General features: G+C 39.4%; 1 protein-coding gene across 1 annotated transcript; it reads left to right on the top strand.

Moving 5' to 3' along the window:
* The first annotated feature begins 29,170 nt into the window (after positions 1-29,170).
* Positions 29,171-59,494, top strand: MTPN (myotrophin). Its single transcript, XM_058022946.1, has 4 exons — positions 29,171-29,310; positions 50,596-50,709; positions 51,660-51,743; positions 56,237-59,494. Exons 1-4 carry the CDS (start codon positions 29,239-29,241, stop codon positions 56,321-56,323), a joined length of 357 nt encoding a protein of 118 aa, XP_057878929.1. The 5' UTR covers positions 29,171-29,238; the 3' UTR covers positions 56,324-59,494.
* Positions 59,495-72,089: the final 12,595 nt, after the last annotated feature.

Genomic DNA, 72,089 nt, shown 5'->3' with positions numbered 1-72,089 from the left:
AGCAGGAGTCACCTACAGCATGCAGCCTGGAGTCATGTCCAGCCATATTTTTAATAGACCCACTCATGAGATTGAATCTTCTCTGGGAAGCTGGCTCCAGTGTTTGACCATCCTCATGGTAAAAACGCATTTTCTTGCGCTTTGAGTTTTCTGAATTTTAATTTCTGCTCATTGCCTGTTGTCCTTTCAATGGGTGTTCCAGAGAAGAGTCTGGCTGCCTCCTCATCCCCTGCCATCAGATATTTATATCTAAAAAGAGCCTCCTGTGAACCTTCTTATCTCCAGGTTACTGGCAGGTTAATGCTTGTTCTGCTGACATAACAGGGAAAAATCTGTTTCTGGTTGTGCTTCATTTTCTGAAGAGTTGGAAAACTTTTCTGAATCCCAGGAAAGCTTTTTAAATGTTTGATAAGATAGCTTAAAGAAAGCAACTGGCCTCAGTGGTATTTGTTAGTCTAGGAAACTCTCCAAGACCTTTGCTGGCACTTTGAATCTTGTTCTTGGTCAGGTTTTCTTTGAAACAAACCTAAAACTGAGATGGCATATGGACTCTAATAAACCTCTCTGTGTGTGTGCTCTTATTTATATCCTCACAGTAAAAGGCTCATAAATTCCTTGGAAAAAAAAAATACATTTTCCAAGTATTCCGTTAAATAAATGAAAAATAAAAGATGTTGCCTATAAATATTTTATGCGTCTTTCAACATGGTTGACATACCAGAATTAGTAAGAAATGCTGGAAGAAGGGTATTCTGCTTAATTTTATCAATACCACCATCAATATATGGTGGAGTGCTACACAACAGAATGCAGATAACCAGAAACACAGAGAAGAAAATACATTGTAGAGTTTTCTGAATTTGTGGCAAAATCAGTCACAGTAAGCACTGAATTTAATCCCACACTTAAAATGTTGCCCCAACATACAGTGTCATGGATCACTAGATCCAGAAAAAATAACAGCCTCTCACTGACTTCATTTAGGATGGGGAGTGATTAATTTTGTTGAGAAGTCCAGAACTGAATAACAAAAAAATAATCTACAACTATTGAAAGAGAGAACAGGAAAACTTCTTCCAAAAGTCAAAAGTGATCTCATTATCTTTGCCCATGCTGGGTAAGTTTGCTACTCTGAAGCTGGAAAATACTTTTCTCAACTACAGTAAATTGCCTTCCACTCAGTCATAGGACATAATTTCAAAGTAATTGGACTGGAGCCCTGCTTTTGTTACCCACATGCCTGACTCTCACCAATTCTGTTTGCAGAAGGACTGCTATTGTCCTGCCTGTAGAGATGTGGTGTTCTCTCTGCTGTTGCCCAATGAGTCTGTAAAACATAGCTCAACAATACTGAACACTTAGTTAAAGCCAAGGCTGCTCCTAATATCCCTATAAATGAACACTCAGTGAAAGGCAGGGCTAAATCTATTCCTCAGCAAAACTGCAAATGAGTTCCATGACAATTATAACCTCAGCATCAGTGTAGGTGGAACTCATGGGAGACCTTCATTGTGTTGGAGGGCGCAGCCCCCGGGAGCTGACATGGGGAAGGTTAAGTGACTAAAAACTGAGTGAATGGCAGGGCAGGTAGCAGACAGAAAAGGTTTAATTGAGTGGCACTGTATTTTATTTTTTAACTAGCAGGGAGAACTACAAATGAAGCAGCTGTGCTGTGAAGTAAACACAAGCTGGTGAGCAGCAGAGTACTAAAGTAATGGGAATGGATCAAAATATTTTGTTTTCATAAAGGAGAAGTTTTTTTTGTTTTTATCTTAGTGTCAAGGCTTTTATATAGAATATCTACACATTAATTTCCAAACTTTTTTTTTGATTGAAAAGCCCCAAGTATTCCAGCACCATCAAAACAAAAAATTGAAATGCTACAATAATATATAATTTGATGGAAAAATTTCCAACTGAAATGTCAGCAAAGCTGACAGCTTTTAAGAATGTTTGAGCAACAAAGAGAAAAGAAAATCAGTTCCAGTATATCCACTAGCTACAGAAGATAAACACAAAAAAATAATCATGCCAATCAACAGTTTAGTCATTTTCATCTAATCATTTAAATTCATTGTCATTATCATTTAAAGGATAATTATGAACACCAAGGAGCTTAGAATAAGAGCAAAGAAACTCAAAACACCTGAAGTTTTTCTACACTTTGATAAAAAGTGAAAAAAGAGTATATAGAAGTACCCTTGAGTTTTTTTATTTAAATTCTTACAACACCTCACTCCCCTACTCTTCTTTTTTCTTTCTACTCCATTTCTCTGCATCCTGTGCCCATCCCCAGGTACTACTCAGGAACTGCTCTGTTGCTGTCTCTGACCACACTTGTCTTTTCTGCAGGATGTCCAAGAAACTGCTTCCACTCACTACTGCAGGAGTGACACAGTCACTGCTCTGTCACAGACATCTTTTATGAAAAATCCTTTCCTTAGGATTTTTCCTCCTGAGAAGCTGTGAGGCCTCAGGAACAAAATGTAAACATTTATTATCTGCTGCTGTGGAATGCAACAGGTGCATCTGTGATTGGTCTCATGTGGTTGTTTCTAATTAATGGCAAATCACAGTCCAGCTGGCTCAGACTCTGTCCAAGCCACAAACCTTTGTTATCATTCTTTTTCTATTATTAGCTAGCCTTCTGATGAAATCCTCTCTTCTACTCTTTTAGTATAGTTTTAATATAATATATGCCATAAAATAATAAATCAAGCCTTCTGAAACATGGAGTCAGATCTTCGTCTCTTCCCTCATCCTCAGACCCCTGTGAACGCAGTCACACTGCTCCTCTTCACAAGAGCTGTCAGTGTGAAAATATGTTTATACAGGGCAAATAGGGAGAGCAATGATGCTTCTCCTAGTCATCAAGAAAATAACTCATCTATTGTCTATAATTATGGAAAAACATGGATTATTTCAGCCCCTGTTCTCAGCAAGATCCAGATTTGTGGAAAGGGATGGTGTTCTGAGAAAACCCAGCCCATTTTTGGTCCATTAGGAAAGGACCAGAAACATCCAGAGTTGTGACTTTAATTAAAGCAAAGCTCAATCTGAGCATGTGTTTAAGAGTTTTTGTAGAATTTCGGACTGAAAGATGACAGTAGGTCCATTAAATATGTGCTTTGGTAGAAACTCTGCATAGAGATAAGATCATCTTTTAATTAAGTGTAGCTAATTAAAGCAAACAGCAGAGTTTCTCATTTGCTGCACTGAGACAAAAACAACCAGAGCACTGTCACACAAGGGCTGTACAACAATATACAGATCTCAGACATTTTTCCAACATTTTTCCAGACATATTCAGGATTTGGTCTCTGTGTGTAACTCATGGGGGGCAGATTTGCAGGGAAGGGGGAGTATAACAGGCAAAATCTCTCAGTTTGCAAGGGGAAGGCAGTCAGCATAAAACAAAGAGGAGGAAATCAGTTGTGTTACAAAATGACTTGTGACACATCCTTTTCCTGTGGGAAAAGAAAAAGTAATAGATGCCATAGTACTGGTCAACACTTTCACCTACTAAACCACACAAATTATTTCCTCAGAGAATCAGACATTTAATCTATTAGACTATTAATCTGATGTTACCACAAAAAATTTTGGAAACATGTACAAAGAAACAAGAAATGTACTGGCAGAAAGCAAGCACAAGGCTCCAGAACTAAATACAGAGGGGCTCAATCCCTCTGCCTCCACTGCAGTTGTGTCAGATGTGCACGATAAACTCTTCAAGTCACTGAGATGCTGCACACCTACATCCATGAAGGAATGTGAAGTCCCAAGTTAATAGAATGGCTGTGTAATGAAAACACCCCAAGGAAATGAATAATTCTGTTTACATCAGAGAAAGGGAGGGAAGGACTCAAAGTATCCCACCAGATAACCAACTAAAAAAAAAAGAAAACTAAATCAGTATTGGGTCCAGTCATTGAATAAATAATTTTTTTCTTCTTTAGGATTTCCCATGGAAACAAATCTTACTGCAAGGACAAAAATTGATAAAGTCTTGTTTCTACTGGATTTATGCCTCTTTGTTGATTGACTTTTTAACTGAATTATAGCAACATTTCCTTTTATCTCCATATATAACTGGATTATGAGGCTGAGGTAACTTGTTTTCCCTGTTCCAACTGTCCTCCAGCAAAGAAGGAAAAAAAAAACCCTCAATTTCTCTGTCTACTTAAACATCTCAAGTATTAAGCTAAAGTAATCTATTTCCCCTACAGTATCTCCCACTACCTGCATACACATGAGCAGTCACAGCCAGAAGAACAGAAATTTATCCAGGACAATCTTACAAGTATTTATGAGTAAATGTTTCTTATCCTCTACAGCCCATTCTTCAGCAAATCTAGCAGAACAAAATTGCTTTTGAAACCACTGTTTCTGGAAAACTTTTATGAGGTGATATAACATTCTGGTCAAGTGATTCCCTAAGCATTGTTTCCACCAAAATTAGCATAAAAATATGTGATGCAATAACACAAGTGCACAAAGAAAAAAAACCTGAAACAAGTTTTCTTTGGCTTTTGAATCTTAGAAGCTTTTGTAGCCTTAACATTTCATTAATTATGAATATTTAGAATACATATAAACAATATTTTTTTACAAAATATAATCATGTTTTTAAGTGTATATACTTATATATGTATACAAGGCAGTGCAGTTTATATATTTACATACCTTAAGTTATACACCACTGGATGATAATATTTGGTTTTATTATTATTTATGCATCTGGAATAATTGCTATTCAAGCCTAGTAATTTCCAGCTACGATCTATAACATTTCTCCAGGAAAAGCTGCAGTGCAAAAAAAAAAAAATCAATTTAATCTTTGCTATTGTCACCTGCTCTAACAGAGATATTCTTAATTGCAAACTGGGGATTCCACTATTAAGATTTCAATAATTGTCATTTCACTCTGGAAGTAAGTAATAGATCTTCTTTGTAGAAGTATCTTAAGTGACAACTGTTCATCTTTACATAGAGCAAAGATCTCTGCTTGACATGAAGTAGAGTTTTACTGCAGTCAAAAAGATCTCTGCAGACAGCTTTTTTCTTTAGCCTTGAGACAAAAACACAAGTAGGTGACTCTAAGGATGAGTATTCATTATTGAAGTGGTTTAGGTGCAAGCAGCACTGCTCAGACATTTACAAAGATAAACCCATCTTTGCTCTGGAGAATATGCAATTATCAGTCTTAAATGAAATTGATGAAAATACTCTGATGGATAATGGACCAGGATGTATGAGCAGGAAAGGGCAGATCTAGGTTTGAAGTTTCATGCATCTATCAGAACACACAGCAGCTATGTATTATTATAGAAGAAAAACTGCAAAAACCAGGATTTTTCACTGCCTAGTAACCTGGACTATCTCCTCCTCTGCTTAGCTGGCTGGTGATTTTTTCTTCCCACGTTGAAATGGTCAGATGAAATAAGGTTTCCAAACATCTGAAACAAAAGCCAAGCAAGCCAAAGGATAAAATCACTAAACTGCCTGGGGAGCTTACATGAAGACATCTAAATTTAGACAGTTTTTACTGCTTTGCCTAACAGAACAGGTAGAATCCCATGCACCACTGGAGTCCTGTTCAAGATCATTTTTCAGGGCTTCATTGTTAATAACATACACTGGTTTCACTTTGCTCCAGGAAAATTCTCAACAGTGCAGTGAGTGAATGTCTTTAGCTCAGAAATTCAGTTCTACCTCTGTGGTGTGTTTTTATTCCTTTCAGGAGTCAGAGGTAGGAAAGCAGAGAAAGACCAATAAAATCAATAAATTCCTGCAGGCTACCTATGGAATCCAATTCAGAATTCATCCTGATTACTTCTAATGACTTCTAGTATTACCATAAAAAGGTAAATTCCAAGTCTTTCACTTTATTTTTATCTTAGTACAGCATAAAGAAAATACCTCAAATCAGAAGTGGTTATTGTCATAAATGACAACTTTTATTATCTTATAGTGGATCAGTGAGTATTAATTTTCTTTCTTAATTTGAAGCCAATATCTTGTTCTATTTTTGCTGAGGTGCATTAAATGAACATAAAATAAGGTTATGCAGTTGAAGTGGTAAGACTAATAAATTTTAAGAGCCTTTTCCTTCAGCACAATTTAGTTTTGACTGCACTGTGGGTTCTGGGGAAAAAACCCAAATCCATAAAGCAGACCAGCTCTGAATAGGATGAATATGGCAGTGTCTCAAAATGTCTTCCATCCATTTTATACTTCTAAGTGAGAAATACTGACAAATGTTATCAGTAGAATTTCTTACAGCCTTAATCCAGGAGAAACATCTTTAGTTTCAGGCTCCAGTTAAAAACCACCATTTCAATTAATCACATATGCAATGAGATTTAAAGGAAACCATATGCTTGTTTTGTCCAAATGTATTGTTTAAGAAAGACTATAATTCCCTAGAAAAACAGAAAGACTATTTTTTCAATAGATCTTAGATTAAGAGTCTGGAGACCAGAGAGGGATTTAGGCACCAAAACACCAAAAGGAAATAGAATAGGTTGAGCACCTGGAAAATTTCACTGGTCTAGGCCTCTAAAGTTTAAGTAATACTTGTCCCAAAATTAAGTTCCTCAAATCATTGTTAAATCAATCTTGGGGATATTTGTTATGCATTTTAAGATAACATGCAGGTAAACCAAAGCTGATAAGACAGTGTTTAACTCATTAATTTTCACTTTTTTTACTCTTTGCTTCTAAGTGTACCTAACAAGGCAGATGCCTTGCTAGATATATAGATATATCCATCATTAATTACTATGTCTAAAGCTTTTCCCTGAATGATAAAGAGTTAAAATGAGTTTCTGGTTGCCCTTTTTTGTTACAGATTGCTGCTGTGTTCACAGTTATTTATACACATCTGTCTTTCCTGCAAAAGAAATACTACTCAAGAACATCTTTTCCCTGAGAAAGAAGAAAAATGAAACAAAAACTCTGCAGATTAATATACAGCAGCAGTTCTGACGCTGAAGCCAAAGGGATGCTGTTCAGTTGATTAGGCCACAAAATTGATTTACCTTTAAAGATGCTTCATATTATAGCTCTTTACTGCCAGACTCCCAAACGTGGTTCTATTGAAAATCAGTCTTCATTGACAAATGTTTTTGACAAAGCAATAACAAATGAGGCAGGGAATGGCTCCAAGGGGTGTGCTTATTGCTGCCTTCTCCGAACACCCAAAGGCACTCTTAAGACCTGCTTCATTGTCTTTGCTGACAGTAAATGTCAGCAGCCCAACTCCCTGCTGCAGCCTGGAAAGCATCTTCCAGAGCACTCAGGACCCATATTTAAAGCCATGACTGCTGGTTTAGTGCACCTTGTGGAAACAAAATCCTGCCAAGCATTTCTGCTCAGGTCAATAACAAGGTACCCATTTGCATGGGAAGTTCCACAAGGTTCCTGGGACCTCTTTTTAAATAGACAGCAAACAATTTATGAGGACCAATAAGAGCAGAAAAAAAAATTCAAGGGCATGAATGACAACTATATATCTCATTCCCATTTACTTTCTGCACAAATTAGGCATTTAAATGACATCTGAGGCTGTGAAAAGCTCCACCTGCTAATTTTAAAGTGCAGGATGGTAGAATGTTGTAAAAAATTAGAAAGCGTGTCATTCTGAACAAAAGACATCTTTGGACTATCAATCTGCTGCAGGCTCATCAAAGACAAATGTCACTGGAAATGCATTCATTAAGTTGGTGCATATATTTAATTCCTTTGTGGTGGAAAAGCTGTGGTTTCTGCTGATTGTTAAAAAATTAAGAAATTTATCCCCTAAAGCCATAGAGAAGGAACATTAAACACTAACTTCATGTACATTAAGGCATAAAGGGGCATAATTTCAGCTGCTAGCTAAGACATCTGGATCTTCTAAAAGAGTTTCTACAATAGACTTGCATTTTAGGACACAAAGATTTTCTCCATGATCACAGGCTTGTTTACCTCATCTTTTTCCCCCCATAAAGCAGGGCTGACTTAGGCTAACCATTGCAGAGCCATCTGTGAGGGTTAGCATGTTACACCCAAATGTGCTCTCTTTGCATCATCTGATGTGCTCTGCTAAAATCACAGGACAGCATGATGAATTTTATCCTGATTTGATGAATGATGAATTTTAACCACCTGTTGTAAGAACTGGAATATTTGTACTCATGGAAACCTTGGTGGAAGCTAAAATGGTAGTTGGGATCCTTTTCACCTGGACAATTAAAAACCTGCACTTTGCTTGCTTTAAAAATTAAAGCAACTATAAAAGTTGAAATTTTATATATAGTAATATTGAAGGCAAAGATTAAGCTCCAGAGAATAACAGAGCTGAGAGCAAGGACCGGAACATGACTTTTAACTCAAAGGTGCTGTGCTCATTTCTCAAGATACAATATGTTAGAAGAATTAATGTGACATTACACAGACACGAGCTGATTTTCTTTGGCTCCATGGAAGGAAGTGAGGGTAAGTGTAGTTGCTCTGGTGCTGAATTTTCTAGCAGCTGTGCTAAGTCAAACTGCTAAGGCCATGAGTTTTAAGCCCCGCACAAAAGCACGGTCCTGAACAGGTATGGCAGGAGTGGCTGCCCATCTGGTCTGGCACAAAGGTTTTGTACACAAGCTGGGGACGTGATTCTTTCTGGTGGAAAGTGGTCTCCTGATCTGAGAGATTTGCAAGTGATCAAATGGACAATAGTGCAGAACTCAAACTTCAAAAATTAAAGTGGTAGAAAAATGTTTTGCAGGAGCACAAGCATGTTTCACTACAAATGAAGGCAATGAATATAGGCAAAGAATAACCTGAACCATGGCTGCAGGATATCAAAATCTGAACTGACACAGAGTGCACCAAAAAGATCCCAGAAACAGTTGAGACCATCAATTCATTATGTCAGCAAATCAATAAAAGAAAAAAAAGTTTGATATCACTTGGAAAAGCACTGAGAGCAAGATAAAGGACATTATTTTGTTATTGTTAGAACCATTGTTTGCCCATATGCTGAGTCCTGTGATAGGTTCTGATCTCTCAACTCAAGAAGGATGTAGCAGAGTTAGAGAAGGTATGGAGGAGAATAACTAAGAGGATCATGGTGGTGGTGAAGCTGCTTGATGAGAGGATGCTAAAAACGACCAAACTCTTCAACAGGAAGATGGAAAGTGAGATAAAGATTTACAAAATAATTAAAGCAGTAGATAAAGTGAACTGTTATTCACTGTACACAATACAGGAGCTAGAGATTACCCATCAAAACTATCCAGAAATCAATTTAAAAGGTTGGTGACTCTAACACTTGCCTGCACAGCCTTGATAATCTGCAGTGAAGGAATTGGAAACTGCTATGACTCCTTTATGCAGTCATAGCAGCAATATTGCAGGTTCTCATGTATTTCTGGACAAAATATTTTGTCCACATGTTAGTTACTGCAGACTTAGAGTGAAGTATCACTGTGCCTTGCAGGAACTGACTGATTAAAAACTGATTCAGGGTTTTTGGAATGCGTGCAGAAAAGCTGCACAACCTATCAAGAGGAGACAGGAGACACTCACTGTGCTGAGAATGTGGCAGACAAGCTGCTTGTTTCAAGCATCCCAGCTCCAGCAGATAGCAATCAACTTCCTAACTAAATCAGCAGGCTGTAGATCAAAAGAACTTTAAGTGTTTTAAAGCACTTCAAAGAAGGAATGGAAGGTCAATTACCAGAAGAGATGCCAAGCTGACAGGCAGCCTGTGGAGGGAACTAAGGATAATCAGCCTTCTTAGAACCTGGAAACACTAAGGCTGGGAAAAAGGGCACACACATTTTGGGTTCACTGATTTTGTGATATACTTTTCTTGAAGAGATTTTATTCTAAGAAAATATTAGATGGCTTTTAGAAGAGAGCTTGATCACTGTATGAGTTACTGTTATTTTCCCACAATGAGTGGCAGGATCTTTCCTTGCTGAGAAACTCTCAGGATGTCCTGGAGAGTAAAGGATAGATCACATTTGAGGGTAGGAGATGAAATAGGTCCCATGCAGAAACAGATGATGGTGAGAAGCCAAAAGCAGTAGAATGAGGAAGGCTGCACTCTTGCTGAATTGAAGGTGGCTAAGGGCACTTCCCAGCAGGCAGACAGGCTTTGAATATAAGGTGTGTTGCTAAATTAACTTTACCCACAACTCTGACAGTTAAAGTGACCAGTTTGTGTCAGAAATAGTTCCTACCCATGAGGACTGCAGAGAATGCAGGTATGACAGCAGGTAAGAAAATGGGATAGACACCATCTTGCACATGAAGAATGCAAAGATGGGATGATAAAAGACTTGTCTGAAATAGCAAAGGTGCCCCAGACATAACTGAAGAGTGATCCCTAGATTTCTGAATCCTTATCTGAACCCTCAAGCCCCAGATCTCTTTCCCACTTGCACCAATACTGTCATAATTAGGCAGGCACAACCCCAGCTGGAAAAGTTAATACCCTGCATTAGAATAACTCCATATAATCAATGAACTGCAAGGGAGCATCTGGCAAAATAATCCTCTTGCCTTCCCTTCCTTCTGCTCCTCTCCTTGTTTCACTAGCTTGTGATTTCTTCCTTTGGATGAAATATCCTTTTGCAGAAGAAGATTTCAATATCTTTCCATACCTCCCTCCGCCATAACATGAACACAGCTCTTTTCTAGTACCACAAGAACTAAAAACCAAAGAGAGGAAGAAAAATATCCACCAATGTTCATTGATAGTTTTAATGAAATTCACTTCAGTAATGTTTGTGCCTGTTCTTGGTTTTTTGTTACAGGAGGATTTTAGACTGACATGGAGGGAAGGATGTGTGTATATGTGGAAAGCAGGGGGAAAAGAGACTGAAAGAAAAGATACCTCCAAAGCAGGAAAATTAAATATAATCTATCAGGTAAATGGATAGGATGCCCAGAAACTCAAATCAGCTCTTTCAACAATTCTGCCAGTTATCTCTCTCTATGGGAAGATTTCCCATAGTTTCCCTACAGGTTTTATCACGTTTTCATTCATATTTAGTCTATTTAGAGTAAAAAGGCAAGCAATGGAGGAGAATTTTCTTTGGGAAAATCCCAAAGTTCTAGCCCCACTGAGTGTCCCCATCACATTTAGAATGAGACAATGGAGGCAAAAGAGCATCTGAAGAGTTATAGAACACAAATTGCCAACTTTAAATTATCAATTACAACACAGTCTGTATTTAAAGCACTTCTGTTTATCACAAACCTGAAAAATAAAATTTTAAAAATGCACTCACTGAAAAATGAATACTGGGGAGCTACAATTCACTCATAGATATTTAAGAAAATTCGCTCACGATTTAAGAAAAACTCATGAGATAAATTGTTTGTTGTGAATTATTCACTTGGGTCTCAAATTGCTACATATTCAAGCAAATACAATGAAAAGCTATGACTCCTTGTCATTGGATTTGCTCTTTGGGACCTGCATCACACTCATTGTTTTGAGCAAAACAGGCTTTGTGTGACAGTAACATAAGAGTACCAAAAGGATTTTCTTGCCTTTTCCTCTGGATTTTAAATTCACTTCCTCCATATTCATATTATAACTCTACCTTTCACATACAGACCCCAATCCAGCAGAAGATTTCAACTTCCTGGCCTGCACTTACGCAAGGCTGAAGAAATATCTTAAAACCAGGAGAAAGAATGTATGGTAAAGGGCACGCTTCTCTTCCCTGCTGAATTGGCACATTAACATGTTCCACAGCTGATCTGAACTTTACATTCCAAAGGCAAATATTTTTGTCAGTTAACCCAAGCACAGCTGAGGTCTGACAAAGGCCCTGTTGTTGCTGCCCTTTAAGCTGCAGCAGCTTAAGAGCCCACCAGAGCACAGTCCTTTCTCCTCACAGAAAAACCACTGGGCACTGCAGAAAGAAATGGTTGAGTAAGGAGCTTGCAAAAAATATCATAAGCAAGCAAAACAAAAGACTATAGAAAATAACCTTGCTACTGCAAGTAATTGCAGAGAATCAGTTACCAAAAAGAAAAAGAAATTACTACAATACATTCACTCAAAAAACTTATGTCTACAATTTGAATCTTCTTTCCCACTCTTTCAACTTGAGCCATCCAGAAACAAATAGCTTATTGTTTTCAATTTAAGAAGCCTGGCTTCCCCTTCTGCCTGTTATATATGAATACACCCATACAAGGCAGTATTTTTCCCCTCCCAGCTCTCTCTATCATGATCAATAATGAACTTATATTTCGTTGCCATATCCTTGCCAATCTCCTTCAGCATTTTTTGAAAAGGGATTATTTCAGTTGCAGAGTACTTATAATAGTACTTATATTTTTGTTTTGTCCTGCTTCAGTCAGTTGTCTTGAGATGGATGACTCAAAAATAAAGGAGGTACCATAAAAGTACAGCTGATGCACTATAAATCTGCACACCTAGCTGTGATTAATAGAGACAGGTGTTTTAGCCAGTGACATTGGTGAAGAAAAGAGGTCCAAGAAATCATATGAAGAATAAATTGCCTTGACAAAAGTGGCAATATATATACATAAATGTTAACTATCTGCATAAGATAAATGGTGGGTCAACAGCAGAGAATGTTATTTGCCATAGTGAAAAACTGTCCTTTCCTACCAAGGAGCAAGACAGCAGTGCCTTTGGCTGAAACAAAGTACAGAAAGTACCTGAAAGCATTACTTTTTGGACTGTTTCCCCAGATAAGTACCTTATTTACTTTTCCCAGTCCTCTGCCTCCTTACAGGGAGGCTGAAGGAATAAAAGCACTTAGGGAATTGCTCTCCTAAACTGTCAGGTGCAAGTCTCTGGATGTACCACAAAGTGCAAAGGGTCATATTCTGCATATGGCATCTTCTCAGGCTCTTTCATGCCAAGGTACAGGAAAGACTCCCATTGGTACATGAACTTTTGGGTTGGGTCATAGAGACATTTTCAGAAGCCCTCAGGTATATACCTGAAGTATATACCATGTAATAAGCAAAGCAGCAAGCATGTAAGTTTATCTTCTGTCTGAGAAATTCAGCTGCAGATAAAACTAAATGTCATGAGTCATGTTAAGGTTAAGGAAGAAGTGACTTAGGGTGGTTTCTAAAAGTCTGAATAAGAGGTCGAATGAGTGACCTTCACATGCCAATGAAAAGGGTGCTGGACTATTTTAATGATTGTCTGCAGAGAGGAAAGTGAAACGGTGCCTGCCTCTCACATGTATATCCATACAATGAAAAAACTAAAGTTTTAACTACCCCAGAGCACACAGACATCCCTTCAGAAAGCTGCAAATAGCACTTCAGCAAAGCATGCAATGGTAACTTAGAGAAGCTACCATGAAACTAGATAACCTTTCAAATCCATATATCAAAGTAGTTATATTTCTCATTTCAAGGCAAGTGACAGATAATAAATACAGACCAAAGGAAGCCTGTCCATACATAAAAAGTTGTATTAAATGAAAAATTGATTCACAAAATAGCATTGTATATTTTATAGGTTCTTCAAAGCACCTATTTAAAAACTGAGCTTTGTTTTCTACATTGAAACTTAGCACCTATCATATCACATAGCTATAAACCTTGGTGGCGGGGGAAAAGTCACAGATTAAAGATCTGTAGGGACTAGAGATGGGTCCAGTCACAGTCCAGAAGCAGGATGGGAATCCTTTCAGATTCGAGGGACATCTAAAATGAGATTTCAGTTGGGAAACACAAACAAATGCTTCAGTTAACAAAATTCATGCTAGAAACCAGATTCAGTAAACACCTTCAGCCATCCTGCTAAGCACACACTGACATTTTAGAATTCTTTTTCTGAGGTGCAAGACAGCAATGCATCTTCCCATCAGACAAGTGGCATTCCTGGTGCTTCAGATCATGTAGGTGGGAAAACCCCCAGCCCTGGGCTTTGGATGCAGATTGTGCCACTTGGCAGGACAGTGTTTTACTCAATGTTTACTGATGGGTAACCAGCCCCTTGGCAGCAACACAGGGTCCCTGATTCTGCTCCATTTTATGATCTGAGCCCATGACTCCACAGGTGATGGCCCCTCAGCAGGTTTATCAGGAGAAAATGTCAGAGACAAGCCCTGTCAAAGACAGACAAAAGCCCTTTATGCACAGAGCAGTGAAGGAGAAGTCAGAAGGATGAAGCTCACACAGAGTGGCCAAGACTTGACAGATGCATGGATGCAGTCACCACTGCTGCTTTTGGGACAAAATAAACAGTGGTGCTGATGACCTTCACACACAGCCTGCTTCTCATCCCTTTGCAATCCACCACAAGTGGCAGTGACAGCACAGGGTGTCATTTTCACCTTCTCCAGCTGGTTGTAGCCAACCTGGCTCCCTCAAGCACAATAGCTTTCTTTTTGAACCTGACAGCAAATATGGATTTTCTAGAGAGCTGAAGTCTAAAATTTGGCCATCATCACAGATTTTATAATGTACCTTGTCATTTCTGGCTACTTGATCCCTTCCATTCCTATAGTAAGAACTGAAAAGTTACCTTGAAATTGCAGAAACTGAAAGAGGGATTTTGCATCCCCTAATATCTTAGGGATGTTTGACCATAAAATTTGTACACAGTTTGAAAGCTACCATTATTTTAATAGACTTTTTAAAATTATAAGTGCCAATTTTTCACTTAATTTTCATTATAATTCACTCCTTGGACATATTAGGGAGAAAATTTTAAATGTTCCATGCATTCCAAAGTTTATGCCTGAAGTTTTGTTAGAGTTTGCAATGCATGGAGTGAAATCCTAGCTTCTGATCTGGAAAAAAAATATTGAAACTCTATAGAACACTGCATGAAAATTCTATAGCCTGTCAGAAGTGCTTTATACAAAAACAGCATTTCTACAGATTTTCCTGCATCTGAAAGGTTTAGTCAGAAAAACATGGTTTAAACACAGAAAATACTAATAAAGCAAAGCCAGGAAACAGGAGAAAACATGCATGTATTGGTGAGAAAAATCACAATTTACTTCCTGTAATGCCATGAGAAAACCAGGGAAAGAAATGACAGTCCTTTGGGGTTAGTTATTCAGTCCCTGTGCTGGCAACACACTGCACAAAACAATGTTAATTTGTCTGTGGTCTCTGCTGAGGTTTGCAGGTTTGAAGAGAAGCTATAGCAATGAGAGTTTAAACATATCTTTTCCTCTCCTTTAATATCTAATCTACACCTGCCTTCTTTCAGTTTAAAGCCAGTACATCCCTTGTAAAAAGGGCCTCTCCAGCTCTCTTTGGCTCCCTTCAGGCACTGGAAGGTGCACCAGGGTCTCCCCAGAGCCTTCTCTTCTACAGAAGAAACAACCCCAGCTCTCTCAGTCTGTCTTCAGAGCAGAGCTGCTCCAGCTCTGAGCATCTCCATGCCCTCCTTTCACTGGAACCTGTAGGCAGATCCCATGTGGTGTCTGCCCTGGTATCCTCTGCCTTCCACACCTTGCCTTTAACTAAAAGTGCAGCAAGAAGTTCTCATGAGAGCATCCTGTAGGAACAGAGGGTTTTTTTTTTTTGTTATATACTAGCTTGAATGACAAAAAGGGAGAATTTTTCTCTGCTCTGTGCAATGCTGTGGGAAAAACTACCCAGGCTCCATCAGATGCTACACAAACAGTGTGACAAATGTGAAGGGAAGTGAGATTTACTGGCCTTCTATATTCTTATTATTATTTTTTCCTATTAAAGCAGTTATCTTAAGACATTTGTTTTTCCTGTTGAGGTTCAGGGAGGATCCTGCACCATCCCTCTCTCCTCTCACCTCTCCACCCCCATGCAGAACAGCTTCCAGATGAACACGGTCTGGTATCATCTCATTTGAAAGGGCACAAAATCATCATGGCACTCCCCAAAAATATCTCCAAGCATTTCTCACAGTGCTAACTCCTCCAAAATTAACACTAACATTGCATTAAGGATGGGAGCTCGAGCTAACTGCCACCTCCATCCACTCTGACAGGAAGGTAATGCAGAATCTGTCTTTTTGCAGAAGGCACAGGCAGTTTACTGACAGGATAACAGAACAAAGCTTCCATCTGCATCCCATTACAGGTGCTGCACTGACATCTATAAATTAACCCTTTCTGCTTCCTCCAATTGGAATTGCTCCTTTAAGGACAGCAGTAAAATATATATGACTCCCAAATAAAGGGCATTGTATCATTTTAGACACATAATGAATCATGGACAGGGAATACTATGGTTTATATGATGTTCGCTAGTGAAACAAAATCGTTTCAAAACATCAGTGCAGATTAAATCCAGTTCTTAGCTTCTTAGAAAATGAACCAAACAGCTGGAATCACTGCTAGCTAGCAAGGCTAAAGCTGAGTTTACTCTTTTCCTGTATATATATTTTTTTCTTACAGCAGCTGCAAATGGTGATTTTAATTAAGGCTGACTCCTCATTATCCCACTTCTTAATTTTGCTAAATTTTAGGCACTGGTTAATAATAATAAAGAGGACAATAATAAGTGCCATACACCGTAATTTAGAAGTGCTTGACCTTGCATTTTTAATCTACTCTCAATAATGATCTCAAGCGGGTAAAGCCAATTTATGATGGCCAAAACTCTGCACAGCTTCTTCAATTACATAACTGCCAGATTCAGAAAGTTGTGACAGAAAATGTTTAATATTACTAGCCCAAGGCTATAAAAGTCACTAATATGAGAACTGCCAATAGATTAGAGAAGTTTTATGCCTCCAACATCATGATTCATCCACTAATTTTTTTTTATTAAATAGAGTTTTAATTCAGATTCTATTCTTATGATGCTGACTTCAACCATTAGTTACCCTTTTGATGTCAGATGGTTATGGAGTAAAACTCCCCTAACTGCAGGCAAATGGAACAGCTACCCATTGATGGTAGTGTGGAATATTACAGAGAACATTCAGCTCAGCTCCAAATCTGCAGTTTACTAAGGTAATGCTTCAAACACTGTGCTGGTTCATCAACCATGCAAGGTTCAATAACAGAAAATTAAATTTAAAATTTAATATATTAAAGAACTAGTTAGGTACAACAGGGACAGGCTCCAGAGAAAAAGAAAAAAAATCTGTTTACTGTTTCTCAGAGTACATTCCCACATTTTCTCCTATTTTCTCTCCCTACTTGCATAGGAAAACTTATTCCCTTTCAGATGTTCAGACCATGATGCACTGGGATTTTACACCATTACCCAGTCTGGTGGATCTATCAACCAGAAACCTCTTCCAAATGCAGGAAGGCTTATCCTACCAATTTTAGTATTGCAATACAGACAGCAAACATTAATACCAGGCTGAAAGAAATCAGTAATGCTAACATTTCTAAGCTGAACTGCTTATATTAAAATCATTACCAGAAGAAATTGGTGCAGGCACCAACATTAACCATTTTAAAGCCACATTCATTCTTCTGGGAGAAAAACCTATACATAGAGATCATTTTCAGGATTAGGTACATACTGAAAAGCAAAACTTTTATATTAGCAAGGCAAATGTAGCCAGCAGGATTCTGGATAGAAAAGTGCAGCAGCCTCTGAGAATTCGCAGAGCTGAGCTGCTGAGACACAAGTGACTGGAAGAGCAGTGTGAATACCTGACCATTGCTCTCTCAGGTGACTTGGTTATGAACATGTCTGTTCTGGTGAATATGAATTATTCATGCTTCATCCATAGTTCGTTACAGCACTTTTTAAGCAAGCAGACAGTTATGAAAGGTTCAAATTCCCAGAAAAGGAACATGACTAATCCTCATAGGAAAACCAGGTTTGAGGACATCAGGCTGATTGTGCACCCACTGAAATAGGATTAAAGCAAGGAGAAATCTGCATGAAGATTCAACCTGCAGAAATATGTTCCAACACTTCTCTGCATAACTTACACATACATGCACATAAACAGACCTGCAAAGAGATAAGACCTATAATTACAATGATTGCTTCATTTGATTTTACAAGCAATAGAGACAACCTTTGAGTACCCAGGCAGTGGTGTGTGTGATAAATATGGACATAACACAGAGTACACACACCCTAACATAGCTCAGAAGGTCATTCCTGCTTTATAACCTTAGGTCAGGATAACTTCTATTTGTGTCCAACTACTTTATCTCTGCTACATCAAGTCAATCTAAACCCATGAAAAATTTATCCATAGATCTTAAAGTACTTTATAAAGATGGAGAGGTATTATTTCAGCTCAACAGATGTAGAAGGTAAGACTAAACTCATGCTAGGGGTTTCAAGACTTTAATCACACATAATTACGCAACAACTCTGAGAAATAACCATAAAATCATTTTGGTTGGAAAATACCTCTAAAATCATCTAGTCCAACCACTAACTTAATGATGTAAAGTCCTACAACTTAACCATGTTCTTAAGTGCCATATTTACATGTCTTTTACATACCTCCAGGAATGGTGATTCCACCATTTCCCTGGACAATCTGTTCCAATGCTCATCAACCCTTTCAGTAAGGAAATTTTTCCTAATATCCAACCTAAACCCTGCTGGACAACTTAAGCCCATTTCCTCGTCTCCTATTGCTTGTTTCCTTGGGAGAAGAGGCCAAACATCACCTGGCCACAACCTCCTTTCAGAAAGTTGTAAGAGCAGTAAGGTCTCCTTTTCTCCACCCCCAGCTCCCTTTCATAGGATTTGTGCTCTACCTCCTTCCCCAGCTCCACTGCCCCTCCTCTGGACACACTCCAGCAGGTGTGTCCATGTCTTTCTTGTAGTGAAAGGTCCAAAACTGGACACAGCACTCGAGATGTGGCCTCACCACCTCCCAGCACATGGGGACAATCAGTTCCCTGGTCCTGCTGGCCACATCCCGGCTGATACATGCTGGGATGCCACTGGCACGCTCCTGAAATCCCATTTAGCTTCTCTTCGTATTGCACTCTCTGCACGCAGGAGATTCACTTCGGGAAAAATCCACTAGAGGTCAGGCGGGGTATAATCATGGACACAATGAGAAGGGAGATTGCTCAGTGTCATCAGCAAGAGAAATGAGGGACCAGAGTGACACATTAAAAAAAAAAAAAACTGGCTACTTTACATGTCAGGAAGCAAAACTGATTATATATACTTCAACTGATACATTCAAGACAGATCACATGCACTGGTATGAAATTATCAGAGAGAAAAGAGTTTATTAGATAGAAAACACGTGTGCAGGTAAATACAGGTGTTCTATATAAGCTGAAGTTATTCCCAGTAAACACAGTTGCTGAACAAACACTCAGAAAACGCTAAAATCTACCCCAAATTTACTTATCTTCAGCTGCCATGTGAAACAGGTTTTCCACCTTGCTTTCGTTATACTAAGGTGTCTGGACAGGACAATATGTACAGAAAAACACTAACACTTTTTTTCCTCCTCTGAAGGAGACTGCATGAGAACTGCAGTCCCAGTCTCAGAATACACGTAGAATATCATACTGAAATGAGCACAACTGCTCAGTAGCTGCTTCCCTGAATCTCCCAGTCAGTTGTCAGTGTTCTGGTGATGTCCTCAGGGACATCAAGCTCACAGGTGACCCCTCCCTGTCACAAAACCAGAGGCACCACTCAGTGGGAGAGCTGACCTGCAGCTGCCACAGCCTCCTTTAGCCTAATAGGCTTTCCTGGCCACAGGAAAAGTGCTACTTCTGTCAAAAATATCCCTCTCCTCTGATATGGATACTCATTTTCCCCTGCATCCTCTACAGGGCTGTAAGCTCAAAGACTAGATGGCATCTTGTACTTCAGAGAATGATTCAGAGAATTTCCACAAATAATCATGTGTCTTTCTCCCCTGTGCCACTTCACTACCTGGTGCACTCATCATCCTGCCTGATTTGGAACTATGTGCTCTAACAGCACTTCTATATTTCCTGGAAGCTTATTTCCCAGGAAGCATCCAAAGTAATTTCACCAACACCGACATTAGGGTAGGCTTAGTTATCAACAAGAAGGCCACAATAGCTTTGGTTTGTTTACTCCCTTGCAAATAGCCATATTTTCTATCAGCTACCATGTCCACAGTAAACAGAAGAGATGATTGAAAACTCAGTAACATTTACTAAGCTTCACATCAAACTGTATCTCCCACATTCAAAATTCAGTATAGATCTGTAAATCTATATTTAGTGATATCTGTTCTCTGATAGTTCTGTGAAAAACAGCACATCCAGGAGAAATATCACTTAACTCAAATTAACCAAAATCTGTATAGGCATTTGCCATCTAGTAGACTGAGACAGCTGTCTGAACTAAGTCCTTAATGGTATTAGACAAAAACAGAAAGAAAAAATTTACATGTACTTGCCAAAATATGATGGGAAATAAAGAGAAAACATGCAAGCACATGTTACTCATTAAGAGAGAATCTGCTAATCTTTTAATACTTGCTGATTTCTGACAGCTGATGTAATCGCTAACAGATATTAAAAAGTAAGTTCTAATCTATTTAGCTGTTTCAATATCAGAACCAAATTTACACAAAGCAGAAAAAGCTGAGAACTCCTCTGTTCTGATTTATGTCCAAATAGACACACAAAAATTAAGGTCTAATTGCTGTCTGTAACAATCTAAAAGTGTTTCTGAAACTGGCTAATACTGACTAGATTATTTGCTTCTTACCACTATGAACAGGGTCTACAGAGGCAAAGTGAAAAGTGCTTCTGAAGTATGCTCTGGAGCCTGTGTCCCCATACATTATATATGTGTGGCATTGCTGTTTTAGTACTTCTAAACCATATGCATAACCAAAATCCATGTATACTTCCATTTCCTTAGATTCAAAAAATAAACAAGAATCCCTCAAAACAACCCCTAAACAAACAAATCAGAGGATCAACTGTTCATCAGCTTCCATGAAGAGGAACAAGAACACACAGACATAGGAAAATTCATTCTTTTTCTCTTACTTATATTTTAGCTCCACTGCTACATCCTGAATTTCACATTGAATAGCAGCTCAAAATTAGAGAGTAACACCTGGTGGATGGATAGAGAAAAATGTCACATGTCTGTGCACAGGCTTTATTATTAGCATGTACATAATGTGATCTGCAATTGCCCTTCAAATGGGAACTGTGAGAAAACACTCTAAATACTCAATCAGGTGCCATTAGTGGTTCTGCAAGATAAGGAAGACCATTCCAGAAAGAGGGAACAGATATGGGATAAGACATACACAGCATGTGTTGCTTTATCCAGAGAGGCTATATTATTCTGCTCCTATCTTCTATCCTCTCTGGCAGAGACAGAGTAGGCACCACCACAAGAAAACTGACAGAGCCCCTGAGCATATTGGCTGGATGGAGAAAAGCATGGATAAAAAGTAGCTCTGCCAAATCTTGAGGGACGAGCACAAAGCTTTAAGATTATCTATAGCTGCCTCTTCCAGGCAGAGGACTCTACCTCTCCTTTTCCAGAGAGGGAGACTTTATAGCTTCATTAATTTGCTAAGGAAGTAAACAGAAGTGCCCTATTAGCACAAGGCTGGTTAACTGAAAGTACAAATAAACCATGAGAATCAGGAGGGGCTACCACAGCCCATCTTTTCCATTACTGGGAGCACTGCAGGCACTGTGGGAGGCATGGGACAGGACAGAGCAGAGGCACCTGAGCTGGCTCCACTGCTCCAGCAGGCATCTCCTAAGACAAGAAAGAGCAGTTCAGATGCTTTTGTGCAAAGAGCACAGAGTGATGGAGAGCTGCAGTCTGCTAACAGTGGTGATGGCTGTACCCTGTCACTACAAACATCAGCAGCTGTGCTTCTGGAGTGTGACACACAACAGGAGCAGCCTGACAGAGCACACTGGGCAACGCTCAGATCATCTTTTGAGATACTCCTGCAGTATTCCCACTACAATGCTGGAATAATGAATGTTACAGGTTTGCTGGGGCCTTCAGTAACTGCACTATAAAGGTGAAAGATAAAATTTTAAGCCATTTCAATTCAGGATTGCATTTAGTCCTTCCACTGCCTGCTAGGACCATGGAAAATGCAGCAAAAACATTCCTTGGAAAGATAGAAGGGGCAGCATTGCAACACAACATTGTTCCAGACTGTACTGCACCAGAGATGCACTCCAAACAGAGCAAACTGTTTCATAATCCATACAACCAATGCAGCAAGATGAATATACAGCCACTCAAAGCTATTCCCTTCTGCAAAAGGAGGCACAAACTCTTACATAGATTATGGTAAGAGCATTACCACAATTCTGCCTCTGTTAGCATAAAGGGATAGCCCATGTATTAAACAGGAAATGGACAAGAGAAAAACATGGAAAGAGAGGAAGGAAGGAAAAAAAGATTAAAAACCCCAGCTGCTGCTTCAAAGTAAGGAAAAGGCTGATTAAAAATGGACATTAAGTAATTATGGTTAGCTGAAAAACACTGGAGAGTTCTCAAGCACAAAATTTTCAGTTTATATAACCTGTCAGATTTTTACAGGAAAAACCCAACTGGAGACACAACTGAAATACAAGTGACATAAGAATATGATTAGCTCCTGTGAAACAAGAACATTTTCATTAATGGAGATAATTAAATGTTTTCAGAGCTGTACCACAAAAAAGAATTTGTAGTGTGGCTATGGTCTTTCTTGGATCTGTTTGCAAGCATATTTAATTTTTGAAACAAAAAAGTCTCAAAAAACAGGATACGTTCCAATTTGTGAAATCTACGTGTCAACAAAATATCCTATTTTTTTCCAATTCTTCTCTAAAGATAAGTAATAATAAGTGTAACTGATTCCTTAGACTTGTCTATTCTGCATCTCAGCATATGATTGTCAGGAAAAACCACATCAATAGTTGCAATATTTTTCACTGATATTCCATTCTTCATCTGAGATTCTCAAGGCTCTCCATTGTAGAAAAGTATTGGATTATGGATGGGAAAACAAAGGCATAAAAAATGACAGCTGGGACAATGGAGTCTCCCCGTGGCAAAGCAAGAGTGACTGCTATTGCTTCTTGTTTGTTAAGCACCACTAGTGAAGAAGGCAAAACCCAAGAAAATAAGGAGTTTACTGTCTTTGCCCTTATAGTTATAAGGAGATACTTGGCTTATCAAACACATTGGAATAATCAAAATATTCAAAGTATTAGCACAAGCACACAACTGAATTAGGGTTTTTTTAAAAAAATGTTCTGATTGATTGGAGTATTTTCAGACTTTGGTTTGGCTTATCTTCTGATGCTTATAGAACAACCAGTATAGCTGTGATGAGCCTACACAAATGCAGCACCACACAGCTCTGAAAATGTAGATCTCAGGGTGGAACCCTGAGCAGTACCTCAGTAGTCCCAATTTAAATATGATACTGAGTGGACTATGAGCAAAAATTTTTCATCACTGTTGTCAAATGCTCAAATATTAAATCCCCTGTGTATAATCTGTATGATTAATTTGGACATTCTGAACTTGAAAACTGTTGGTTTGATTAAAGCAGATTTATTCTGTATCTTGTAATCACAACTTCTGTGTTTACTAGAACAATGACAGCTTACAGTACCATGCAGAGCATACACACTGTAGAGTTTCAGATAGTGCTTAATACACTTAAAATATGAAACTCTTTCAAAAATAGCAAGATTTTGGAAGCCAGCAGTCAATGTCTTTCCCACTTGTAAGATCTCTCCACCATGGAAAAAAGGGTCACAGAAAATTCCTATTAAGGGTAAGGAAACCATAAGACACAATGAAGTACATAGTTCATGAGTGGAAAACTGCAGATCTAGCAAGCAAGAGATCATGAAGCAGCTTCCTTGAAACTTTTAGACATTTACTTGGTTTTTGTCCTACTTCTGGTATTACTCAATCTCTCTGGTCCATCTTTCACCCAACATTTAAATTAGACATTTATGTTCACTTTCCAAATACAACTTCCACACAAAGATTTCTTCTGAGTTAGGCTAAAAATACATTCATAGGTGTGGTTTTTCTTTCCCTCAATGGCCACCATTTCCACAAAAGACAGAAATTTGCTATTCAGTTCTTCCATCAAGAGCTGGGAATTTTCCTGTTTTCTAAGTGCTCATAAAAGTCTACAATGTCACCTACAGTGTTACTTTAGGCAGCTGAGAAAATGCAATAATAATAATTTATTTTCATTTGGCTAAGAAAAAAACCACATCGGTATCACTTTTAGTAGTCAGTTGTTTATTGCTTTAACAATAAGTACTGCGAGGGGAATGATGCTGCTACACTTCCTCTTTGTTAGCATCAGCCCCTAATGCATGCAACTCTCATTTGCTTACTAGCAGAAGATTTCACCTGTGTCAGCACTGCAAAGCCCAAGCTGTTGTGGAAAAAACCCCAAACTGCAACCTATTCAGGCTCTGGCCCCATCAGCAAAGCTTCAGGCTAAGTTCTCCTGGTTGCGATGCTCAGCTGTGCTGAACAGCCCCTGCTTTGGAACAGAGATGTGTTGACACTCACAGCATGGCAGGGTTGGATACCTTGATGCTTAACCCTTCATTTCAAAGGTTTGCTTGAAGGCAAATCCAGCCTCCAAAGGAAAATCAAGGACTGACCCTTTTTAGTCATCTCTTGTGGTGCTGCAGATGGAGTACTGCTTCCAGGTTTGCACTTCCAGGGTAAAAGCAACAGCAGCATGTTGGATGAGTCCATTGGAAGATGACCAAGATAATAAGCTGATTAAACAATTGACCTGTGACAAAAAGCTCATAGGAATTGCCTTGTTTAGCCCTAAGATGACAAGGTTAGGGTAGAGGGATCTCACTGCTATCTTCACCTATCCCACAAGAACACGGAAGATAGAGAAAAACACTCTTGAATAGGTAGAGATAGTACAAAGAGTACCAAATAAAGTTACAGCAGTGAAATTGGAACTAGAAAGAAGGACTTTTTATTTGTTTTTTTGAAAACAGTCAAACACCAGAATAAACTCCCAGAAAAAAGCTGTGGTTTCATCACACTTTGAGATATTCAGAACTTGACTGGTTGCCCTGTGCAGCCACATCTAAACTAGCCCTGCTTTGAGCAGGGATTAGATCAGGTATAACCTCCAGGGGTCCCTTCCAACCTAAATTATTCTGTGTGTCTAGAATCTTACGATTTTAATTTAAAGAAATAACAGATTATCATAAGATTAGTTTCTTGAACTTCTATCTCTATGTCCTATGGCCTGCTCTTGAAAACATAGATGAGGTAATAGAAATAAAAGGTAACTTGCCTTGTGCAAAGGCACAAAGACTTTAGCTTGCTTTAGTTATGGACAGTAGAATAACATAATAGCAACTTACAGGCACACTCCTTTAAGTAAAAGGTGCAGTATGTCACAGTTGAGATAGACACAATACAAAGAGTATCACTATACAATTTCAGAAATCTTTAGGGACTTACCAAACAGAGTATCACCATAACACATCAGAAGTCTTCAGGCACTCACCCATACAGAGCACCACCACACTACTTCAGAGGGCTGCAAGTATCCACCCTTGTTGCTCCTTAACCCAACTTTTTATACCCCTCACGCTCATGCATTGCACCTGTGTGCCCTCTGTTCCCTCTGATGATTGGTCAGTGCCCCTGGGCACCCATTGCCCTCAGTGCTGCTCACCTGTCCTGCACAGCTGTAGCCCATTGGGGATGAGGCTCAGCCACAGCCCCACTCCTAATTACCACACCTGTGTGCCTACAGCAGCACTCAGATGGGAAAGAAATAATGGAAATTATAATAATGAAATAAAGGAAACCTATAGCCAAAAGGAGATTAGTACTCTGTGTTAATAAATAAGTCCAGCCTGGTTATGTATTATGGGTCAAACTTCCAAACCATTATTCACCTTCTGATTTGGATGAGAGTATTTGTCAACATTGAATCATCCCTTGGTTTAGTTTTCAGAGCCAGCCCCTTGCTTAGCAATTGCTAAATGTGTTTACTATACGGTGTCCAAGGAAAAGGCATTTCCATAGACTGACACCCTTCCCCACCACCAAAGGCTGGCCCCAAGTGACTTTCTGAGGCCCAGCCTCACTGGGATTCATGAACAAGCACCAAAGAATGGGTGGTGTGTGTCTGACTTTGGCTGCTTCCCCTCCTGCTTCAAGTCCCACAATGAATGCAGTCAATAATTGTTGAGTTTCCCTGTCTGCAAGCTTCACTTGACCTCGGGAAAGAAAAAAATAATTCTTCTTTCCTTTTCCTTTCCACTCCCTCTTCCTTCAGTACAAATACAGGCTAATAAAGAGAAAGAAAATCAATTGTTCAATTTTCACTTGTCACTCTTGTGTCAGTTCCACAACTTTATCTAGGCTGCTATCTGTCACCTTTATTATTTTCTCCTCAACAGACTGAGTTCTATATGAGGGTATTTTATATTACTGCTTGGCTGTTGTAGCTGAACTAACAGCTGTTGGGTATGAATTGTTCAGGATTACACAAAGGGAGTATAACAAGTATGAGATCAAACTCGTGTTTTTAAATCAAACCTGCAATGGGACCAATATGTATTCAAATCTCCTTCTTGGATTTTTATGTTGTTTGTTCTTTGAGTTTTGTTGCCTTGGTTTGATTCTTTTTAGGTGGATAGCTGAATTAATTAGATTATCTTTTATTCTAGACTGTTTGTGTGCTGTATTTATGATTTATACAAGTGGGTACATTATAGAATACCAGCAGTATATAACAGACTGCAACAATAAATTCCATTTATTTATGAAAACAAATTGGGACACTTTAGCAGTAAGGTAGGACTTCAAAACAAAGCTTAAATAGTAAGCAGAGAGTTGTATTTTATCTCAAAGGGAGTAACTGGGCCAGAAAAGGCAGTCTCCCTACACTTTAACTCATTCTTACAGAACGATGGATTCATAGAATCATAGAATAGTTTGGGTTGGAAGGACCTGAAAGATATATCTAGCTCCAAGCCCTGTGCCATGAACAGGGACAACTTAAATTAGACCACATTGCTTCAAGCCCTATCCAGTTTGGTCCTGACACTTCCAGGGATGGGACATCTATTAACTTCCTTGGCATTATAGATGGATAATAAGATGATTGGCTCTCACAATTAAAGGATAACTATCATGTGAATATTAAGAAAAGCTTTAGTGATGTACAGTTATGTTATTGTAGTTTAGACGCCCTCTGCTCTCCCCACAGTTCCCTTTCCCCCCTGTATTGCTGCCATCAGACAGCCTGGGCTGTCCAGGACAGGTACAAAGAAGCTGCACAGGTGTCCCTGGCATGGGGCAGGGGGGAATGGAAAAGCTTGGGGGTGCTCAGGGGGCAGCATGGCAACACCTGACCTCCAATCCAGTGACAAGAAAGCATCTCCACTGATAAATGGCAAAGAAGAGCTGACTGGCAGACCCAGCTGGGGCTGGCTGATGCAACCCCAGGGGTATTGGGTTGCAGGGATGGATGCTGAAAGACTGAGCATCCATCTTGAAGATGAACCAGCCATGTGGTGTGCACGAGAGGCAGTTCTCAGCACTGCAGCTTTTTCCTTATGTAGTCCTTTTGTTGTGTTTTTGTTAAGGTTTAATAAACCTTTTGAAATTTTCAAAGTGAGCAGTTGTGTCTCACTTGGGCAACCGTCCCAGTGACTCACAACCCTCACAGTAAGGAAATTCTTCCTAACCTATGTGTTTTTTGTGAAAAATGCATGTATTTTATGATTGGCTTTTTGCAAATATTAAAATGAATATTATATGTGTTGTGTTAGAAAGTTATGCTGTATTAAGTTTTTTAAGTACTGTGTTAAATATAGTTTTAGGTTATAAAAATTATTAAAATAGAAACTATGCTATGTAAGATGCTTTGTTTAAAAGAAAGGACTTGCAGCGAGATAGCAGCCACAGGACACCTAGATCTTTCAGAGAAAAAGAATTTATTGCCCTCTTACCGGAAGAAACGAACTTCTTCCCGCCTCGAAGGTGCTATTAGGATTAGAGGGAAGAAGTTGACACTGACCAGACAGAATCCTGTGTTTGAATAGAATTTATGCATCATGTATGAGATGTATGAATATGCAATGGGCTATTGTTTTTAAAGGTTAATCCTTTGTTAACGTGTGTCCCTTTTCAGGCTCTGTTGCCTAGAAAAAGGTACCCAGGCATCCATAACTCTTTGTTTTTATTGTCTCATATTGTCTTAATTCAATTTGTCCAAATTGTTATTACTCTAATTGTGTTACTATTTTTATAACCATTTTAAGACTATTAAACTTTTAAAATTTTAATAACAAGTGATTGGCGTTTTTCACGTTTTCATACTATCTCCAGTCACCTGGAGGAGTCCAAGGAAAGCCTGGATGTGGCACTCAGTGCCATGGTCTGGCAGGCACGGTGGTGCTGGGTTACAGGTCAGGCTGGATGATCCCAGAGGTCTCTTCCAACCAAACTGCTCTGTGATTCACACTGGCTACAGGCACTGCAGAGCAGCTCCAGCTCCGAGGGTGTTTGGGATGCTGTTTGCCAGGGGGGATTAGGGAGAGCGGCTGCCTGCTGGCAGACAAGCCTGAGTCACACAGCAGGCTGCATGTTTCGTAGGCAAAACATGTGGCTTCGTTAAACAGATGCAACCGCCGAGTGCCAACATATTAATTAACCACCACGTCCTTCCTTTCATGTCTCCCCGCTGCTGCTTTGGAAGCATTATGATAATTACCCGCAGCTTAGAGCCTCGGGGTTTGCAGAACAGCTATTCAGGCACGTGGTTCCCGCAGCAGGCACAGACTGTGAGGGCGGGTCCCGAGTCCCGGCCCAGCTCGGCACGGTTCGGTCCGGGCGGTCCCGGCCTAGGCCGCGTCTCCATGGCAACAGCGGGGCCCGGGCGGGTCTCAGGGCGCATGCGCAGCTCTCCCTGCTCGCTCTCCCTTTTCCCCCCATGGTATCCGGAGCAACGCGGGGACGCCGGCGGCGCGCGCATGCGCTCTGCGCCCCGTGTGCCGCCGTCCCGCGTGGGCGTCGCGGCGGAGCGGGGGGCCGGGCACGGGAACCGGAAGCGGAAGCGCGGCCGCGCGCGAGTGAAGCCGCTCCTCGCCCCGGCGGGACCGCCCGCGCTGCCTCGTGCCCGGCCCGGCCCCGCCCCGCGCTGCCCGCGCGCCTTCCCGCGCCGCGCCGAGCCCGGCCCCGCCCCGCCCCGCCCGGCAGCCGGGGAGGGGCTCCCGCCGCCCGCCCGCGCCGCCGCCCGCGCTCCCGGTGCTGCCGCCGGCCCCTCGCCGCTCAGCGCCCGCGTCCCCCCGCCCGGCGGCCGCGATGTCCGACAAGGAGTTCATGTGGGCTCTCAAAAACGGAGACTTGGACGAGGTGAAGGACTACGTGGCCAAGGTAGGAGGCGGCGGCGGCGCGGGCGGAGGAGGGAGGGAGGGAGGAGGGAGGGATGTGCGCGCAGCCCCCGGGATGGGCCCGGGGTGCGGGAGCCGCGGCCTGGGCGGTGCGGGCTGCGCTCCGTGCGGAGCCCAGCGCCCCCTCCCCCTCCGCGGGGCCTCTCGGCTCCTCGGCTTCCTCCTTGTCTCCTGCCCCCGCCGCCCCGTGTATGCCGCTGGAGTCATTCCGTGTCACTAGGGAAACTTAATGCATTGACAGGCAGGATCCCGGGCCCTGATCCTGTGTGGATTTGTGGCCTGCGTTTGGTTATCCTTCCCCTCGGTGCCTCAGGGCTCGTCCTTAATAGGGTGATGCTAAGCTGCCGGGTGTGCTGAGGCTTAATTCATTAACCTTCTGGGAAGTGTGCTGGTGGCTGGGCAGGGCGAGTGCTCGGGAACAGCAGACACCTGTGTGATGGCTGAACACTCCTCAGGTACACGGCAGGGTTGGAAAGCTGCATTCTGTCCTCATTCGCCTTCTCTTGTCACTGAGAAAAGCACACAAGGGCAACGTCCTGCTTCAGTGAATCCTTGCTGTTCAGGAAGATTGTCTGGGAGCTGTTACATCAGAGCAGAGGTGTACATCTAATTTACCTGTAATTATTTTGATCTCCAAACAAGTTAATGATTGTCTTTGGGAGCTTGACACATGCTGACACAACTTGCCGTGATGATTTAGGTTCCTTCTACTCCAGTTGTCAACTTGCAAACTCGTAGTGCTCCTGGCAGAAAGAAAAGTGTGCAAGTACTTCCAGCTGCTTTTGTACAAAGTCCAACAGCTTAGCCTGAATAGTCTTCTCTGACAGTTCCAGCTAAGCTTCTGGACTTTGCATCAAAGTGGCTGCGCACTCACATGCTCTGCCCATAAAGTTCTAGAGGAAATAACTGGGAACAATTATCCCACTTCAGCTGTTTGCCAAGGGTTGTGTACCTGTCTGTGTAATAAAAGTTGGGTAATACATTGGTATGTCTAGTATCTTCTCAGATTTGGGGATTTGCAGAGTGTGTCAGCAGCATATTTGGATTTTCCTCCTGCTTTTAAATGGTTTCCATGTCTAGAAAATTCACTGCACGCTAGTAATTATTGGTTCCTTGTGTGTCTTTTGCTGAGGCAAAAGCTTCAAGGCTGTGGCATTGTCTTGGTTCAGTTTCTATCTACAAGTTCACTGCAGTGCTAATTAGAAAGGTTTTTCTGTATTCCCACTCTTCCTGAGTGTCACTGCAACTCGTGTAGCAAATGGATTTATGTGATCACTCCTCATCTGCCTCAGTGCCCAGTCAAATACTTGGTTCCATCTGCTACTCAAAGAGGCTTGAACCAGCCTGGGTGCTGCTGTAGTGGAGAGGCTGAACTCTCTCATCTAACTGCACTAATGAGGCAGACATCCTTAAAAGAGAGATACTCACTGGAGTTACATGATTAGTGTACAAGGAGCCTGCAATCCTTGAGTACTCTTACACTGTAGAACTGCTCCTAATGTAGAAGTTGAATAAACTCTGGGTGTTTTCTGTTGGTTTGTGATCTAATCTTATTCATACTTTTCTCACACTTCCAAGTATGTGTTGTGTCTTCAGTTGTTAAACAACCTACAAGAAGTCAAATGTTTTCAGTCCTTTTTGTTTCCTTGACAAATTGGTGGACTAGTAAACTCTTAGCCTGGTTTCCTGTGGAAGCAAAGCTTATATAACCAAGTTTTGGCTGATCCTTATCCTTCCTAGTGGTTTGTAAATTTTTTTTCTGTCTGATTTTTTTGTAAGTTTCACAGAGGTGCAGGTAGGTCATTTTTGTTAAGGTAAATGAAATGGAGGGGGTGCCCTCAGGGAAGGCAAGAGTACAAGAATGAGTGTGGGTTTTACTGTATAACAGGAAATGCACGTTGAGGAGGGGCAAGAGAACTCTGTAAATCATCTGAATGTAGGAGAAGCCTCAGCTGGAACTTCACATTCTCACTTCTGAGATTAATGAAATATGTGAAGGCAAATCATGCTTTGGTAGTTGGAGTTCGCAGGAAAGTGTCTGTTCTGTGCTCTATGTTCTTTCTGACTTTCTTCATTATCGGTTACATGGCTTCTGCTCCCTGCTGCTTTCCTGCTCTAAGTATGATTTAATGTTCAGGAATTTTACTTATATAAACTTTGCAGTGGCATAAATTTCCTCTCCCTGTAATGGGGGAGGCAGTCATATATATCTTACAGTCTGCATCTTCATAAAATTCTTCCTTGTCTGTCTTCCTGAAACTTTTGGTTCCCAACTTCTCATTTGTTTTGTTTCTTGTTCTAGTCTTGTTTCCTCATTATTTGTTTAGAAACAATACAGCCTTTAACTATGATCTTGCAGTTTTGCCACCAATTACCACATTAAGGGTTTGACCTCTGATTTTGTTTCATGTTTGAATGGCAGGGCTTGAAATGCAAACTAGGTGACCCTTGGTGCTCTAAAAATAATAATATAAATGGATGTTATCAGTGGGAATGTAGGAATTGAACTCCCTTAATCAGACTGGACTTTTCTTCACTTGTGTGTAATGTAATAAGCTATGGAGTTTCTGTCTGTGGAGTCATAAGTATCTTTTTTTTTTTTCTTTTAATCTGAGGTTTGGCTAGTAAGTACCAAGAAGAATGTGAATGTTTCTGCTCCTTCAACAGTTCCTGGACAAAGAAAGGATACAGAAACAGAAGCAAGGGGTCTCCATTTGCATTACATATTTTTCTACATAGGGATTTTGCATTCTCCTGAAGGTATTTTCCTCAGGAATAAAGGTTTTTACAGAAAGAGTAGTTCTGAGGGGTGCCAATGAAACAGACAATGCCAAGTGATACTGCACTGTTGCTTAGCAAAAGAGATCTGTGTTGCCAGTCTGCATTTGAAAGATACTGGTGACTTCTATTTTATTAAAATATGAAAGATTATTTTTATAGTTTGAATAGCCATGTAAGACTTATTTCTGTTTTTGTAAGAGACATGATATTAGTGTCTACGTTTCTCAACTTAAAACAGTGTCAACTTTATGGTAAATGTAAATTTCTCCTGGAATAATGTATCTAGTTTGTTATGCTAGCAAGTACAGTGTCAGCTATTTTTATGATGACTAGATTAAAAAGTAGTTTTTTACTGTTTGCTTTCTTTGATGTCTCCCTTTTTAATATAGCCAGCATATGTTAGCTTCAGAGATGCCTACAGGAATCTAAAGGATTGAAGGAATTCTGCACTCTTCCCACGTACATCCACTCAAATTTTTAGAATTCCTCAAGAAGGCAGAAACTTCCATGGGAACAAGTGAATCAAATGTGCAGTTTAATGGGTGAGGAGGACCCACGCAGCTGAAAGAAATTTACCTCCCTCAAGGTAGGGAGTGGGTTAAAAAGTACTAGTTAGACAAAGAGCAAGTTGTATTAAGCCTACAGAATTTCTTAATATGAATAGTGTTTGCTCATTCTCATTTTCTTTAACCTTCCTACCCAGTGGAATTAGACAAACTGTGCATTTGCTTAGAAAGGACTTCTCTATCAGCCTGTGCACATAGCATTTCTAATCACCAGTAGATTTCTGAGGTGAAGTACAATTTCTTTTATTCACTAGGCATAAAGTTTTTAGCAAGATAAACTTAGATTTGTAGGAGAGGCTTCAAAATATTTGTTCTGAAGTAATTTCATCTCCCATAGTTTAACTGAGAATTCCCCACTTCCATGAGCTGATTTAATCCTTTGCATCGTTTCCTAAACCTACCACTGCTTACATTTAAGTTTGGCAAATCAACTAGCCTAATACCATAAGAAGACAGGACAGGCAACAAAGCTGGAAGCACCAGATTTTTACTGCTCAGAGGACTGGGAGGTTGAAGTTATGGTAGGATGTGAAATGGGTATTTCTAGAAAGTGGCCTCAGGCATTTCTGGTGTGGAGTCTTGTTTTTTTTAAATAACAAAACAAACAAAAGCAGATTCCTGGAGGACCTCCAATAACTCATCCAGACAACAGCGACCACCTGTGTGTTCCTGACAAAGCTGTGATGCTGCAATCTGCAGTTCTTTGGGATATAGTGAAGTTTGAGTATGTGTCTTGAGAAATGCATAAAACTTGACGACTGCTAAACTAACTATGGAGGCTAAAATAAAAAAGTGTGTAGAAGTAACTTTTTGAACAAGAAGCAGCAGTGAGGGATATGGTTAAGTGTTGTGAAAAAGAGAAGAAACTTAAATATATCTGCAAGAAGAGAGATTAACATGAAGTAATAAATAGCTTTTAATTCTTTGGGATAACCTCTGTTCTCTTCAATGTCCATTCCAATGACTATTACACCTTCAGTTACAGACTAAATGAAAGTGTGTGCTTAAATGGTTGCTGTGTATGAGAGGATTACTTGATTTACAGATATAATGGATACATTGAAATTCCCCTTATCTCATCATGCTGAAGTGCACATTGTTATTACGGCTGCATTGATACCTGAATTGCCTCTGGTCAGGTAACAGGTTTCCTGCTCTTGAGTGACAGCCTGGAAGCCTGTCTGGATTACAGTGCAGGGCAGCTCGACCTCACTGCCTTGTCCAGGAGCATATCCCTGATCTGGGAGCTGCTGCACTGAGCTTATTCCCTCTGGGGCCTCTTGGATATCTCTGTAACACTCCCCAGTGTTAGCACTTTTACTATGAGGATTTGTTTTTATTTGCAGATTCTAGGAGTTGTGTTATTTTCCACTTGATTACTGTTGAGTCTGCTGAAGTGTGATTGCTAAAGATAATTTTGTTTTACTGGGTAGTTCTAATTAAACTTGGCGTTCAATTTACATTTTGCACATTTTAACATGATGACCTAAATCCTTCTTTTATGGAACAAGATAATTGTTTGCTACTGTAACCTGCCATTAGCAGGTTCCATTTTCATGGTGGAGTTGCTCTTAACCAAAATCCCAGGAATGTACTAGAAAAACTTTCAGAAAAACACAGCACAGCTGCCACTTCTTAGTAGTGTGCACAATAAAATGAATGAGGTTGTTGAAAACCACCTCTTCAGGATGGCTAATTAATTTCCCCAGTCTGATCCAAGAGTGTCTGAGGACATGTGGCAAAGAATTATTCAAAGATATTAATAGTTTGTGCCTCAGTTCTTAAGTAGTTTATAGGATCAGCATGAAGTAACAAACTTGCCTGCAAACCTGGCATTGTGATGGAATGTGTGACTCACTGACTGAATGAACATCCCAGGATTCTCAAATCTCTCCCTTTTTTTTTGTGAAAGTATAGAATTGATTCTTCAGCCATTTCAATTTGAAATTTAAATAGAGCTCATTCCAGCTGTGATCATTTCAATGATCATGAATCTGGAACTGCAAAATGTAATGTTTTCTTTGGGATGTTGATATCAGGCTATGGTGATTTTATTCATTGAGTTTGTGTCTGTGCTCTGAAAATGTTGGTGGCTTTAACATATTGCTAAGTGATTCATAATTGACCTTTCCATGCTTAAAACCCAAGTTAAGTACTTACTTACTCGATTCTGTCTGGACTGTTCTTACTGTGCTGATTTGTCCTGTGCCTCATGGCGGTTTGCTGCAAAAAGTAGACTTATATTAAGACCAGATAATAAAACATTGAATTTAATCTTCTTTTCTTTTTGCTGATGTACTAATGTGTTCCACTCCCTAAATTGAAAGCAAATTTTGTCTCTGAAATATATCCTGTTTTGTCCAAGTTTGTGGTATACAGCATATGCATTCCTAAGTATGACAGTCGAAGTTGGGAATAGGTTATGAATAACAAGCAGAGAATTTAGTGGTGTGAGGAAAACACTTAATTCTAGTACTGCTCTTTTTTCTGCCCTCCTTTATTCTAACCACAGTTTTCCCTGTTGTACCAGTTTTATCTTTAATAAATCCTTGTTTTTCAAGCCTAGCTCAATTAGCTATTTTGACTTCAACAGAAGGCTTACAGGAGATGAGCTAAGCTTTCTAAAACTTCAGGAGAACAGTTCTGCAGTGGTGTGGATCTGTATCCATTTGGAATAATATGTGGAAAGTTGAGTTAGATGTGAAGATCATGCAGTGAATGTTGACTTGGGTACCGAGGCATTGGTGACTCATGCAGGCCACAGAAATAAAAAATCCTGAATGAGTGGATCTTGCAGCACTGTCAAAATGCATAAATAAGGATTCCTTTGGGTACTTCTCAACAGACCAAACAACTTCTGTGTGGTTTTTCTGAAGGACCATGGGCTCAGCTGGTAATATATCAGGATTTGAAGATCAAATATTCTACTGAAGTTCAAGGAGAACATTGTGGACCGAGGGTTCTCATGTCCAAGAATTGTTATGTCTGATTAAAGGTCAGAAGAGAAAATTGAGGAAAGATGCAGAAAACCAGGGGATGTGTATGATTGTATTGCTGAAGTGATGGGGATCCAGTTTTATGTGAAGCATCAGTTGAATTTAGCATGTTTTTTATGGTTTCTTGTTAATGTTTGTTTAAACTTCTGAATGTGTGTCCACACAAAAGTGTGAGCAAAGTTACTTCTTTCTACCTAATTTCCCCACTTCTCAAGTTGAAGTCTTGTGTTAAATTACCCCTAATTTTTAATTCCATAGTAAAATGAATGTTGAATTTCCCAGTACAGTTCTGTGGAAGGAAGCAGTTGTCATTTCCATAGACAGATCTATTGCTAGGGACAAAAGCACGAGCTGGAATTAATAAGTGCCAATAACTGACCAGTTGGTTATACAACAGTTGTTTTTCTTACAAGTTGCAGTTTCAGCAGTTTTCAACAATTAGATGTTCTTCTGCTTTAGCTCATTATGAGGAGGGGTAGGTACAAATCAGTACAGCTCATATTAAAGTGAATTTTAAACTTTTATTGGATGCTGGGTAGGAGACTGACTTTTTTGTAGTATACTGGTGTTAAAACCTATGTTGATCATGACCAGTGATGGCAAATTCTACAGTCACAGGCCACAGATGGGGAAGGAAATAATACTTTCATTTAAATGGTTAAGGAACTGCTATCTGTAGTGTTGCTATTTTGACTTTGAATGCAATCAGTATTAATAAATCCTATTGAACAAGCTTCAGTATTTGTCTTAATTCTCTGATTGAAATTTAATTGGGTGTGTTTTGTGGGTTTTTTTTTTTGTTTGGGTTGTGGTTTTTTTTCATCTTTTTAATAAAGACTAGGGTAGCAAATATTTTGTTTTCCCAAAAGCAACTGAAATTCTGATGAGGGAGAGTAGGAAGGGAAAGAAAAATATGGTCTTGAAAACTCATAATGCACATGAATATGGCTTTGAAGTCGCTTGAGGGAGTTGGGATTTGGTGCTTTTAGCACTTTGCCCATTTTTACATTCTTTATTAGTACTTCTTATGCAGTGTAATTCTGTAGCTCAGTTCAGATACATTGTTTGCCAAGGGCACTGCATTTCTTCAAAGAAAGACACAAAAATTCTTTCTTGCTGCACCAAGAATTAGAATATGGTCTGCAGTTTTGTCTTTGCTTACACACATTGCTGCCTTCCTCAGTGGTTACAGGCCTGAAGGGAAATGGTGAAATCCTTTTTACTTAGCCTTCAGCTATGCTTTGGAAATCAAAGAGAGTAATTGCATGCTGTGGCTAATGAGCTGAGCAGACCAAAACATCACTGGATAGGTGTTCTGGAGATTGCCCTGCCACACTTGCAGCCAAAGTTCAGAGAATGTTCTGACTCACTTTATACAACCAAATTGTGTGCTTAGAGTTTCTGATGAGCTCAGATCAAGTCTTGATAATTACTGTTGGATGACTGGTTCTTTCATTTCCCAAACTCTGGTCATTTATGAACTTGCTTTTGAACACACTGGTGACCTATAAATTAGTGATTAGCTTCAAGAAGGAAAGATGAGCTGTTAGGCCATTTGAGACAATAGATAGAGAGCTGTCCATAGAACAGTTACCATCAGCATCTCTCATTTAAACTGATTTGCTAATGACACTATGAAAGCAAATACCATAGGCAATAAATGTTTAAAAAGTATTTTTCTCTTTGTTCAAAAATGCTTCCAGTGCTTGATTCAGGTAATGCAATTGAAAGTGGAAGATTTCAAGTCCAATAAAAAAGAGGCCAGGAGAGTTCCTGTGAGGTGAGATCTGCATTTCTGTTTGTGCCCTGTATTAAGAAAAATCAAACTCACAAAAAACCCCACAGAATCCTTTGTACTCAAGTGAGGCATTTATGAGAATCTTCATTTCTTGGACTGCTGACTTCTCAATAACTTCAGTAATGCTGTTAACTGTTTCTTGGCTAAAGTCTTGGATATTTAGCATAGTTTAAAAAACTTGAGTTTTTCTCATGATAAAAACAGTAATTGTCTGTTATTTAAATTTATCTTGGGTATAATGACAGTAAATATAATTACTTTCAAAATAGGGTCCTCTAATCAGAGTATAACATGAGATACAGTTTCGTTCCATGTCTGTGACAAGTCAATAGACTGTAGTTACTAAAGCATTTTCAACAGTAATTCATGAAGAAAATAGCTTAACTTTTGTAAGTGGATTATTTCAAACTTAAAAGTACAATACCAATCTTTTAAATTTTAAGGAAAGTATTACAGTGAAGCTGAATATTCCAAGTGTGTATAACTGTTTTAGGAGCCATTCAGTAGTTGTTAATGCAAATGTTTAAGTATATACTGCGTAGAAAGCAGCATTTATTTTATGGATGTAAAAATAGCTTTTCTGATCTAGTTTTTTGCTTCTGTGCTTTGTTTTTGCATGACTCCAATCACCAACTGCTTCATTATGTCAACAAAACTCTGCATTAAGGCACAAAACTTCTAGAACTCATTAATGCTGCTTTTGATATTTTGTATCTTTTTATGCATTGCTGAATGAAGAAAATGGAAATTCACTGTGCACAGGAAAATAACGCTTGTTAATCTTATAGGAAAACCCTTTTAGAAGCTAAGCTTCATTGCTTTGGATTTGATAGAACACTTGATTTTGCCTTGGACATATCTTTTGTTCAGTTTCTGGAGAGCTAATTCCTGCTTATGGTGCTAAGCCCCAATTAAAGCACTTAAATTCAGGGCATTTTTAACCATAGCAATAATCTTTGGGAGATACACTCATCTTCCTGTTTATTCTCTCATCTCTTCCTGCTACAGTACAACCTGAGCTTTGAGAATTTATATTTATTATTGTTGCAGGGGTTTTTACTTATTGTGTCTTTAGATCATGCAGAGAATTCAAGATACCAAGCTGGCATCTATTGAAACTGAAACCCAGTAGCTGGCGCCGTGTGTTTGCCTCAAAGGAAAACATCCACTTCCTGTTCATTCCTTGGACAACATGTCCTGAGCAGCTTAATGCAGAACTTGATGTGGGGCTCTTCCAGAAACTGAAAGTGTTTTAATTGGCAGTTAACACTCAATGCAGAATGCATGGCAATGGCTGGGATCCTTTGCTCAGCTGCTTAATTTTTGGAGCAGTTTCTGACATGTTAAGCTTGAAAAAAAAATTCCTTTTTGCAGGAACGGGTGTTGTTTTGTAGATTTTTCTGTTTTCATCGTGTTATCTGCTGTCAGTTTGCTGATGGTTGAGTACTGAAACAGAATTAATGCTCTGATTCTGGTTTGTGTATGGTTGATGGTTCCTGTTTAGCAATTGTCTGGCACCCATGTGAGCTGGAATATCTTCTGCTTAGTGTACTCTTAGAATAGGTATCATGCAAATCACATAATCCAAAATACACTGGTAAAATATGAAGTCTAGCCAATCATTTTTGCAATAAAAAATCCAATCCCTTTAGGCCAGCTCAGTGTTGCCTATGAAAATGGACACTGCACCGTGTGCACTAGATGCAGTGCCTAACACTGAACATTATGTCAACTTAAGGTGTAAAGGCATTAGATTGATCTGCAGTTCTTTAGAATTAATGGTTAAAGGCTTTTATTTTTGTTTGTCCTCTCCATATCAGGGCTGACAGGTGAGTCCTGATGCTGTAACTAAAGCATTTGAACTTTAATTCTGAATTCTAACAATCTTTCTAAGCAGAGACAGTTTGGGAAGTGTCTAATCATTGGCTGCTTCAGTTCATCATCCAGAGGTTTTCATGCACTAACATTTATCAGTTAAAGGGTAATCTGAACAGAGAGCAATGATACCTTTCTCTGCAGCAGCTTATTCTGTCAGAACTATTTGCTGCCATTACTCTGAGCTGTTGCCTAGCTAAGAAACAAACTTATAAATGGAAGTTTTGGACCAAACTTATAAATGGAAATTCCTAGGAGCTAAGAGAAGCTGCACAACTGGGCCCTTCATTCCTGTTTCATCCCTTGTTAGTGCAAGTAGTGAGTGGATTGCATGATTTCTCACTCAAATCTTACACAGGTTAAGCATTTTTTTGGGGGGGGGCGGGGAACAACTGTTTTCAATAACAGTGTTTGGCACATCTTTGAAGCTGGGATTGTAGCATGAGCTTCTAGAAGCTGTAGCTAGGAAACAGTTGGTTCATTGCTGTTCTACAGAACAACTCATGTATCAGGTTTGTTTGTCTCCCAAAATGCTGATACAACTGAAGCACAGATGGCTCAGTAGTTCAGTTTATTTAGCAGTTGTTTCTGGAATTGTATTCGTTTGACTGAGACAAAGGACTTCAGATTGCATTTGATTATGGTGGATAAGCTAGATACTTGTTTACCACCAACAAAACCTGAAAAGTATGCTTGTTAAGCACCTTTTTGTTGGCTTAAGCCAGAATAATTGTAGCAGTGCTTTAAAAGCTTTTCAGAGTACTTTAGATATGATATCAAGACAGGCAAAATTCATCATCAGGTTCATAATTCATTTTCTTAACTTTCATAGACCAAGTATTGGTGTTATTATTAGCAATTAAGACTTCTCCTAAAGTAGAGAACTGCAAAGTAGATATCCATTTTTTACATGGACAGACATCTGTCTGCTCTGGTTGTACAACTTGCTACAACATGCCATCTGGAGACACACACTATCCTCAGAACAGAAACCCCTTTTTGATAAACTGATAAGGGTCTTTTAGGGGGAATGTTGTCCTGAAATTCTTTGAGTGACCTTTCTTTCATATTTTTTTAAACAGAAGCTCAGTTGGATATTGCAGGATAAACTAATAGTAAATACTAGAAATGAGTCCAGAAAAATAATGAAAATTTGATACTCATGTCTTCAGCCTCTTCCACAGGGATTTAACTTTCTGTATTCAAGTTCCCTTCTCAACATCTGTTAACTTGGATTTGGTTTTTGATCACTATCTCTACAGGATTTCTTGTGGATGTTTTTGCTATTTCTGTTTGTTTCAGTAAAATGTGATAAGGGGGAGGTGTTAAATCAGCTTGTCCCATATATTTCCCAAAGCATACAGGGTAGAAAGAAGACATCTGGGAGAAAATTCGTTTTTGCTTCAAGTTATAAAATTTAGAGGACGGGGAATAAAACACCCAGAGGAGTTGAAAAGATGTGATTAAATAATCAATAGGAAGGCTTTGCTAATGCAGTCACACTCAGCTGTTAAACAAAAACCAACAAACTTCTAGGTTTTCTGAAGTTCTCCAAGTGCAAAGTGGTTATCCCACACAACAAATCTAGGTCATTTGCTTCGTTTCAGTTGTCTGCAGATAAGTGTTGTCCACTCAGGCTGCAGTTGGAGAACTCTGGAATGGTTGGAATATGCTGAACCACTGAGCAGCAATAGCTGTTGTCTCTGTGCAGGCTGAGTGATTTTTTTTTGGGTGGACTGAAAGTAAGTAATTTTTGAAAATATAGGGGATCCACATGAAAATTTGGATGTGGCACAAAATTTTTGCAGTTGCAGTTGGGAACTGCCTACTTTCAGTTGCAGTGAGTTGATTTCCTTGGCTCTGGCAGGATCTTATTGCAAGTTTTTAACTGAAGAAATCAGCTTCAAAATCATAAAGAATTCACAGCTTACAACATTAATCTTATTACTTACCTTTCTGCTCTTTGGCTTAACCCAGACTTTGAGTTACTGGTTATTTCACCAGGTTCCACTCTTGCTCTTGGTTGGAATATTTAGTGATTATAAGTGAAACATGGTCATTTTTCTTGTGAGTCAGAAGATAAAGACAAGAAAACTTGAGACCAAATGAACTTGCTGGCATAAATGATAAAATACTCTTGCTTCTTCTTAGGCCTCATGCATTGTTTTAGAAGTTTTTTCAATAAAACAGGTTGAGTGGAAATGTGAAATTTATCTTTTGCATCTGCTCTGTCCAGTTCTTAGATCTGAAACCCTTGAGGCATCATATGGCAAGAGTTTTTTTCCATTTATAGGAAAAAAATGTACAGAAGTGTAAATGATACATTGCACTGACTTGTTTTGAGCTGGTCATTTGAGTTGTTCTTGCTCTTAGTTAAAACAGATGGGAATGTGGAATCAGCACACTGGACTAGTGTTATGATGAAATACACAAAAGCTTACATAAATTATTTCCTTGTCTAAAGTATTGGACTGGTGGTTCACTTACCTTCAGATTTGTATTAAGGCAGATGATGTGAGGGTCTGTCTGCTGTATCAGTGTAAAGCTGTTTCAGTTCCTGTCACAGATGCAGAAATTTAACCTCTCTACCCAGCAAAAACTGCTTCAGGCTGGTGCTCATTTCAGTTACCATAACAAAGTATTTAAAAGAAATTTTATAACCAGCTTGGAAGAAGAAATTAATTTATTTTGTCTGCTAGTCAAAGGTGTTTAGAGTAATGTTAATTTTACACTTGAAAACAATAATTTTTTAGATACACCATGAAATGGATTCAGTAATTCATACCTAAAGTAATTTCCTATTGGTAATCTCCAGGGACTGGAGTGTGAAAGTGCTAGCATGGATTTTGGTTGGCTAAATCAGTTTGGCTTGGCAAGAATGAAAGCTACTTCATCAAAGTCAGTGCTGCTTTTTAGACTCTGAGGCTGTTCTGGATTGATGGAATGTTCTGGGGTCACTGAAGTGAAGGCCTAAAGGGCAGACCAGGTGACTCTTTTTGTGTAGCAAGCTGCTATTCTATAATGCTGTCAGATTACTTCAGCATATTTTACAAAAATGCATCTCTTGGGTGTGTAGGTGTATTTCATTCCAGTTTGCAGTTAGGGTTGGCAGTGTGTGAATTGGTGCTTTAGGTGAGAACAAGGTTTGCAGAACGGAATCTGTACAGAATCATTCCAGAGGCAAACTGAGGAGCAGGAAAACACTCTTGTTCAGGTCATATGGGAAATCTAGTACTTCTGCACATAAGCCCAAGGATTGTTTCAATAAAATACCAATAAGTGAGAAAATTGGGGTAGTAGCAGTTGAGTCTTCATTGGTAAAACTCAGTCTGCTGAGTTGACTTTTTGTGTTTGAGCTCATAATCAGTTTTAGTTTATCTCAGATCTTTAAAGTTAATTGAAAACAGACTATTTGAGGTTCCAGTTCTGTGCTTGATCAACTGATTTGTGGAAGAAGAATTCAGAGGAGGAAAGATACATTAAGTTCTGTTTCCATGATGAAAGGTCAGATTACTCTTTTCTGTGTTATTTCATAGAATCATAGAATGGTTGGTTTGGAAAGAACTTAAAACACCATCTAGCTCCAGCCTCCCTGACATAGACACAGACACCTTCCACTAGACCAGGCTGCTCAGAGCTCCATCCTCCCTGGCCCTGGAAACTTCCAGGGATGGGGCATCCACAGCCACCTGTTCCAGTGCCTCACCACCCCCTCAGTAAAGAATTTCCTCCTAATATCTCATCTAAATGTTTCCCAGAGCTGAACACAGACTCCAGGTGAGTGAAGAGGGGCAGAATTGCCCTGCTGGCCCCATGGCTTTGGGGTCCAGGGTGCATTTGGCTCTCGGGGATGTGTCAAAGCTTCTCATCCACCAACCACCCCCCAGTCCTTTTCCCCAGAGCAGCTCTCCATCCATTCTCTGCCCAGACTGTACCTGTGCTTAGCTCTACTTGTGCTGTTGGAATACAAATAAGATGGCATGCAGCCTCTCTAAAGAGAAGAATATCCTGTAGGGGCCTTGCTTTAGAACTTGGAGCTCTCTTACATGAGAGCAGGAGAAATGCTGAGTGTTTTTCAATACTGCAGCTTGCATCTCGTGTCACATACTTTGAGGAATTTATAACAAATACTCTTGAGTTACTGAGAAGGGGAAAGCAAAATGATCCACTGGAAGGAATCTAGAAACATTGTACAAATATGCAGAGATGGAGGAGGTATGACAGCTGAAGTGCAATTGAAATTAGTTTGGAATCTGGAAGGCACAGGAAGATCTGTACCAACTGTTTTATGAAGTATAGGACCTACTGAAAAAATTATAAAAGCTTTCTTACCTCTAGTTTTATTGATAGGTGAAGGATGCACAAGTTGATGTTATTAGAATTGTGGTACTTGGGTTTTTTGGGTTTTGTTGTTTGTTTTTGGTTTTTTTTTCCTTTGGGGAAGATTTTATAATTATCTTTAAGTGAAAAGGGCAGGATATAGAGAAGTTTGCTTAGCTGTGCACAGTGAAAGAGACAAAAGTTCCAGTTCAAATACAAGAAATTCTGATTAGGTGTAAGAGAAAAAATACTCCCTGTGAGGATGATCAAAATGAAAGGGCTTGTGCCTGGAGAACTTTTGGAATCCTCAGTCCTTGGAGGTCTGTGGAACTCAGCTGAGCAGCCTGATCTGATTGGACCTACATAAGAGCAAATGTTAGACTGCATAACTTCCAAAGTTCCCTTTCAGCCTTAAATAGTCTGTAATGGCATGAGTCACTAGACTGACAAGCTTGTAGAATTAAACTCTCCTTATATTTTTAGATTATTAGTCAGATTTCAGAAGTGTGGTATTTAAGTTTTCCCTCATTTCCACCAGTGTTTATGACCCATGGATTAGATATATAAAAAACATCATGTTGTTTTTGCTGTTTGAGTATGGACTGAAGTTTGTGCTTGGCTTCCAATATTTCTGAGCTCAGTGTTATTTTAGAAATTGTAGAATGATTGACCCGTGTGTAGAAAATGGGTGGTTTTTTCAGTTGTTTCTATGATATTGATTTTAGGGATTCTCAGTCAAGGTGTTTACATTTTCCTTACTAGAGATGTAACTTTTGGTTAGATGAACCCCAGAGCTGCCATGTGGCAGCAGTAAACACTTGAAGACTCCATGAACATACAACTGAAACAAACACAGGTTAAACAGTAAAGTACTTTGGCTTATGTACTTAAAACACAATCATTTTGAGAATTTAAATAGAATGGCAAAAATAACTTAATGTATTTTCATTTTCAGAGTGTTTACCTGGTGTTTCTGGATTTTTGTGGAATGGGGGAGTGGGCTTGTGGCTTTCTTTAAAAGTCTTTCCAGTGATGAATGAATCTGGAGAAAGTTATAGTAGAGAATGATGGAAGGGGTGTGAGCATGCTCAAGCTCTGAGAACATGAAATAGAGTGTTTGGGGAAGATTAAGTCATAATCAGTTCATCCACATACCCACTGTGGAAGTGCAAGATGGTTTTCTAAACTGTTTGAGTATATGGCTAATAATTTTTTTCTACAGGTGTGATTTATCCAAGCTTGCTCTTCCTTCAGAAGACTAAGGAATAGATTGTTCTTAAGTGATTTCAGAGCTCAGTTATGTATGTTCCACTGCAAAATACAGCCAGCATAAACAAAGCCTGTGGAGAAAATAGTAAATATGAAGTTTTTGGTATTAGTATTTTCAATGTGCAGCAAAATAGTCAAAATATCTCATGCATAGGACTTAAACTTTTCTTTATAGAAAGAGGATTTTTTTACTCTTCCTCTTTCCCACTGAGACAGCAAAGTTGTTGCTATGCTTAAAACGTCAGAGTTATCTAATACACTGTAAGGGTGGCCATCCCTTGTGTGCAAAGAGATGGAAGTAATGCAGCAGACTGTACAGTGAGTTATTTTCTTTCCTACTATAATGAAGACAGGAATTACACAGTAGCTCCTGCAAGAGGCTCCCCTGCCCTCTAAGGACACCAGACTGCATTTAGTCTGATTTCCTTCATTAAAACTGAAATGGAAGGAATGCATGAAAAGGGGAGATGCAGTTATTTTTGCATGATAAGCACAGATGGGGATGTGGAGTTGTTTCTAAATCTGAAAGAGCATTTTAATGCCATAAGTATTACAGGCACTGCTCTACTAATACAGTTAACCTATGCAATAGGATTTAATGAGGCCACAATTGTCAGTTTCTATTCCTGTGGTAGGACTGCAGTGCAAATCCCAGCTACTAATTGCTGTTGTGTTCAGATGCCAAGTCATGGAACAGATGAAGGAAATGATCAAATAAATTCTCACACTGATTAGTCCCCTCACTGAATTCATCATTCAGCCACTAATTCTGGTGCAGGGGTGGGAAGGGTCAAACTTTGGCTGGAAGTAGCAAGGCTGTTGCTGCCACACAGGAGAAAAGCTGGTGCTAAAGGGAAGGGTGAGCTGTGGCATTTGTAGCCTGGCAGTAATGTTCTAGAACAACACTTCTGACAAACCACAGTGCTCCCGTGAACACCTGGCTCAGGTTTGGTTTCAGTTCCTGTGCCACTGCAAAATAAGCCTGTGCTTGAAGCACCTGGAGTGTGCTATAGGGTTAGGTTTAACCTAGATTAGGTTAATGGTGAAATTTAACCTAGATTAGGTTAAACTTTAGTTTAGCTCATTTGATGCTTCTGAAACTGGCAGGAGCTGGGAAAAGAGGGAGTTTGCAGATAAAGGGAGACCAAAGCAGGCATTGAATACAGCCTTGTGTAATAAAGGCTGCAGAAAGGCAGGGGCAGTTGAAGGATGGAGTCAGTTAGGTGTGGTTATTTAATCTCCCTGGAAAATAATGAGCTTCAGAACATGTACTTTATGACTAAACTTGTTCATTTGCATGGAGCTGATGTCATAATGTGCATTAGGGACAGAGTCAGCAAACTCTGGTTCATTCTTTTAACAAGGGCTGCAAAAGAAAAATTAAATTTGGCACAACTTATTCAGGGCAGCTTGACTGTCAGGATCTCCTCTCTGAGCTCAGAAAGAAAGAGGGGAGCATAAAAATGGGATTTGGGGGTGGGTACCCAAGAAAAACACAGACACGTCCCCAGGGTGTGCAGGGATGGAACTTAAAAAGCCAAAGCCTTGACTAGAGGTAAAGAAAAGGACATGAGATGTAACAAGAGATTTAGTGTAGGTATATTGGCAAGAGAAGGTAAAGCAAGGAAAATGTGTGAGAGAGAGGGTAATGAAAGAATTAAGTTCAAGAATAACTATTTTTTGACAGTAGTCACTTAAGAAATTAGTTAGAACAGATGTTTTTATGGATTAAATTGCTCCATTACAGAAAGTGGGTGATAGTTGCATTCATAGGGTGTGCTGTAATGATTCCTACTCTTAGTTACTTAAAAAGCAAAGTTCTTAAAAGTATTTGGAAGTGAGTTTCCAGTTTTTATTTTCTTGTCCTGCAGTGAAAAATTGAAAGGCATGTTTCAACTGACATTGATACCTTAAGATCTCCTAATTTAAAGTTCTTCTGTTAGCCATTTTAAGTGACTTTTTGAAATAGGGTATAAAAGTCTTCTGTGCCATCTTGCTTAGTAATTCGAGGCTTTTCTTTTCTCATAATCAGATTTTAATAGAGGGGATTAAATCAGATACCTGGGAACTGATGTTTCATGGGTGTAACGTGTTTTTAGTGCTAATACATAGCTGGTGCCCTGGGTCTTTGACCTGAAAAGAAAAATGTGACTAATGTGGTTTATGGCAGACTTAGCCTTAAATGGCTGACTGAGTAAGTTCAGTGCATTCTGGAAGGTCATTATAGAGGTGATCATGTCTTCTCTTTTGCCTGGGCAAATTACTTTCTGAAGCTGTACAGAAATATTCGCACCATTGTTAGTGAATGTGTGGGTCTACACTAGAAAGTGAAAATAATCTTCTTTCAGGAGAAGCCTGACCTTTGACTGGAGCTACGTTTTATTTTGAGGGTGATATGATTCCTTGATCCTGGCTGAATTTTATCTCCTCCAAATACACAGGTTAGCCTCCTTGCTGCTCTGTTAGACTCTAGAAAATGGCAGAAGTCCCATAAAACTTCCTTGAAGAATCATTCTGTCACTTTTGGTCTTGTGCACAGCAGATTTTACTCCTGTGGGCGTAAAGGAAAAATTAAGGTCCATTTTGTCAGTTGCTGTGGATTCTGACCATGCGCCTCTGTAGGAGATGGTGATTTTTGGTATAAACCCTTCAGCAGCTTCATTTCAGCCCACCAATATGTTGGTTACTTTGCTGTCTCACAGTTCTGTATTGAGAATCATCACCTCATAAGATTGCTGTTCATAACATTCTTTATGGCATGTTTGGCCAGTATTATTCAAAACCACACTAAATTTGGAAAACTTGATGCAGAGATAATATTTTATATTTTTCTTTGAACCTTTATTTGTGTGCTGTTTCCTGCACCAACCTCTGACAGGGCCTGAGAGACCACTTCATCTTATTGTGTTGGTATAATCAGCCACACCTTCACCAGAGCTGTCTCTTTTATGAGGCAGGGGCTCAAGTCTTTATCTTATGCCTAAAGATTTAATTCCAACCCCCCTGCATGGCAGGGCACCTTCCACAAGACCAGGTTGCTCAAAGCCCCATCCAGCCTGGCCCTGAGCAGGTGGATTGGGACTTGATGCTTAAGTCAGCTTCAGTGTGTACTCCTGTACTGTGTAATGTGCCATTATAAAATATACCCAAAAATGGAAATTAAAGATGAACTAAAGGTGAAATAAATGCTATTTTTACATTTTATTTAAAAGTACAATATGTAGTTTATTTTCACACCCCGATGGATTGTCTTGCACACTTCTCTGGGTTTTCACACCTCACTTTGGAAAACACTGCTTGTCCTACAGAGAGATGCCTTAGGCAATATAAATAGGAGACCTAAAGACCTGAGAAAAATTACCTGTGAAGAGTCCTGCAAGTTTTTTTTTAATGTATATGTGTTGGTGACTGCATTTGAAACAAGTGGTTTTGCCAGAGTTTGATCCCTGCATGTTAAATGCATTGGTTTATCTTCCCTTCCTAATTCTGTATTTCTTGGACTGGGAGTAGGAAGGGCCAGTTAATGCTTCATGACATTCTGTGGTTTGTTTTACAGTGGCTTTTCAAACCCATGAAACAACTGGATGTTTGACTTGGTTTATTGCAGAATATAGGAGTTCCTGGTTTCTTTTAATTTTTGTAACTTAGTTGATGTCTGTGTTCTGTTAATTCAGACTAAAATGTTCTGATGTTTAACTTGGAATATTAATGATACATGTTCTCAGTGCCAATATTCAACACCATGTAATCTGTGTTTGAGACATTTTTATTTGCAAACGTTTTGCTAGGTACTCCCCTATAAACAAGTTTTCATCATCTTTATGGGTATCTTAAGAAACTAGGAGTTTGGATAATTTTTTTTTCCTCTGAAAGTTCATCATCCAGCAGGAATTTATTCCACAGCCAGCTTAGGGAGAGAACAGAAGAACTTGGTTTTATTTTTTAAAAACAAAAGAAAAATTACTATCATATAAGCCAGTGAGCCAAATAACATTTATAAGCTTAAGAAAGTGAGAGCTTTGCTGGACTGTCCTAATCTTGAGAAGTGATGACTCTAACTGTCCTTTGGACTGTGAACTTTATGGCTTGACTATGTGCTGTCCCAGGAGTTAGCTTGCCTGCCCTTCTCCCAGGCTCCTTCACTTGGCATTTGTCAGGCTTTACAAAGGTTTTTGGAGATTTCTTTTGGTTTGGGTTGGTTGTTGTGTAGCTTTCATGTGGTTGGCTTCTGAAACCTGTGCACCCAATCCCTAATGTATCAGCAAACATGATGGGTTATGTAAATGCCAGTTGTTTTAAAATTATGGGAAGAGTCCATGTGCAAATAAAAGTATGGGTAGAGTTTAATGTTCAACATAAGTATATTGCTTCTTTATGTGCTTTCCCAGACTATTTATGTGCTCTTAGCCTACTTTGATCTGGGTTTTTTTTTTTTTTTTAATTGGAACTTAATTGTCAATGAAATTCAGCAAATGAGAAACTACATCACAATACTATCTGCTACAAGGGTATATGATGAATAATTGAATATTCTATTGAGAAGAGAGGAGAATAACGAGGTCATCTTGTTATTTGACTAGTAGTGTAAAACTCTGATTATACAGAACATCAAAAGCAGAATAAGATTTCCTTCTGGCAATCTTCCCTTCCATTCTTAGAAGGGAAATAATGTCTAGAAGATGTATGTCAATCCCTCTATTCTGTGCACTTTCCAAAACTTTGGGACAGGAGTGGAGGAACTGCAGGGACTCTATAGAGAAGTATGAATTAGTGCTTCTTCTGATAATCTTTCTGTGGAGATACAGGGCTTGAGGTATGATGCAAAATTCAGCCACTTCCTAAAACACTAAGATTCCCTGCACATAAGAACAAGAAGTCACTTACCACACAGCTTGTCTCTAGCTGGTTTCCAGTAACTTCTTGTCACTAAGGAAGGGCAGTAAATCAGTTTATCCTTAGTTGCACAACCCAAGGTGAGGAAACAAAGCTGATTAGGTACTCAGTAAATTAAATTTTGTTTACGCCTTAAGAGATGTCTCAATCCACTCGTATGAGAGGCATTAGAGTACAACTTCCTGTGGCCTGATCTGCTTGACTCTTCAGACTTGTTTGTATCATGTAGAATTGGCAAGTGCTATTTATAAAACAGGGTGGACAGTTTCATAATTGGGTTTTAAATTATGAATGGCCTGGACTCACTTGCTGGTAGTTATGATGCTGACTTACTTCTATGCAGCTGGTTTGTCATTATGCAAAGCTCCAGTATTCATAGAAGCAGATAAAGGAACTTAGGCAGATAATTATGATCCTAGTTGTGGGGCAAGAGAAGCAAAATGAGCCAAGAGGAGCATTATGTACAAGCTCTAATGATTTTTTTTTAATTGGTTTGGTTTTTTAAATAGAGTTACCTAGTGCACTTGTACCTTGTGTACAGGGACACCTGAGATGCAGTACAGAACAAGGGATCAGTCTTGTCTTATAGTCGTAAGTGCAGATGTGAGGGAATAGAAATTGAACTACTTAATTTTCATTTTTCTTGGGCAGTGAGTGGAATATTTGGGTGGAACATTCTTCAGCATGTTTAAAGGTGTTGGATTTCTGTCAAGCTCTTCCTCTTGTGTTAACTCTAAAATTTTGCTGATGAGGTTATGTTTTTTTTAAAGGGTGAAGATGTCAACCGGACACTCGAAGGTGGGAGGAAGCCTCTTCACTATGCAGCAGACTGTGGCCAGCTTGAGATTCTGGAATTTTTGCTCTTGAAAGGAGCTGACATTAATGTATGTATTATTGTATTTGCAAATGGGTCCTAAAGTCTTCCCCACCACACCAAAGAGATTGGTGTAAGTGCCTAAATGGTCACTGAATGATCTAAATCAAACTAAACAATTAGATGCATTTCAAAATATTTGAGAGGTGGGATTCTAGAGGTTAGAAGTTCACAATTATGCTTATTAAATGTTTTAATTCTCTTTGGATACACTGAAAAAAAGTGTGTCTCTTTTTTGGAGGCATTCTTTCTTGTTTAAGACATTTTGCTGTAGCTTGACATGCATGGCTTCTTGTTTTGAAAAGATTTGACTAAGCTATATCAGCCCTCCAGAAGTTAAGTTCCTAAATACTTTAACCATACACCCCAAATGTTGACAAGCCTTAGAATGCTTGTCCAAAAGTTAACATGTACGACATCTTAGCTTTAGTTCATAACAAAAATGCCAGGATTTTGCTCCTGGATGTCTGGGAAGATTATCTCTTCCTTAGGAATTTTCCTAGCTGGGGAAGAGTTAAAAATAGCATTTCAGTTGCTCCATTTCTTACTCTTTTCAGGACTGTAGTTTAAAGAGAAGACAGCCAAAAGAATATTCCAGCCAAAACTGTTTTGTGAAGTGATGCTGCCTCTGAAATGGGAAAACTAGGAGTAGTGTTTTTAAATTGGGGAAAATTTGTCAGCTAAACTGCACAATTGGCCTAAAATTATGGATAAGCTTTGGGATACCTTGAAGTCTTGTGGAAGACATATCTTGCTATTACCTCTTTTTTAAATTATAACTTTCCTGTATTAAAAAAGAGGTAAAAAATCCCATGGAATGCATTTCTGGCTAATATTCTTAAATTTTTACTTCCTTACTGTTTTTTACTTCCTTGCTGATTAAAGAAAATTAAAAAGTTCTGTGAAACATTATAATGCTGTATGAAATTGTCCTTCAAGTAACTGTATCTCAATTTGCAGGCTCCAGACAAACACAATATCACACCACTCCTATCAGCAGTCTATGAGGGCCATGTTTCCTGTGTGAAATTGCTTCTGTCAAAGGTGAGATAGGAATGTTTTGAACAAGTTATCCATTAGCAAAGCATATTGCTGGGATTTTTTTTTTGCATTAAGATTATGATGCTCCAGATGATATATTCAGAGCATCAAACAGATGCTAAAACAGGGAGGGTACTCTGATCATGGTGAAAGATAATTGAAAGTTGAAGGATTTCTGTTGTGTAGCAAAAGTAACAGTTACCATAAGAGTATTGTGGGCTCCAGCTAAAGAGCAGAGCTGCAAATCAGTAAGGGGAAAAAAAATGCATTCCTTCAGTGGATTTGGCTTTGGCAGCTGTTTAAGTGCTTCATGTGATGCAGTCTCTGCTGTGAAGTTGCTCAGAGGTGTGGTTTCCCTCGACTCTTGCCAGATGACTGAGAACCCATCTGGGTTGGCAGAGGGAGGGGAAATAAAAGTAGTGAGCCAAGCTTTCTCTGTCCTACAGCTTGTAAATTTTGTCCTGAGGAGAATAAGCTTAATCTGTCCCTGTTTGCACTTCGATTTGTATTACAAAAGTGATCAATTTTACAAAGCCAGTAGTTAATTCAAGCAATCTTTTTTCTCCATTCACATACACTCCTTCTTGATTACACTTAAATCATTTGGCCAAAGGAATTCTTTCCTTGTAATACTTTCATGTGCCACTTCCAGGGTAAAGTTTTCCTTAACTGCCTTAATGCTGCATGAATTTCACTTAACTTTGATCTTGTCTGATATTACTTATGCTTTTTTGTAAACAAATGCAGTGACTCTTAATTTACAATTCAAATGGTGTGTCCAACTTGCTTAAATTTATTCTGAGGATTGATCCTTCATTTAGGACCATCAAAAAATAAGGTATTCTTTATCCCATGTTGATTTATTTCCATTTCTGGTTTGGAGGGTTTTCCAGCCTAGATTACTTCAAATAATAAATTACATTCAGATTTCTTCATGCAGAGTTAAATGTTGATTGCTCCCATTTACATGGGCTAGCTGATAAAATATTTATAAACAGGAAGTTGGCTTATCAGCTCTGTCTGTTTGAGGCAGGGCTTATGTGTAGAAATTGTTCTGTCTCTTAGCACAGTTATTTAATGAACCTTGTTTAAACATTAGTTTAATCATGCCTTGTTTGTACCATAGTCATATGTTCTTTGGTAGCAGATACCTGGGAATCAGGAGTCAGCCCTTACTGAAAGATCTGAAAATTCCTGACTGTTTAATGTTCTTCCCAGTTACTCAGCCAAATTCTCCATTGCTTTGTGTGGTGAATGGACTGTGGAGGTGTTGGAAACCTTTTACCTGAGACTCTCAAGCTATTGAGAGGGAGGAGGAGTATTTCAAGAAATATTTCAGATATTGATCCATGTTTTTCTTTTATAATTTGGTGTTTGATTTGTAATGTAAAAAGTTTTGATTTTTTTAGTGTCAGAGAAGCCAATATGTTAAAATAGACAATTAACAGTTTTGAAAGCTTAGAGAATGAGGGCTATTGCATAGGATGCGACAAACTTCATCCATTTGTTCAACTTCCAAAATAGTTCTGCTTTTGTTTTACAAGAAATATCCTGTTAAGCTGGGCAGTTTAGCCCCTTTTTTCTTCTCTGACAGTGGCAAAAGGAAGAACTGTGAGTATGACCACATCTGCTCACTCATTTCCCTCATTCATGGTTGCTGTACTGGGGATTTCAGAGGTGCATCCATCTGTCCCCTGTTCAGAAGTGTTGGCAGATCTGTTGGCCATGACTTCATCCATGTACTTGTTGAACAAGAAGACATCTGCCTCTGTTGTATCATCTGGCAACTCTTTTTAGCAGGTTGCTGCTTGCTGTGTAAACCAATCTTCTCCCAGCTTCGTTTAGTGCCCCCAGTTCTGGTTTCACAGTTTGGTGGGAGCTCAGCTCTCATCATGGCTTCTGTCCTTGTTGCTTTGGGTTTTTTCCAGAGCTGCAGCTGGAGCCAAGTAGCTCATGTGTGGCTCTCAGAGCCTGTTTAACATTTGTGCGTTGCCTGCTGACTTAAGTGGGCAAACATCCTTGTTTGTTATTACCCTGCCCAGGAGAGAGGGTTTATATTTATTTGTGTATGTGTATTTTTGGAGTAGAACATAACACAAATATTAGGAACTTTTTACTTTGGGGAAGTGGAGAATACTATGAAATCATTGTACTTCCATGAGTTTTTTAATAAAGTTGCTTCCAGGCAGTGTTGTACTTCTACAAATTAAAGCCCTCTTGACCTGACCTTTATTGTTTCCTTCTCTTTTTATTGAATGTAGGCAGGAGTCTTTCTGTCTAGCTAATGGCCAATTTTCTAAATTTATTAGTACTGAGTTTAATAAACGGTGTCCTCCTTAGGTAGTCATGACCCTCTTATCCTACATTCAATAAAGCTGTTTTAGAAACACAGGTCTTGAATGTCAATAATTCTTCTGAAGTATTTTTCTGAGGGGGGACAGCAGTCCTATGTTAAGATTAAAACCTCTCTTTATTCTTCAAAGTTACCCCAGTTAACTGTTATCTTTGGTACCCTAAGTGCTGGTACATTGGTGGAGAGTTTTATGAATTAAAGTTCTTTAAATTCTGTCAGGTCAAATATTGGATAGTTCCATTTTGCTTCAAATCAGGATTTTCCATCAATGAACAGCTTTGAAGCCTTCTTGATTTCCACATAGATTTTAATCTGAGTGCTGTCTAAACAGTAGAAATAATCAACACCTGCAGAAGAAGCTATTTGTACTCTTATTTGCCTTTCTTTTCCCTGGACAACTAAGATTACAAATGTTGAATACCTGCTAAATCTCTTGGGGTTCTCTTAGGGGAAAAATAAATGTTTTACAAGCCGTGTTCCCATGGTTTCAGCCCAAGTGTGTCTTTGCAGTAACCAAACTGTCATTTGTTGGGAACAGGCTAATTCAGCTCATGTTCATATGCCAAAGAACTGCAACATCCTTGTACTGTTTGGGCCAAGGATGTTACACAGTGATAGGAGAGACAAAATACTAAAAATTGCTCCTGTCACTGGAGTGAGCTCAATGCATCTCTTGCACTGAGAGTCTCTAAGGGCCACAAGGAAGATGAGCAACTCCAAGAGGATCAGTTTGGCCAGTGGACCACAAGACTGGCAGTGCTGCCATAAAAACCACTGCAAAACCATCTTTTTCAAATGGCAGGTTGAGTACATTCAAGTAAAGAGTGTACAAATTTCAGAGAGGGAAGTATGCTGCATTGTGAAAAGTAGCATTGGTAGCACATCACAGTGGGATCAGATCCAGTTTATTAGACTGTTAGAGAAGTTTAGGGAATTGAGAGTTGTCTTGGGAACAGACGTGGTATTATGTATGGAAGTTCAGTGGGGATTTGTGTGTTTAATTAGTGAAGAAACTATGGAAATTCTAGATACATTATGTCCTTAAAGTATTCAGTGTCCTTAATAGTAACTAACAATCTTCCTTGTAATTGAGAAGGGATTTGTACCTACTCTGTGGAGAGCTTATGCATAAACTGTAGACAAGCCTCTGCTGTACACACTTTTGACAAAATGTGTTTGTACCCAAAGTGTTTTTCCTGTCATTTTCAAGTGAGATTTGCATATCATCTTGCAGAGTTGTTCTGAAATCAGTCCTGTGATCTCTAATAACTTTTGTCCCCTTATTTAGCTACCCTATTTACAGTTTAGCCTGTGTTTTCCCATTCATGAATGTGATTACACAGTGCTCAAAGCAAACATGACTAGTTAATCACTCTGTTTCCCTTCTTTTGTTCTCCTCCCATAAATCTGGCACAGTGCTTGTGCTTACTTGCAGCAGTTTATTCTAATTCTTTGATTTATCCAGTTGGTGCATTATCCTCCAATTTATCCACTTGGTGCATTATCCTTCATTTTCCTGTTGCCTCCCTGTTCTGTTTGGTTGCCTTTTAAGTGTGGATGTAACTCTTTCAAAACAAACCTGAGCAGTTTTGGACTTGGAATGATTTTGTGGTGGTGTTTTTGTGATATATCAATAGGGACTTTTTTTTCAGAATGGAAGAGAAGCACGATCCTTGATGAGTGTGGTCATTTTATGACATAGAACTAATATAGTATGATTTGTTAGTAAATCAGTTCTTTCAGGTATTACCTGTGTAATTTAGCATGTGAGAGCCTCTTGCACTGTAGATTTTGTAGAAGTGTGTAACACTGAATTTTTGCTTTTGTAAGAGTAGTAGTTGCTGGAAATAAGAAATACGTCTAACATTAACTGATAATTTGTTGGACTTGCAACTTTCTGTGTAACAAAAATTGTGGCTTTTTTCCTTATTTTTAAATGACCAAGTTGGAAACTCAGATTAGCTGCATGCTGAAAAGTTCTGTACATAAATCTTGTCTGGTTGGTTTCTGAATGAAAACAAGGCACTGCAGTGAAAAGCTGTATGTAATCAATATAACGATTCAAATTTTGTATCTTTTGACACAATTTGTACTGATTTAGCCTGGCTTTATGAACTGACAGTCCTTCCCATTGTGTTTCCAGGGTGCTGATAAGAGTGTGAAAGGCCCAGATGGACTAACTGCCTTTGAAGCCACTGACAACCAGGCAATCAAGACTCTTCTTCAGTGACGGATGGACTGATACCTTAAATGTCTCTCCTGTGGCCTCACACTGCTGCCTGTCTGTCACTCTTTGCATCTTCCAGCTTCTTCAGCTAAATACTTTGGGGGGAGGGAAATTCTTTATGAGTCAGACTAGTTAGGGGCTTCTATCAAAGATAATTGGGTTGGAGAGGGTTGAAAAGTATTATGAGCAGTGTCCCTTTAGGACTTCTTTCCAGTGCACAATCTCTTCCCATTTCTAGTGAAAATGGAAGAAGGAAGACAGATCATGCTGAATATTTGGCTTGTAAGCCTCCTAGATTAGTACTAAGATTTTTTTAGATGGATGGAAGTACTTCCTTTAGATGGAAGTACTGTGCTATGTACCTGAAACTAATTGTGAAGGGGACAAAGTCCCATGCTCTTAGTGTCTGCCATAATCTGAAGTGTAGTAATTTAGGTGGCTGGGTTGCTCTTCTCTCTTCTCTCTCACTGGGTAGCTTTATTCTTCTTCTGCCTAAAGCTTCTGTTGCAGTTTTGAGGACTTTTGATACTAGTTATTGGAGCTGTTCTTTATATTGACTAATTGGATGTCACACTAATGTTTTCTGACTCTTGAGCAAACCAAGAAAGACCAGCTGAGGCATGGTGGTGTTACACTCCATAATATCTGCCAAGGTACTTTTGGATGCTTGAATTTGAAGTCTTTCTATCCCATATTTGTTTCAGTCCAGGACAGATATTTTAAGTAACTACTTTTGAGAGAGACATCAAAATTTCACTGTAGTTTTTTTTTCCAAAAGGAATGTAAGATGAAATTTCTTTACTCACCACATCAGCATAAAATTCCTAGACACGTGTGAAAGCTCCAGGCTGTTTGGTACACAAGGATAATCAAGGCAAATGTGGAAAATGAACAGTAGTTATTTAGCCATTCAGATCAGCTGAATATTGTTGCTAAACTTTTCTGGTAAACATAGAACCTTTCTAAGTTCAGATGTAGAAGCAGGAAGATGTACAAGCAGAAGTCTTAACTTGCTCTAACTACTACAGAATTTTTTTAAACTGGGCATATCTTCAAATGAGTGTTTCATTGTCAAATGGACGAACCTCTTAAATTCCATTAAGGCATGAGGCTTGTTCTGGAAGTTCCCAGTGTGACCATACCACATTAACCATTGACTTTTAGATAAGATTTACTATACTAGTATGACAGTCTTGAACATTGATGGGAAGGTATTCAATGATGTTGTAGGCACTCCTGTCACACCTTGTGGTCCTCAGGAATATCTGAGCTGCTGGCTTTCATCCTGAAAACTTTCATTAGACTCCTGGTTCACTTAAAACTGAGTAACAGGCTCTATTCCACAAACTCTACATCTTCCTCTCTCTTGAAATACAGATTTCAAACTTTCTGGTAACAAACACAGTACAGAAAAACAAATGTATATAATATAACTTCTCATGATGAATTCTTTTAAAAAGTAGCTGATATTATTTTGGTATCACTGTTGAGAGGATATATAGAAGTAGACTGGTGACTACCACTCATATTTAATGGAGATTTAGTTTTACTTGAATAAACTTGCATATTAGGATTGAATGTCTCGGATATGAAATGCATTGCATTGAGAGTGTAAAATGAGAGCAGGAACTGATTTACATCTACACATAGCAAAAGAAAAGCAATGGAGAAAACAATCAACTCTGGCCATAAACTGCACAGTGCAATTACTCTGTCTCTTGGAGATAGGTGGCAAGGAAGAACAGAAGGTTGGAAATCAGTAATAAATCAATTGATGAACTGCTGATAAAAGAACAAGAATATTTGGTGAACAATGCTTTTAATAACTATTTATAAGAGGACTCTTTAATCTTATCTCTGATCAGTGCTGGATTGTCATGTCATTGTAATAGTGTGAACACAGACTATAGGTTTAACTCTTCATTCAGCTATGAAAGTAACAATCTTTGGCATCAATTTGCCTCCATATTATGCTATTAAATACTTAGCTATTCAAATACTAGTCTAGAAAACTGCAATCTGTTTTTACGTGGAGAACTTGATTATTCAAGTTTTTTGTGTTGATTAGTATCAAGTTGTCTGGCCATAGTGGTTTTGTATTTTTGTTGGGTTTTTTTTTTTCTTCTTCTGTATTCTTTCCTGCCCTTCCCTTTAACTCTCATTTAAGTGAGCAAAGAAACACCATGTTTGTACTAACTCTTCTGAAGATTCACTGAGGCAATTTTGCCTCCCTTTTTCTACGATTATGGGGACACCTTATTTTTTCTTACTTCACCCTGGGGGGGTAAAAGAAGCAAACAGACTTCAGTGAGTCAAGTGTTAATTTGGCTGTAATATATACCCAAGCTGCCTTTTGAGAGAGTTAAAAAGATGGCATTTAATGTTTTAATGTTTGGCTTATAAAGAAGAAATACTTTTATGCTTTTTGCACTACATAACAGGTGTTTAATCATTTTGCCCAGGATTAAAAAAAAAAAAAGGTAAAAACAAAAGCTTATACATTTGTAATTGTCTCAAGACTGGGCTTGTTCATTTGTTTCTTTCTTGTTAGCTATTTTGTGGAAAAAATAATGGGTGGCTTCCTCTATCTTTGAGTAGGTCCTAACTAGATAAAAATACCAAACTGTAAATTATTTTTCATTCTATAAACAGAATTTAAATACTTTGTCAGACTGGAATTGCATATACTTGGAAATCCACTCTGTTCTTAAACCTTTTCCTTTGAAATCTGTGCTGAATAAGTTATAAACTTAAGTATATTTTCAATTTTGTACCCTCTGCTCCCTTTTTCTTACAGGGAGCAAATGAGAAAAGGAGTACAATAGTTAAATGGAAATGAAACATAACATTGATTATTTGTAGAAGAGGCTGGCAAGAATAGAGTGTCCTAGGTCAAGCAATTGCAGTGTTGCATGCAAAATTTCAAAACAAACTTGTCTTAATTATATTTTGTAAATGGATAAACAATCATCTTTCTACGCAGTGACAGAAGAAAAATCAGTGCTCTGTGCATTTTGATATTTGACTTTCTCTTTTCACCATTGTTAACTGTTTTGACACAGTTGGGTTCATCATTATCATGGTTCATAGACATCAGAATGCTAAATGATACTGTATTTTTAAGTTTGTGTTGCAAGAATGAATGGAATAAACTTGAATTGTGCGATATGAGAACTTGGAGTTTCATTTCTTTTTCTGTTCCTGTGTTTTATTAACCTCAGGCTACAACTTTTTATTTGCCTCAAAGGGATCTAAGTTCCAGCTCACATGTACAGTGATTAAACTGTTTAGCTGCTGCTTATAAGAAACATGGAATGGAAGCTGCTTTGAAAACTAAATATATAATGTTCTTTGTGGTTGTTTTAGGGGGTTTTAAAGTACACTCATTTAAAGGGAGTTTTGATAATTTTTGTGGCCTTGTAGTCTTGCTTTTCCTGTTTAAATGGTTAAGGTTGAAGATCTTCTATTCATGTTAAATTCTAAGAGACAGTCTGTACAGAGAGGAATGTTCCTTCTATTACCTGTGAAGACTGAAGCAAATTGCTTTCTCCTTCATCAAAGAAATTGAAAACAGTTATTAACAGAAATCGCAGCTGTGAAGTATGAATAAAATTGTATAGAAATGTTTATTCATTATTCTTGTGACATCTTTGCAGTGACTTTGTCAGGACTTCCTTTTTTAACCTTGCTTGTCAGTAGAGATTTGACTCTAATTGCCTGAAGTGTTTGATATGATTTATTTTTAAATAGACACTTATAAAGAAAAGTACAGGAAGATGTGTCAAAGTAGAAGAACTATAAATATCAAAAAAATATTTCAAAATAAATTAAATTTTCCTGGTTTTCTCTGATAAACTTTGAAAAGTTTACAGAACTTCTCTTGCTGTAGGCACAACCTTACAGTCAAATATTGGAGAGAACAAGTGTGTGTTCACTATGAATGCCAAAGCAGTTCAAATGGTGTAATGGCCAATGGCAACTGATGTGTGTGGGCTTCAGTTCTTGTGTTCATATTACTGATTCTTTGTTCTGTGAGTGTTTGTGGTGTGACTTTGGGGCTTTTTTTAATGGGCAGTTTTTCTACAGGAGGAATATTCTCAGTTCAAAATGCAGATTTCTTTCACTTCCATTCCTCAGTGACTGGCAAACCAAATTCATCTATGCAGGTAAAGAGTCTCTAATATTAATCTGTCTATGGCTGGTCTTTTGAAAGAGAATGGTTTCCCATCCAAAAGGATGTTGGGCCACGAAAAGAATTTTTTCAGTTGCACCACTTGATTGTTTCTCTCAGTTTGGAGAACGCTATACTCTCAGAGCTCTCCTCAAAATATTTATGTTTTTCTCATGATGTGACATCTGGAAACAGCTTTCAACTCTAAGCTATGCCATAAACTTCCTAGATGAGTGTTTGAAAAGCACTTGGTTTCATGCAGTGCCTTCAGAGTCTTCAAGCCCATGCAATTTCTGTTTGCTGGGAAGTAAATGAACATTTTTTCTTAGGATGAGGGCTCTTCTCTTCCCACCTTAGCAGTCAAAACAATGTTTCCTAATTTTAAACTTGGAAGTGTTGCATTTAAATACCATTGCTTGCTGTTGTGACCTAATGTTGCTTTGGAGAGCCTTCTTTTAAATAGAAATCCCGGAGTCTCTTGTGTCTTCACTCTTCAGGTGGTGTTGGGAGAACACCTGAGTGCACCTCTCCACTCTCCCATGTCCTGAATGTCTCTGGGGTGGGTGCACTGCAGGCTGCCACAGAACACAGGATTCTTTTGTGCCTTTCAGTCACTCCTTGTTTACTACACAATTTTGCAACATTTCAAAATTAAGAATAGAGGCTTTCATGCACTGAGGTTCATCTCGTGGCCATTCAAGTTAAGAGGCAGGACAGTGTGCCAAAACCACAACAGACTGCATGTCTCAATCCATTTATCAAAATTAATTAAAGGAAAATTTATTTCAGTTCTCTCAAGCTGAACATTAATTTGAAGGGTCCAAAACTCAGTCTCAAAAATAGTTTCTTGGCTGGCGAGATCAATTTTGGTGCATATATTAAATAATTCACTTCTGAAACATTTCTTTCTGTGTGTTTCGTATTATTTTTCCTCTAAATGAAAGTAATTCCTCATTGCATTTGGAAGAACATTCAGTTTGTTCAACTTAAGCTTTTGTCACAAAATAAACAAGATCTAGTTTGGATTAATGTTTTAACTCTTGTCTGAAAAGTATTTGGAGGTGGGAAGTCTTGAAAAGTATGTAACTCTTCATGGAAGTTATGCTTCCTCTTTCCTTTTGAAATGCACTTTTAATTAAGATATGTAGCCTTTTGTTTTGAGTAGCAGCCTCTTGTGACCATGTCCAGCCACCTTTTTCTTTTTTCTTTCATTATTCTTTTTATTTATTCTTGTATTATTTTCAGTGGAAAACTAAGAAATCTGTTTGATTGACACAAAATATCTTGTTGGTTGGTTGTTGCCAACTTCTCAGTGCAGCCACCAAACCAGATCTATGGCAAATAAATTTTGGTTTTACATTCCAGAAGTCTTTCTCAAAGTTCATTCTCCTTACTTATAAATATTTTGATGAGCTTTTTGTTGCAATACTATTTTAAAGAGTTTTTAATTGCTCTTTTTGAAGCAATAATTTCACCTTTTACAACAAAAAATTATCTTCTACAATATTTTGGCAAAAAAAACCAAAAAAAATTAGCCTGTGAGTATCTGTTATACAAGAACATTAGTGCTGAAGGATACCTCATATCTATACTTTTGATAGATTGCTATGAAAAATTAGTGCTGCACCCCCTACCATAGATAAATCTGGGACAGTTTTTGAGATATTGGTGAGCTGCCACTAGAACTGGGATCAATACAACAGCAGCTGGTTTTTGGTTTTGTGACTGTGCACATGATGCATTAGTGTGTAACTCTGAACTTCATATAAAGTGCTAGCAAGTTCTCTTCACAGTTTAGTCAGACCAAACAATCCCTTTCCATCCTATATGTAAATGGACTAAAACTTATAAAAGTGTCAAAACTTGGGACCATCTTGGATGGAGCCATGGCTGGGCTCTTGTACTGCCCAAGGTGTATCCTTGGAAGGCTTTTTAATAAATAACTACTTTATTCCTTTAACACTGTCCAGCTTCTGTTCTAGGTAGCCTCTCTAGGCATCACACAGACTTCTCTGTATTCCAGTTATCGACTTCTTTCCTTCTCTTTTGTTCACCTGAGGTGTAAGCTGATGGGAGGATTATCTCTCAGGTCTTGATACACCTAAAAGGGTTTCTTAGTGCAATTTGCACTCGCTATCAGTAATGTTCTCAGAAGCACAGAAGAGCACATTTAGAGATGAGACAGATGGAGGAAACACACACAAATTTCTAGTGTCAGAGGCTAAAAACATAAGAACAAGACCTGAAATTATAAATTAATGAAATTGCTGGAGGTAGCTCTACATTTAAATATTTACAGAGCCATATTAAACAGTAACTTGAAAAAAATAAATCCAGCCTACAGCAATGAGGCTGCATAACCTGTACACTTAATAAGGAGGTGTAACCCTTCTGAGGCTGTGTTCTCACTGTAAAAAGCTGAATATATATTGGCCATCCTTTCTTTAAAAAAATAGGAGCCCAAGAGGAGCTAGAGTTTGGCTTTGCAGGATTTTAAAATATTGCACCAATGAACAAGGCAGGCAAGTGAAGGATAAAAAATAAGATCCCTTAGCGACTGAGTAGTTTTTCACAGACCAGTTTCTATTTCAGGCTGATTTCTTCACAGTTTCTATTGGAGACTAAATGCTTTTCAGTAACAATTGCAAGCCAAGTTTATAAAAATCTGAGCTGTAGACTAGGGAGTTGGAGGGCAGTACATTCTGAAGTAAGGCAAAGAAAGGTGTATTGCATTCAGGTTTTGTGTTTGACAAATCTGAGCACCTACTAATTTAATGAATAAGAATTTTTTTGTGCATCTGTGAGATATAATCTAATTAATTAAAATTGTTGGCTTTTGTTATATTTTGAGTTTAAGTGTTTGGTAATACTTGTGTATGTTCATGCTGAACATAGATTCCACTGCCTTCCTGCTTCAAAATGAGAGATGAAACATGTTCTCTGTGAATTGGGTTTTATTAGTTTTATTTTTTTTTTTCAGAAGATCTTAGGTGTCTCTTGCTCCTCAGCCATTTGGGGTGGAAAATGCTGATTTTATTGCCCTGCAGTTTTGCTGTGAAGCAGAGGCCCATGCCAGTGCAGAGCTGCCTGCTGCACATACAAGACTTTCACTCTGGAGAGGAGCTGTGACACTCTGTGACTGGGAAAACCCATCAATAATCTCATGGCCATCTAGGCAGAAAGCTGTTACCTTTTAAAAAAAGATTTCAACCAGATTGTTTATCTATGTTTATTTTTATCTAGTGATAAAATACCAAAGTGAGGAAATGCTGATTTGAAACAGCTTATGTGAGTTTGACCTGCCTGGTGAAAACTTCCTGCAGAAAAAAAAGCAAATCCTACTGGAATCCCTCCCAAGGAAATGCTCAAATCTTTGCCAGGCAGTAGGCACATGTGCTAGGGCGCACCCATGGATGGGTCAGCCCTCAGTGATTTTCTGAGGGTTTGGAACGTTTCTCCAAAGGTTCTGTGGCCAAAACCCCCAGTGTGAAGCTTTGTCACTCTTGCCAGCAGTCCCATGAAGGAATCACTGTGGATGCACACTGAGAGAGTAGCAAGTTTCTTTTTAAGTTTTATTTCCTGTAAGTGCAGCAGTGATGAAGGCAGGTATCTAGTCAGGGATTCAACTTTGGAAAGTATTTGACTAAGAACAAATACAAAGCTTGTCTTGCAGAGGCTTTGAAATTATGCTAGATCTATTTTTTGACAGGTTAATAGTAAGAAATGTCACTTTTTATTATATTGTCAGCAGTTGGGATTATTTTTCAGGGTTTCTTTTGTCATAATGAGGAATTCAGTCAGGTTTTTCCTTTGTGTTCAAAAATTCATCTATCTGTAATGGTAGATGAATTCATTATTCTGTATCTTTTGGGTCTTCTAAAGCTGGGAGTCGTGTTGTGTATGTACTTTGATTAAAATAGAATTAATTCCTTGTTGCCTGAGGGAAACTTCTGTATATGTAAACAGTCAGAGTAATACCTAACACAGAAGTAGATTTTTTTTTTCCCTTTAACTACTGTTCTTTCATTTATGAAGAAAGAGAGAAGGTAATTCATCTTACTCATGGACCATTGATTAGCAGGTAATAAGAGGTAGGAATTTCCCTGATTTTCCTGGACTTTGATAAAATTTTGTGTGGTTAAAAATTGATACTTTATATCTTTTGCAGGGTTAGATAAGAATAAGAACTGATGAAGTTTTTGTAAAAACTGAATGTTACGTAAATGGATGACATCAGACATCACTGTTATCACAATTGGTACCCAACATGTAAGAATTTCCTCTTGAGAACTGAAAAACTTAGGGCTGTTTAATCCCAAGAATTTCTTTGTAATGAGGAATTAAATGGTTGTACTTTGGTTTGAGAGGCAGCTGGTAAGAAACATTAAAAGCTGGTATGAAAATAACTTTGGTGTTCTGCCACTTCCTTTCCAAAAAAAAAAAAAAATCTAACTACAAAAAAAAAAAAAACCAAAAAAAAAACCAAAAACAACCCCCCAAAAAAAAACACAAAGAGAAAGACAAAGAAAGAAAAAAAAGAAAACCAACCAATGAACAAAAACAACCAGAAAAATGACTTTGTGTTTCTGCCACCTAATTAAGTTCTTATTGGTGTTTTGATACCTATGCCAGTACTGGTAGCATCTTATAACTGGTTTCCCCAAGGTTGTGTGACTACATCAAAGAAATATGAGATACTCAGCCTCAAATGTTTGTGTATAAGCAAAATGTATCTGCTCTGTTTGCCACCATGTCAGGAGGCAAATGTTTCTGTGTGGTGTTCTTTTCATAGATATCGAAGCCAAGTGTCTACAAGAGGCCAGCACTTCCCAAAACATTTCATCTTTTCTACTCCTGTGAGATGTAGTGCTTCCCTCACTTGAGAAATACCGGGGGGAAATATTAGGGAGGGTGTTAAATAGTTTTACTGTTTTAATCTGTGGCGTTTAGGTCTTGCAAAGATAAAGTTGAACTCTGAGTGTTGTTCCTGCAACAAGTTATTTTTTCAGCAGAGGAATTCAGACTCATACAAGAAGTATGTAGGGAGAGGAAAAAAGAGAATTTTGTTGATTTCTGGTTCTCCAACATATAAATAAACTCAGGGCCCAGAAAATCTGTGCCTCCCTCAGTTTCACAGTTATTTAGCAAGTCCCTCCTTGACAAGATTTGGTTTGACCTTGCCAGTTGTGATTTCCCTCTGGGAAGGTAGGATCAGAAGGAGGAAATGCTCATGAGTTTAAGCACTGTTAACCTGTGCAATGCAATTGCCCAGGATATTACTGCCAAGTTGAACAACTCTGAATTTCTCCTGCTTGCATGTCAAGAAATAATGCTTGGCTGGAAAATAAGATGTGGTTAAAAAGTGGAGCCTCGGTGGGGAGGACTTTTTAATAAACACAAAAGAAGAAGCTGAAGTGTGCAGGGTTATGTGCAGTTCCTGTGGCTGTGCTGTCACAGCAGCTGGGTACAAACCATTGCTCTCTTTTTGATTATGAATTGCTGAGTTCTGGAGGAAATTGCATTGGAAAGTGATGCTACAGAAAACATCTCTAGAGGTAATATATAAATAAGAAGGGCAAAGCAGAATATTTTTAGTGTTATTAGGGAAACCAGAAAATTATCAGGTAACACAATAAAAGGAAAATAATGCACAGTGTGCATTGCAAAAAATTTGGTTAACAAAATTATTCTTGCAGCACAGCTTTCTTTGTGGCTGGGGCAAGAGAAAGAGTTTTAACCCTACAGGAAAGGAAAGCAATGAGTGTCTGTTGCAATGCATTCACTAATAAATTTCACGTTTACACAGTCCAGTAGTTTCTGCTGCAGACAGCTTTAACTCAGTATAGTAAGGCAAAAGTTGATAAAGTTCAGGGGACTTTTTGTGCTGCAGTTTGGGAGAGAACAAGAGAAACTAGCCCAAACTTCAGATAATATTTTCAAATTAATTAATTGTGCTTTTTCATTTAGCTTTTTTTATTTTATTGTAGTTTTAAATAGTTTTAAATACATGGAAGTTTAGACTGTTTTAAATACATGGAAGCTGAATTAGTGAATGTTGCAGCTTTGAAGTTCTTTGGCTCAATATTTGCTTTCCAAATGGTGCTATTATTTAACCTTGAACTGTAAAACCACTATATTCTGCTGAGTTGAAAGAGCATTGTGAAATATAGTATTGCAAAATGCACAGGAAAGCAGTTGTAATGTTTCTTCCCGAAACAGGCAAGCACAGCAGCACTTCTAAAATGCAAAAGCCTATTTAAAATTAGCAGTGTATAAGCAAACAATAATTACCAAGAGCTACTTTCCACAGGCTTTCTACACTTTCACACTCTTGTCTTTTTTTGAGAATGACCACATTCTCTTAATTTTCATACAGCTGGCTTGAGGTTGTGAAACTTCCTTCTGGTTCGATTACGGAGAAAAGTCTGAGAGCCACTCACCCAAGGAAGTAATCCTGAATACAGAAATAACACAGAAAAGTCTGAGAGCCACTCACCCAAGGCAGTAATCCTCAATACAGAAACAACAAAGATAAATGCCCATTTCAATGCAATAAACAAGCACTACGCTCTCTCCACTCTGGAGCCAGCAATCCCAGTGGAGGCTGGGAAGTACAAATCTATCTGGCTGAAGGTGAGACAATCCACTGTGACGAAGCTGTGGGTTCTCCTGTCCTTGAGGCAGCTCCCTGCCTCTCAGTGGCAGGACTGCCTGCATAGGGTGGCTGCAAATGACTTCATTTTTCACAGCTGTCACCTGCAGGACTGCTTTAAGCTCTGCTGAGTGCCTTTTATGCTCTATGGTCTTGCACGCCTTGCTTGATGAGCTTCCACGAGTTAAAGGAGAAGGACTATAAATATCAAAAAAAAATTTCAAAATAAATTGAATTTTCCTGGTTTTCTCCGCTAAACTTTGAAAATTTTACAGAACTTCTCTTGCTGCATGCACAAACATTCAGTCAAATATTGGAGAGAACAAGTGTGTGTTCATTATGAATACGAAAGCAGTTCAAATGTAATGGCCAATGGCAATTGATGTGTGTGGGCTTCAGTTCTTGTGTTCATATTACTGATTCTTTGTTCTGTGAGTGTTTTTGGTGTGACTTTGGGGCTTTTTTAATGGGCAGTTTTTCTACAAGAGGGAATATTCTTAGTTCAAAATGCGGATTTCTTTCACTTCCATTCCTTAGTGACTGGCAAACCAAATTCATCTATGCAGGTAAAGAGTCTCTAATATTTATGTATCTATGGCTGATCTTTTGAAAGAGAATGGTTTCCCATGCAAAAGGATGTTGGCCCAAGAAAAGAGCCTCCCACACTGAAGGGAGAGGAAAATTTATTTAAAGAGTGGCATATTGGGGTCTGGTCTGAAGGGTCCTTATGCCAGTGGTGTGACATAAGCTGTCCTGGCTTCTACAAATTGCAGCAGTGGTGGGAGAGTTACAGATACCCACAAAAAGGCACTGTGGAGACACAGCCAGGAGAATATTGCTGTTCAGTGTTTTCCTCTGCTGAGAAGAATGGCGTTCCAAATGGTTAAATGGCCATCTCTGGATTCAGGAGAGCTGATTTCCTTGTTATTTTGTTTGATCTTCAGACAAATCATCTGTGCTGTGGTTTGGTGAAACAGTTAAAATAACAAATGCTGCTGAAAAAGCAGAATTACCCCCCCTCTCCTCATTGTGGTTTGAGCCCCAACCTCTTTTCCTGCGTTAGCACTACTTCTCACCTGGTCCTAAAGAGAGCTGAAATAGCAGAAAATGCAGCCTAACAACAACAGCAAAACTATGATAACCCTGACACACTAATTTAACTGCTGTTAGGGAGAAGAAGCAAAATTTTCTTTCTTAATTGACAGTACTGACAAAAATTGTAGCTGTCTGTGGATTCATCACATCTGGCACATTCCCCAGGTCTTTGCTGGGTCTTTCCAAAGTTTATTGAAAATGCCAGTGGCCACAAGAATCTAGAATAATCTAGGGGACTGTCCTGGTTTAGGACAAATTAGGGGAAATCTCCAAAAGGGAGCCCCCCAAAACAAAACAAACCTCCAACCACCCCTCCCCCAACACCGGGTTCGGGAAGGAATTTCTCGGAGGAGCAAAGTGGAAAACAAAACCTATTTATTTACAAGTAACAAAAGAACACTCCCCAACACAAGAAAAGGAAAGAAACAGACTTTGTGTATGGTGAGGGCGTCAAGCTTCTCTTGCAAGCTCCAGGTGTCCTGGACGTCTCAGGTCAGGTCCGGAACCGGTCCAGTATCTTCAGGGGAGGGTAAGAAAGAGGGAACAAAAGAAAAGGAAAAAAAACAGCGCAAAAAGCAGAAAGCAAGCAAGCAAAGCGGCTAGCCAAGCCAAGCAGCAAAAAGCCAAAAGCCAAAAAGGCCTGGTCAAACACTCCCCCCCTCTCTTCCCCGCCCCGCCGCAGCAAGACGGCCGGGGGGGGGGGAAGAGAGAAAAGGCACAGCTGCCAGACACAACACACGATATTGGGATAAAGGCTGTCAACCCACGACACTCCACCCCTTATCCCATATCGTGAATATACAATAAAAACTTTCATTTCACTTACTCACACCTTTGACACTTACGCATTCCTCTCATCTTACTTGCTCAGACCTTTGACACTTACAGTTTCCTTCTGTCTCACATTCAACAAACAATGACATTCATATATGAGTCTCATCCCACAATCAGGTCTCCCTGAGGTACACACCGTGTTGTTCCATCTTTCTGCATTATCCACCATGTATAACCTGGTCCTTGAGCAAAGACAATCCCACGGATGGGTTTGTCTGTACTCGAGGCAGGGTTGATCCATACTGTCTTTCCCAACAAACCTCTGACATGGGCCACTGGGGCTTTATCCCCATCTACTATATTAAGGAGCTCAGACTGAGCAGGACCTGCTCGGTTGGTGGAACCTCGAGTGTTAACTAACCAGGTAGCCTTTGCTAAATGCTGCTCCCAGTTTTTTAAAGACCCCCCACCTAATGCTTTTAAGGTGGTTTTTAACAATCCATTATACCTTTCCACCTTCCCTGCAGCTGGTGCATGATAGGGGATATGGTATATCCACTCGATGCCATGTTCCCTAGCCCAAGTATTAATAAGATTGTTTTTAAAATGAGTCCCATTATCCGACTCAATTCTCTCGGGAGTACCGTGCCTCCAAAGGACCTGCTTTTCAAGGCCCAAGATAGTGTTACGGGCTGTGGCATGAGACACAGGGTAGGTTTCCAACCATCCCGTGGTGGCTTCTACCATGGTTAGTACATAGCGCTTGCCCTGGCGGGTCTGAGGCAGTGTGATGTAATCAATCTGCCAGGCCTCCCCGTATTTGTACTTAGACCACCGCCCCCCATACCAGAGGGGCTTCACCCGCTTGGCCTGCTTAATGGCAGCACACGTCTCACAGTCACGAATAACCTGAGAGATACTGTCCATGGTTAGATCCACCCCTCGGTCTCGTGCCCACTTATAGGTGGCATCTCTACCCTGGTGGCCTGAGGCATCATGGGCCCATCGTGCTAAGAATAACTCTCCCTTATGCTCCCAGTCGAGATCTATCTTCAACTCCCCTATCTTTGCAGCCTGATGTACTTGCTGGTTGTTTTGCTGCTCTTCATTAGCTCTACTTCTGGGGACATGGGCATCTACATGGCGAACCTTCACAGGTAACTTCTCTAACCGAGTAGCGATATCTCTCCACTCTTCCGCAGCCCAAATTGGTTTTCCTCTTCGCTGCCAGTTCGCCTCTTTCCATCTCTTCAGCCATCCCCATAGAGCGTTGGCTGCCATCCAAGAATCGGTATACAAATAGAGCCTTGGCCACTTCTCTCTCTCTGCAATACCTAGGGCCAGTTGAATAGCTTTGATTTCAGCAAATTGACTGGATTCGCCTTCTCCTTCAGTAGCCTCTGCAACCCGTCGAGTGGGACTCCATACAGCTGCTTTCCACCTCCGTTTCATCCCTATGACGCGACAAGAACCATCGGTGAATAGAGCGTAACGCGTTTCTTCTGCTGGTAACTGATTGTATGGCGGAGCTTCCTCAACCCGGGTCACTGGCTCTTGTTCCTCATCCGCGACACTAAAGCTTTCACCTTCGGGCCAATTTGTAATTATTTCCAGGATCCCAGGGCGATTTAACTTCCCAATTCGAGCGCGCTGCGTAATGAGGGCAATCCACTTACTCCAAGTAGCATTGGTGGCATGGTGGGTAGAGGGAACCTTTCCTCTGAACATCCATCCCAGCACCGGTAGTCGGGGTGCCAGAAGGAGTTGTGCCTCTGTACCAATCACCTCCGAGGCGGCTTGGACTCCTTCATAGGCGGCCAAGATTTCCTTTTCTGTTGGAGTATAGTTATCTTCAGACCCCCTGTAGCTCCGACTCCAAAATCCCAATGGTCGGCCTCGGGTCTCGCCAGGCACCTTCTGCCAAAGGCTCCAGGACAGACCATGGCTCCCGGCTGCAGAGTAGAGCACGTTCTTCACATCTGGTCCCGTCCTGACTGGACCAAGGGCTACAGCATGAGCGATCTCCTGCTTGATTTGGATGAAAGCTTGCTGCTGCTCAGGGCCCCAATGGAAGTTGTTCTTCTTGCGGGTAACCAGATAAAGGGGTCTCACAATCTGACTATACTCAGGGATGTGCATCCTCCAGAAACCTATAGCACCTAAGAAAGCTTGTGTTTCCTTCTTATCAGTTGGTGGGGACATAGCAGTGATTTTGTTAATAACATCTGCAGGAATCTGACGCCGTCCATCTTGCCACTTCACTCCCAAAAACTGAATTTCTCGGGCAGGTCCCTTGACTTTGCTCTTCTTAATGGCAAATCCGGCTTCCAAGAGAATATGAATTATCTTCTCTCCTTTCTCGAACACTTCTATTGCCGTGTTCCCCCAAACAATGATATCATCAATATATTGTAAATGTTCTGGAGCCTCACCCTCTTCTAGTGCAGCCTGGATCAGTCCATGACAGATGGTAGGACTGTGTTTCCACCCCTGGGGCAGTCGGTTCCAGGTATACTGCACTCCCCTCCATGTAAAAGCAAACTGGGGCCTGCATTCTGCTGCCAGAGGTATGGAGAAAAATGCGTTAGCTATATCAATGGTCGCGTACCACTTGGCTGCCTTGGACTCCAGCTCGTACTGCAGTTCCAGTATGTCCGGTACAGCCGCACTCAGTGGTGGAGTCACTTCATTCAAGGCACGATAGTCCACAGTCAATCTCCATTCTCCGTCAGATTTTCGCACGGGCCAGATAGGGCTGTTGAAGGGTGAGTGGGTTTTACTGACCACCCCTTGGCTCTCCAGCTCTCGGATCATTTTGTGGATGGGGATCACGGCATCTCGATTCGTCCGGTACTGCCTGCGGTGCACTGTTGAGGTGGCAATTGGCACTCGTTGCTCCTCTACCTTCAAGAGTCCTACTGCAGATGGGTTCTCTGATAGTCCAGACAAGGTATTCAATTGTTTAATACCCTCTATCTCCACTGCAGCTATTCCAAAAGCCCACCTGAATCCCTTAGGATCTTTGTAATAGCCATTCCGGAGGAAGTCTATGCCCAAAATACACGGAGCCTCTGGAC

The sequence above is a fragment of the Melospiza georgiana genome, chromosome 4 (genome assembly GCF_028018845.1).
Source record: "Melospiza georgiana isolate bMelGeo1 chromosome 4, bMelGeo1.pri, whole genome shotgun sequence".
Classification (NCBI taxonomy): Eukaryota; Metazoa; Chordata; class Aves; order Passeriformes; family Passerellidae; genus Melospiza; species Melospiza georgiana.
This window is presented reverse-complemented; position numbering and strand designations above follow the sequence as displayed.

Excerpts from the sequence above, each read along its gene's own strand:
- MTPN (XM_058022946.1), top strand. The coding sequence starts at position 29,239 with ATGTCCGACAAGGAGTTCATGTGGGCTCTCAAAAACGGAGACTTGGAC. Across the intron at positions 29,311-50,595 it reads TGAAGGACTACGTGGCCAAG|GGTGAAGATGTCAACCGGAC; the intron begins GTAGGAGGCGGC and ends TTTTTTTTAAAG. Across the intron at positions 51,744-56,236 it reads TGAAATTGCTTCTGTCAAAG|GGTGCTGATAAGAGTGTGAA; the intron begins GTGAGATAGGAA and ends TTGTGTTTCCAG.